The sequence below is a fragment of the Cucurbita maxima genome, unplaced genomic scaffold, assembly GCF_002738345.1.
Source record: "Cucurbita maxima cultivar Rimu unplaced genomic scaffold, Cmax_1.0 Cma_Scf00001, whole genome shotgun sequence".
Classification (NCBI taxonomy): domain Eukaryota; kingdom Viridiplantae; phylum Streptophyta; class Magnoliopsida; order Cucurbitales; family Cucurbitaceae; genus Cucurbita; species Cucurbita maxima.
In genome coordinates, this window is record NW_019272017.1 from 11,745,429 (window position 1) to 11,817,517 (window position 72,089).

At 37.9% G+C, this 72,089-nt stretch overlaps 1 protein-coding gene and 1 long non-coding RNA gene across 2 annotated transcripts; both read left to right on the plus strand.

The window, feature by feature from the left end:
• Positions 1 to 21,198: 21,198 nt before the first annotated feature.
• Positions 21,199 to 30,672, plus strand: LOC111482589. The gene is made up of 3 exons (XR_002718239.1): positions 21,199 to 21,209; positions 25,150 to 25,153; positions 30,610 to 30,672. It is a non-coding gene; the product is annotated as an uncharacterized LOC111482589 (long non-coding RNA).
• Positions 30,673 to 45,031: 14,359 nt separating this feature from the next.
• Positions 45,032 to 46,339, plus strand: LOC111482577 (aspartic proteinase CDR1-like). The gene is made up of 2 exons (XM_023128413.1): positions 45,032 to 45,622; positions 45,740 to 46,339. Exons 1-2 carry the CDS (start codon positions 45,032 to 45,034, stop codon positions 46,337 to 46,339), a joined length of 1,191 nt encoding a protein of 396 aa, XP_022984181.1.
• Positions 46,340 to 72,089: the final 25,750 nt, after the last annotated feature.

Genomic DNA, 72,089 nt, shown 5'->3' on the forward strand with positions numbered 1-72,089 from the left:
ACCAGAAGTCAAAATTGGGGTAGATAGGGCGTAAAACCTTCTTTCGAGGAATGGGCCAGCCAGACCGGGTGATATGAACCACGACCAAGGAATTTCCATACCTGAAGGTCCAATTACAAGGACGAGAGCTAAGAAGCTACAACAAACCTTATACAGTTATATTCAAGCTATGGTGAGCTCATCAAAGGAAATTCTAGAAGACGCTGGAGACCTCCCTTATATGTTGTGCAAAGTTGAGCTTCAAGAAAGAGATGAATTAAATGCACTTTAAGTTGCATTTAATGAACTCCACTGAATTTATGAAACTAGTCCAAGAATGAGTCAATAAGCACATTTTATTAATTGTATTATTTTATTATAGTTTAAATATTTGTTTGTCATATTTAAGCTAGTTTTAAATATAGGAGTTAAGGTTATATTGTAACCCACATAGGTTAATATATTCCACCATTAACTAGCCATTTTAATATGGAGGTTATGGGTATTTTTCATTTACTAGCCCATTTAATTTGGGAGTTATATATCCATAGGTTAAGGTTGTAAGGACTATATAAAGCCTTCTTTTCTTTGATTAGACATCAGATTTTGGAATTAAGAATAGAATTTCTATTTTAGCTTTGTTGAGAGCTAAACTTTCTTTGCAAATTCTTGTGTTTAGAACTTGCATGTAGAGTCATTCAAGTGGTATTGATCAAACCTCTTGTGGAGTGATTCGAATCACGAGTTTAGAAACGAGTTTTCTTTACTCTTGATCTTGATCATCAAGGTAATCCGTTCCATACTTTCCCTTGGGTTGATTTTCCATATCACACCCTATTACATATCCATAAGTAGTTCCTTCATTTTCATCTTATAGGCATAGCATGATATAAGTAAGCTGTTTTGATTGTATCGGCCAAAAACCTGACTAATGGATCTTTACAGTGCTTTTTCTACAATTAGATCCTTTCTCCATAGAATCAACTATTTGCCCCATGCAATGTGGCATGGCTCGCTCCTGACTCATTGAGGAAGGGGCACGGTCAGAGATTCTGCGAAGGACCCTAAAGCAAGTGAATTTGTCCTAACCAAAGAAAGTAGATCTATCGATTACGTTCAACTCATAAAGATGTTCCTTTTCACTCCTAAATTCAAGCAAGAAAAACTAAACGACAATAACATAACTCCTAGCGCAAAAGAGTAGCCGCTGGCCTATGCTATTTTCTTTCCTATAGAGCTTGGACCCACGCACAAACTCCTATCGAAAAGCTAGTAAGTAGCCTTTTTCTTTCTATAGCTTCAAAGCCAAAGAGGAAGTTTCTTCTGATTGGAAGGTTTCCGTTGTAGCAGTAAAGAAGAAGGAAATTTCTGCTGCTAAAGAGTTGTTTCAATACCAAAGGAGTGAACTTTGCTGTCAAGGTTATAGAAGTGCATCACAAATTTCTAGAAAATGAAAGAAAGAATAATAAAGGGGTTGAATAGTATATAGAACGCCCGCTTACTCCCATCTCCTCTTATGTCCAAGAAAATAATGATCTCATCTTGATAAATTGCGCATTGATCAGGGCTTCGAATCTCCAGACGACTTTCTTCAACCGCCCCTGTTCCACTTGAGATAATCAAAGGTCAGGTTCTTCCTCTTCCCCTCAGCCAATTCCCGACCGCTTTCCCACCTTAATATCAAGGAAGCCCACCCCAGTATCATGAACGCAGAGCGCCGACTGTAACAGTAACAACCGTGATGCTGTCTCGTAATAGAAAGACAGAAAGAAATGAAGTTCCATATCTTTTTCTCAAGGGTGAGGTTTGGAACCCAGTCACTTTACACCTAGTGGGAGTTATTGAATAGCATAGCTCTGATCCATTGAAGAAAAAAGAAATGAATCGAATAGGAACTCTCATTGACCTACTTAACTCAGTGGTTAGAGTCTGATATACGGGAACGGTTCACGATCCAATAGTAGCGAAGCCGAGGTTCTTGCTACAAGACCAAGACTTGGAAGGAAGGAAGAACAGGCAAGCATTTCCATACATTTCTATAGAGCAAAGGAAAGGGGAAGCTCGCAGAGCTTTCTCAATGTTTTAGAAGGGAGACGGGGCTTTTATCCCAAACCATCGCCTTATTGCACACACAAACAAAAAATAGAAAGCACTGCACCCTATTAGATTGATAGGAAAAACTAAGGCCTTACCTTTAAAAACAAAGAGCGCTATAGGGCTTGAATAAGAGTTTCGAAAGGAGAGGGGAGAAGCAGTAAGACAGAGTTTACAATGAAAGAATAACGAACCAGAACAAGAATTAAGTAAGGAGAAAGATCAGAGACCGTAAAATAGAGGGGATAAGAGAAGTAGCGAGACTGTAAAGAAGAGAAAAATAGCTTTGAATTTGAAGAACCTGTAAAGGAGAGGGGAGAGTGAGACCGATAGGTTCAGGAGTAGGAGACACACTGTATGGGTTTTTGTAGGAGCAAAGAGATCTACAGAAAGAAGGGAATGAGGTCAGAGAAGCATCGAGATCGAAGGGAGAGGAAGAGGGAAAGGAATTCTCATCATTTTATTAGGGAGAAGAATCAGAGGAGAGGAGCGAAGCAACGAGACCGTAAAATAGTTCAACCCTTGTTTATAGGAGAGTCAATGAATTAGCTACTGAATGACCCTATTTCCCTTGTTTATAGTTCGTTCAATCAAAGACCTATTCTATTTACCGAGTAAAAGAGTGAAAGAAGGTTTGGTTCGTTCAGTAGTTCTGTCTCATTCATAAAGAAAGAGTGTTTACAGTTCTTCAATCAGGTTCAGGATCATTAATCTTGAGTTGAGTGTTGGAAGTTCAAGAATAAATAGATGTAGGTTCAGTAGTTCAAGGAAGGGACATATCGGTTCAGTCGCTTCTCTTCTCTTTCTTGAATGAGAAGATGATGATTCTTTAACCTATACATACTTTGAAGTCTCATTCTTGTTTCATTCTCTTCTTCATTCATTTACTCTTGATTGAATTTGATTCTGAATGAATAATAGGGTTAGGTAATATCGGTTCAGTAGCTAATTCATTGACTATTTCAGGATTTCATTCATTGATTCAAACAGTGTTCAGTCTCATTCATGTTTCATTCTCTGATTCTTCTTCTTCTTCCGGTTCCTGATCCGGATTTCATGAAAGAATAAATGGGTTCAGGGTCAGGTAATAAAAGAAAGCTAGAAAGGCTAAGACAGATAGAGAGAAGCGAAGGATAATTAATGTTGTTTCGTCTTGAAAGCGAGAGGAAAGAAAAGCAAAGAGAAGAGATCTCGTTCAATAAAAGAGCTACTGAATGAACCAACCCATTTACTGAGTGAAAGAATCCATAGGGGAAGGGAGAGTCAAAGGCAGAAGACGAAGACAGAGGTTACAGTTCTTCAAGTTATTGAGTTCAGGCAATGGAATAGCTTTAACGAGTTCACTCTCATTCATCTTGAGTATTTACTGTTCAGGGAGAGTCAATTCAATCCTCAGCTGCTTTACCTGCTTTACCTCCTTCAATAAGGCAAACAAGGGAATAGAGGAAAAGATTCAAGTTCAGTAGTTCAGGATCATGAATGTTGATTCTTCAAGAAATTCATTCTCTGATTCTTCTTCTTCTTTTCTTCTCGTCAGGGGAAGGTGAACGATTTCATTCATTTACGAGACGGGAAAGTGCAGGGAAAGGAATATCAGAAAAGAAAAGGTTCTGGTTCTGGGGAAGAAGTTCAGTCTCTCTCATTAATTGTGACGAGGTGAATGAGCTTCTCTTTCTTCATTTAATTCAGTTACAGTGAAAGAAAAATAGGAAATAGGTATAGGTCAGGTAATTGAGTATAAGGGGAAGGAGTTCAGTTCGTTCACTCTCATTCATCTTGCCCTGATTGAATGAATTTACTCGACTGGAAAGTAAGCTAATTCATTAACACTGTAAAGGGAATAGAGTCAAAGGTTACGGAGCTTTACCTTCCTCTCATCCAGCCGCTTTACCGAGTTTACTGTGTTTGTGAATAAATAGGTTTCGGAGCTCATCCACTTTACATTACAGTTCAATCCGGTTCAGGTTTAGGAGCTTTACCTTTTTTTGACTCTCCTCTCCTGTTTTTGTTCCGGTGATTGATTGATTGAATTGAAAGAAAGAATAAATGGGTTCCGGTTCAGTAGTTCAGTCTCAAGAATCTTCTCTTGCTTGATTCTTGACTTTCAACACTTTCCGGTTCAAGATTGAATGAATTGAAAGAATATGCTTTACCGAGTTTACTGTTCAAGAAGGGAAGGGAAGAGAGCATAAGGAGCTTGACCTTCAGATCATCCTGTTTACCTCGTTCAATCTGTCTCATTAATGTTGAGTCTTGGCTTTCCTTCCTCTTCAGTCGCTTGACCTTCTTCGAATAACTCACAATAAAGAAATTTACCTCAAAAATGAAATGAAGGAAAAAATAGGGAGAGGACAAATCTTTCTTTCATTTTCAGACTCCCCAGAATCAAAAGAAAGCAACAGAGAAGGGACCGGCGTTGAGTCTTGACTTGAAACACTTTCTTTTGGAGAGTAAATTCATTAGCTGCAGCGACTTTACCTTGTTCAAGACTGAGTTCAATCAGGTTCAGGATCAAAGAAAGAAGCAGAGGTTCAGGATCATTCATCTTTCTTACAGGAGAAGAGTGAAAGAAGGAAAAAGAGTTTACCAAGGTTACAGTGAAATTCGATCAGGTAATAAAGTCAAAGTTCAGTTAGGGGGAGGATAAAGAATCAATCAATAGGAAAAGTAGTTCACTCTCATTCTTGTTGAGTAGTCTTGACTTCCTCTTCAATCACCTATTGATATGAACCACGACCAAGGAATTTCCATACCTCAAGGTCCAATTACAAGGACGAGAGCTAAGAAGCTACAACAAACCTTATACAGTTATATTCAAGCTATGGTGAGCTCATCAAAGGTAATTATAGTTTAAATATTTGTTTGTCATATTTAAGCTAGTTTTAAATATAAGAGTTAAGGTTATATTGTAACCCACATAGGTTACTATATTTCACCATTAACTAGCCATTTTAATATGGAGGTTATGAGTATTTTTCATTTACTTGCCCATTTAATTTGGAAGTTATATATCACATAGGTTGTAAGGGCTATATAAAGCCTTTTTTCTTTGATTAGACATCAGATTTTGGAATTAAGAATAGAATTTCTATTTTAGCTTTGTTGAGGGCTAAACTTTCTTTGTAAATTATTGTGTTTAGAACTTGCATGTAGAGTCATTCAAGTGGTATTGATCAAATCTCTTGTGGAGTGATTCGAATCACGAGTTTAGAAATGAGTTTTCTTTACTCTTGATCTTGATCATCAACGTAATCCGTTACATACTTTCCCTTGGGTTGATTTTCCATATCATTTGGTATCAGAGCTTCAGGATCAAGATCGGATATATGTTTCATTGCGCTTATCTCTTTTAATTCTCTTATAATTTTTTTTCTCAGTTTGGGTAGAATGTTCATGTTCTATCACAAAAATATATAACAAAAAAAAAAAAAAATCTTATATTCTTTAAAGTGTTAGATCTAGATCTTATCAACATTTTGTTCTTCTTTAAGATCTTCTAAATCAATTTTCTTGTTGGTAAATTGATTAGATTTTGCCAATCAGAAGGAAAAAAAAACCATTGAAAGAAAGAAAGTATATTCATGTTAAATGTCTTTCTTTTTTTCCTCTTGATTATTATATGTAACTCTCATATGTTACTACGTCTAAATTAGTCCTTAATCATTTTCTTTCTTTAATTCGTTTATTTGTCGTTATTCGGATTGCTCCTTCAATACCCTTGTGTATGTGTTGAGTGTGCTGTCTATTCACTTTGAATTGCACTTAGCTCTATAACATAGCTTGTCTCACATCCCAATTTGTTTTTTGGAGTGTGATTTGTGTGTGCTCAATTGTGAGGGTGGTTTGTAAGGGAGTGACACATTGATTCGAGTGTTGAGTGCTAAACACGAGTGAACTACATTTACGAGTGAATACACGTGAGGGAGCGCTTGTGAGGTCCTCTTTTTTTCTTTTACCTTTCTTTTGTAGCATGGAAAATCCAGAGGACAATACTGACATTACTGATGCACGATTGAGAGAAGCCCAACAACGAACCATGGAAAGACTAATTCGAGGAATAGAAGAGTTGACTGATCGAATAGGCAGATTGGAGATTCAAAATCAAGCTCGACAGAGGATTCCACTACCTACGCCCTCAACCGATACATATGAGGGCGACAATTCTGATCACCACGAGGATAATCAACATGTGGTTGGTCATGGCTTGATGCAAGGGAGAGACCATGGAAGAAGGTATCATAATTTACAACAACGAGTATTCCTTATGATGATAGAATTGATCGTAATGTGGGAAGCATCAAATTAAAACTTCCCAAGTTTTATGGCTAAACCGATCCAGAGGAGTACCTTCAATGGGAGAAAACGGTGGAGTCGGTGTTCAACTGTCATAATTTTAGTGATGAAAAGAACGTACTGTTATGCATTGCTCAATTCAAACAATATGCTCAAACTTAGTGGGATAAATTGATGTCAAGTAGGAGAAGAAATCTTGAAGCACCAATTGATTCATGGGTCGAGTTCAAAGAGTTCATGAGGAAGCATTTTGCTCCACAATATTTTCACCGGGACATGGCGCAAAAGCTTCAAACATTGAAACAAGGACGCAAATCTGTGGAGGATTATTACAAGGAGATGGATACATTGATGGATCGACTTGAACTCGATGAGGACATGGAGGCTTTAATGGCGCGGTTTCTTAATGCCAAACACAGAGATTGCGGACAAGACTGATTTACAGCCTTATTCTAATATTGAGGAGTTGTTGCACATTGCAATTAAGATTGAGAGGCAAATTCAACGAAGGTCTCAACGGTATTCTTCTAAAAATTTTCCCAATTCTACTTCTACATGGAAAAGGGATAGTAAGAACATTGATTATAAGCATAGAAATCAAGAGATTAATGAGAATCCTCAAGCTAAATTTGAGAAAGGAGAGAGTTCTAGAACAGGGAAAGAAAAAGTAGAAAAGTCTAATGTTCGAAATAGAGATTTAAAGCGTTGGAGATGTCAAGGGGTAGGAAACCATAGTAGAGATTGCCCAAATGCAAGAATTATGACCATCAAGGAGGGAGAAATTGTTACGGATGACGAGGCACATTACGACATAAATGAGGAAACTGATGAGAGTGAGGAGTTTAGTGAAGAGGACCCTACACATATATCTTTGGTTACTCAACAAGCTCTAAACACCCACATTAAGGAGCACGGCCTAGACCAAAGCGAGAACTTGTTTCAAACTCGGTGTCTTGTTCAATCTGTACCTTGTAATGTTGTAATTGTTAGCGGTAGTTGCACCAATGTTGTGAGTTCCATTCTGGTCAAAAGACTTAATTTAAAGACACAACCACATCCAAGACCCTACAAGCTTCAATGGTTGAATGATTGGGGGGATGTACGGGTAACTCAACAAACTCTTGTTTCTTTTACTATTGGAAAATATGTTGATGATGTTTTATGTGATGTTGTATCCATGCATGTTGGAGATTTACTACTGGGGAGGCCTTGGCAATTTGATCGTCGGGTAATGTATGATGGGTATGCAAATCGATACTCTTTTACTCACAACGGTAGAAAAACTACTCTTATTCCATTGTCTCCAAAAGATGTATTTATTGATCATTGCAAACTTGAAAAGAAAAGGCAAGAGGCTGATGCAAAAGCAGAGATTGAAAAAGAATCAAGTGAAAAAAAGAGCTTGAGGGAAAAGCAAGAGAGTAACACTCAGCCTAGAGAAAAAAAAAAAGAGAGAAAAGCCAAATCAGTTAGCTTGTATGTTAGATCAAGTGAGGCTAGGAATGTTTTGATCTCTAACCAGACTATTCTTGTACTTATGTGCAAGGGATCTTGTTACTTTACTAACATGCTTAACCCTTCTTTGCCTAGTGATTTTGTTGTGCTTTTGCAAGAGTTTGAAGATTTATTTTCGAGGAGAAGCCTAGTAGTTTGCCACCACTTAGAGGGATTGAACACAAGATTGACTTCATTCCTGGCGCTCCCATCCCAAACCGACCAGCTTATAGGACTAATCCAAAGGAGGCTGAAGAGATACAAAGGCAAGTAAGTGAACTCCTTGCTAAAGGGTATGTACGTGAAAGTTTGAGTCCTTGTTCTGTTCCAGTTATTCTTGTACCTAAGAAAGATGGTTTTTGGCGTATGTGTGTTGATTGTTGGGCTATAAACAAGATAACTATAAAGTATAGGCATCCAATTCCCAGATTAGATGATATGCTTGATGAATTGCATGGATGTAGTCTTTTTACTAAGATTGATTTAAAATCGGGTTATCATCAAATTCGCATGCATATTGGGGATGAGGGGAAAACAGCTTTTAAAACCAAGTATGGTCTTTATGAATGGTTGGTTATGCCTTTTGGATTAACTAATGCACCTAGTACATTCATGAGACTAATGAACCATGTCTTACGAGAATACTTAGGTAAGTTTGTGGTTGTTTATTTTGATGACATCCTTGTTTACTCTAAATCTTTAGATGATCATATTACCCATGTACGCAATGTTTTGACTACTTTAAGAAACGAATGTTTGTACGTAAATTTAAAGAAATGTAGCTTTTGCGTGGAAAAAGTTAACTTTCTTGGGTTTGTAGTTTCATCTAATGGTGTTGAGGTTGACGAGGAGAAAGTGAAGGCTATAAAAGATTGGCCTACACCTAAAAATGTAAGTGAGGTAAGAAGTTTTCATGGTTTTGCAAGTTTCTACCGTAGGTTTATTAAGAATTTTAGTACAATTGCTTCACCCTTGAATGAACTTGTTAAGAAAAATGTATCCTTTATATGGGAAAAAGATCATGAACTTGCTTTTAATCTTATACGGCACCCTATTAAATATCCATAAGTGGATTCCTTCATTTTGATTCTATAGGCATAGCATGATATAAGTAAGCTGTTTTGATTGTATCGGCCAAAAACCTGACTAATGGATCTTTACGATGCTTTTTCTATCAATTAGATCCTTTCTCCATAGAATCAACTATCTGCCCCATGCAATGTGGCATGGCTTGCTCCTGACTCATTGAGGAAGGGGCACGGTCAGAGATTCTGTGAAGGACCCTAAACAAGTGAATTTGTCCTAGCCAAAGAAAGTAGATCTATCGATTACGTTCATCTCATAAAGATGTTCCTTTTCACTTCTAAATTCAAGCAAGCAAAACTAAACGACAATAACATAACTCCTAGCGCAAAAGAGTAGCCGCTGGCCTATGCTATTTTCTTTCCTATAGAGCTTGGACCCACGCACAAACTCCTATCGAAAAGCTAGTAAGTAGCCTTTTTCTTTCTATAGCTTCAAAGCCAAAGAGGAAGTTTCTTTTGATTGGAAGGTTTCCGCTGTAGCAGTAAAGAAGAAGGAAATTTCTGCTGCTAAAGAGTTGTTTCAATACCAAAGGAGTGAACTTTGCTGTCAAGGTTATAGAAGTGCATCACAAGTTTCTAGAAAATGAAAGAAAGAATAATAAAGGGGTTGAATAGTATATAGAACGCCCGCTTACTCCCATCTCCTCTTATGTCCAAGAAAATAATGATCTCATCTTGATAAATTGCGCATTGATCAGGGCTTCGAATCTCCAGACGACTTTCTTCAACCGCCCCTGTTCCACTTGAGATAATCAAAGGTCAGGTTCTTCCTCTTCCCCTCAGCCAATTCCCGACCGCTTTCCCACCTTAATATCAAGGAAGCCCACCCCAGTATCATGAACGCAGAGCGCCGACTGTAACAGTAACAACCGTGATGCTGTCTCGTAACAGAAAGACAGAAAGAAATGAAGTTCCATATCTTTTTCTCAAGGGTGAGGTTTGGAACCCAATCACTTTACACCTAGTGGGAGTTATTGAATAACATAGCTCTGATCCATTGAAGAAAAAAGAAATGAATCGAATAGGAACTCTCATTGACCTACTTAACTCAGTGGTTAGAGTCTGATATACGGCATCGGTTCACGATCCAATAGTAGCGAAGCCGAGGTTCTTGCTACAAGACCAAGACTTGGAAGGAAGGAAAAACGGGCAAGCATTTCCATACATTTCTATAGAGCAAAGGAAAGGGGAAGCTCGCAGAGCTTTCTCGACATTTTAGAAGGGAGACGAGGCTTTTATCCCAAACTGATATGAACCAAAAGACATCAATCATACAATATACTTCAATGAAGATGTGTAGAAAAGGTTGTCAAAATTATCAAAAGATGTTTCAATTCATGCCACATTGAAGAAGAATGAAGTTTGATTGTTATAAATTTTGAGTGGATTACAATTTAGGATTATTGTATTTCATTAATGTATTTTAGAGTTTTTATTTTAGGTTACAATTACATAATGGTTAATTATGACCAAAGTATGAATGTAACAACTCTTGGAATGACTTTAGTAGTTTCATTTTGGAGCTATATAAAGCCATGTATATTGTATTTGTAAGTAGACTTGGAAAATATAGTAAAAGAAGCATTTGTGCTATTCTTTGGCCAATGACTAAGTTTCTTTGCAATTCTATGTAGTTTAGGTTGCATGTAGAATCATTCAAGCTAGACATGATTGATCTTGCTTGTGAAGTGATTCGAATCTCAAACAATGTTCTTGCCTTGAGATATTCGATCAACAAGGTAATCTGAATCTTACTCCCCTTGTAGTGGTTCCTTATCTTATCATTTAGTATCAGAGCTTAAGGCTCAAGATTGGATATATGTTTCCTTTGCATTTCTTTTCAATTTGTTTTTATCTTTTTAGTTTTTAATCGACTCAAAATAAAAAAATCAAATCTGGGCTCTACTAGAAAATTTGAGAGGTGAGGATGAGAGATTCATTTGGTAAATGAGTGCAAACAGAGTGGCCAAAAATTTATGGAGTGTATACACGTGAGAGAGTGTTGTGAGGTCCTTTGTATTTCCATAACTTATTTTTTGCAGCAAAGTTTCACAAATAGATTCGAGGACGAATCCTCTTGAAGAAGTGAAAAATGATATGAACCAAAAGACATCAATCATACAATATACTTCAATGAAGATGTGAAGAAAAGGTTGTCAAAATTATCAAAAGATGTTTCAATTCATGCCACATTGAAGAAGAATGAAGTTTGATTGTTATAAATTTTGGGTGGGTTACTGATATGAACCAAAAGACATCAACCATACAATATACTTCAATGAAGATGTGAAGAAAAGGTTGTCATTTTTATCAAAAGATGTTTCAATTCATGCCACATTGAAGAAGAATGAAGTTTGATTGTTATAAATTTTGGGTGGGTTACAATTTAGAGTTATTGTATTTCATTTATGTATTTTAAGACTTTATTTACTATAGGTTACAATAAAATAATGGTTAATTATGGCCATTAAGTATGAATGTTACAACTCTTGGAATGACTTTAGTAGTTTCATTTTGAGGCTATAGCCATGTATGTTGTATGTGTAAGAGACTTGAAAAATATAGTAAAAAGAAGCATTTGTGCTCTTCTTTAGCCAATGGCTAAGTTTCTTTCCAATTCTATGTAGTTTAGGTTGCATGTAGAATCATTCAAGCTCGACATGATCAATCTTGCTTGTGGAGTGATTCGAATCTCAAGCAAGTGTTCTTGCCTTGAGATATTTGATCAACAAGAATCATTCAAGCTAGACATGATCGATCTTGCTTGTGGAGTGATTCAAATCTCAAACAATGTTCTTGCCTTGAGATATTCGATCAACAAGGTAATCTGAATCTTACTCCCCTTGTAGTGGTTCCTTATCTTATCATTTGGTATCAGAGCTTCAGGCTCAAGATCGGATATATGTTTCCTTTGCATTTTTTTTTTCTCAATTTGATTTTTATTTATTTTTATCTTTTTAGTTTTTAATCGACCCAGAATTCAAAATTCAATCTTTGCTCTATTTCAAATTTTGAGAGGTGAGAATGAGAGCTTCATTTGTGTAACTGAGTTTAAAAAGAGTGGCCTAAAATTCCTTGAGTGTATACACGTGAGAGAGTGTTGTGAGGTCCTTTGTATTTCCATAACTTATTTTTTGCAGCAAAGTTTCACAAATAGATTCGAGGACGAATCCTCTTGAAGAAGTGGAGAATGATATGAACCAAAAGACATCAATCATACAATATACTTCAATGAAGATGTGAAGAAAAGGTTGTCAAAATTATCAAAAGATGTTTCAATTCATGCCACATTGAAGAAGAATGAAGTTTGATTGTTATAAATTTTGGGTGGGTTACAATTTAGAGTTATTGTATTTCATTTATGTATTTTAAGACTTTATTTACTATAGGTTACAATAAAATAATGGTTAATTATGGCCATTAGGTATGAATGTTACAACTCTTGGAATGACTTTAGTAGTTTCATTTTGAGGCTATAGCCATGTATGTTGTATGTGTAAGAGACTTGAAAAATATAGTAAAAAGAAGCATTTGTGCTCTTCTTTAGCCAATGGCTAAGTTTCTTTCCAATTCTATGTAGTTTAGGTTGCATGTAGAATCATTCAAGCTCGACATGATCAATCTTGCTTGTGGAGTGATTCGAATCTCAAGCAAGTGTTCTTGCCTTGAGATATTTGATCAACAAGAATCATTCAAGCTAGACATGATCGATCTTGCTTGTGGAGTGATTCAAATCTCAAACAATGTTCTTGCCTTGAGATATTCGATCAACAAGGTAATCTGAATCTTACTCCCCTTGTAGTGGTTCCTTTTCTTATCACAAACCATCGCCTTACTGCACACACAAACAAAAAACAGAAAGCACTGCACCCTATTAGGTTGATAGGGAAAACTAAGGCCTTACCTTTACAAACAAAGGGCGCTATAGGGCTTGACTAAGAGTTTCGAAAGGAGAGGGGAGAAGCAGTAAGACAGAGTTTACAGTGAAAGAATAACGAACCAGAACAAGAATTAAGTAAGGAGAAAGATCAGAGACCGTAAAGGAGAGGGGAGAAGAGAAGCAGCGAGATTGTAAAGAAGAGAAAAATAGCTTTGAATTTGAAGAACCTGTAAAGGAGAGGGGAGAGTGAGACCGATAGGTTCAGGAATAGGAGACACACCGTATGAGTTTTTGTAGGAGAAAAGAGACCTACAGAAATAAGGGAATGAGGTCAGAGAAGCAACGAGACCGAAGGGAGAGGAAGAGGGAAAGGAATTCTCATCAATTTATTAGGGAGAAGAATCAGAGGAGAGGAGCGAAGCAACGAGACCGTAAAATAGTTCAACCCTTGTTTATAGAAGAGTCAATGAATTAACTACTGAATGACCCTATTTCCCTTGTTTACAGTTCGTTCAATCAAAGACTTATTCTATTTACTTAGTAAAAGAGTGAAAGAAGGTTCGGTTTGTTCAGTACTTCTATCTCATTCATAAAGAAAAAGTGTTTACAGTTCTTCAATCAGGTTCAGAATCATTAATCTTGAGTTGAGTGTTGGAAGTTCAAGAATAAATAGGTGTAGGTTCAGTAGTTCAGGGAAGGGACATATCGGTTCAATCGCTTCTCTTCTCTTTCTTGAATGAGATGGTGATGATTCTTTAACCTATACATACTTTGAAAGTCTCATTCTTGTTTCATTCTCTTCTTCATTCATTTACTCTTGATTGAATTTGATTCTGAATGAATAATAGGGTCAGGTAATATCGGTACAGTAGCTAATTCATTAACTCTTTCAGGATTTCATTCATTGATTCAAACACTGTTCAATCTCATTCATGTTTCATTCTCTGATTCTTCTTCTTCTTCTTCTGCTTCCGGTTCCTGTTCCAAATTTCATGAAAGAATAAATGGGTTCAGGGTCAGGTAATAAAAGAAAGCTAGAAAGGCTAAGACAGACAGAGAGGAGCGAAGGATAATTAATGTTGTTTCGTCTTGAAAGCGAGAGGAAAGAAAAGCAACGAGAAGAGATCTCGTTCAAGAAAAGAGCTACTGAATGAACCAACCCATTTACTGAGTGAAAGAATCCATAGGGGAAGGGAGAGTCAAAGGAAGAAGATGAAGACAGAGGTTACAGTTCTTCAAGTTATTGAGTTCAGGCAATGGAATAGCTTTGCCGAGTTCACTCTCATTCATCTTGAGTGTTTACTGTTCAGAAAGAGTCAATTCAATCCTCAGCTGCTTTACCAGATTTACCTCCTTCAATAAGGCAAGCAAGGGAATAGAGGAAAAGGTTCAGGTTCAGTATTTCAGGATCATGAATGTTGATTCTTCAAGAAATTCATTCTCTGATTCTTCTTCTTCTTTTCTTCTCGTCAGGGGAAGGTGAACGATTTCATTCATTTACGAGACGAGAAAGTTCAGGGAAAGGAATATCGGAAAAGAAGGGGGGTTCTGGGGAAGAAGTTCAGTCTCTCTCATTAATTGTGACGAGGTGAATGAGCTTCTCTTTCTTCATTTGATTCGGTTACAGTGAAAGAAGAAATAGAAAATAGGTATAGGTTAGGTAATTGAGTATAAGGGGAAGGAGTTCAGTTCATTCACTCTCATTCATCTTGCCCTGATTGAATGAATTTACTCGACTGGAAAGTAAGCTAATTCATTAACACTGCAAAGGGAATAGAGTCAAAGGTTATGGAGCTTTACCTTCCTCTCATCCAGCCACTTTATCGAGTTTACCGTGTTTGTGAATAAATAGGTTCTGGAGCTCAGCCACTTTACATTATAGTTCAATCCAGTTCAGGTTCAGGAGCTTTACCCCTTTTTGACTCTCATCTCCTGTTTTTGTTCCGGTGATTGATTGAATGAATTGAAAGAAAGAATAAATGGGTTCTGGTTCAGTAGTTCTGTCTCAGAAATCTTCTTTTGCTTGAGTCTTAACTTTCAACACTTTCCGGTTCAGGATTGAATGAATTGAAAGAATATGCTTTACCGAGTTTACTGTTCAAGAAGGGAAGGGAAGAGAGTATAAGGAGCTTGACCTTCAGATCCTCCTGTTTACCTTGTTCAATCTGTCTCATTAATGTTGAGTCTTGGCTTTCCTTCCTCTTCAGTCGCTTGACCTTCTTCAAATAACTCACAATAACGAAATTTACCTCATAAATGAAATGAAGGAAAAAATAGGAAGAGGACAAATCTTTCTTTCATTTTCAGAGTCCCCAGAATCAAAGGAAAGCAACAGAGAAGGGACCGGCATTGAGTCTTGACTTGAAACACTTTCTTTTGGAGAGTAAATTCATTAGCTGTAGCGGCTTTACCTTGTTCAAGACTGAGTTCAATCAGGTTCAGGATCAGAGAAAAAGGCAGAGGTTCAGGATCATTCATCTTTCTTACAGGAGAAGAGTGAAAGAAGGAAAAAGAGTTTACCTCGGTTACAGTGAAATCCGGTCAGGTAATAAAGTCAAAGTTCAGTCAGGGGGAGGAGAAAGAATCAATCAATAGGAAAAGTAGTTCACTCTCATTCTTGTTGAGTAGTCTTGACTTCCTCTTCAATCACCTATTCTATTCTATTTAGACCGAGTAAAAGAGTGTTTGATGGTTCAGACAAAAGTAATAATAGTCCAGCCAGGAGGTTACAGTGAAAGAAAGAAGAAGAATCAGAATCAGATTCGAGACCGTATAGGTTCAGGTTAAGGATAGGAGCGGATCATCCAGCCTATTCACTTACCTTGTCTTTGAATAAAGAGGAGCGCAGCAACGGTAAGCTTTACCGAGTTCAAGTGATATGAACCACGACCAAGGAATTTCCATACCTGAAGGTCCAATTACAAGGACGAGAGCTAAGAAGCTACAACAAACCTTATACAGTTATATTCAAGCTATGGTGAGCTCATCAAAGAAAATTCTAGAAGACGCTGGAGACCTCCCTTATATGTTGTGCAAAGTTGAGCTTCAAGAAAGAGATGAATTAAATGCACTTTAAGTTGCATTTAATGAACTCCACTGAATTTATGAAGCTAGTCCAAGGATGAGTCAATAAGCACATTTTATTAATTGTATTATTTTATTATAGTTTAAATATTTGTTTGTCATATTTAAGCTAGTTTTAAATATAGGAGTTAAGGTTATATTGTAACCCACATAGGTTACTATATTCCACCATTAACTAGCCCATTTAATTTGGGAGTTATATATCCATAGGTTAAGGTTGTAAGGGCTATATAAAGCCTTCTTTTCTTTGATTAGACATCAGATTTTGGAATTAAGAATAGAATTTCTATTTTAGCTTTGTTGAGAGCTAAACTTTCTTTGCAAATTCTTGTGTTTAGAACTTGCATGTAGAGTCATTCAAGTGGTATTGATCAAACCTCTTGTGGAGTGATTCGAATCACGAGTTTAGAAACGAGTTTTCTTTACTCTTGATCTTGATCATCAAGGTAATCCGTTCCATACTTTCCCTTGGGTTGATTTTCCATATCATTTGGTATCAGAGCTTCAGGCTCAAGATCGGATATATGTTTCATTGTGCTTATCTCTTTTAATTCTCTTATAATTTTTTTTTTCTCAGTTTGTGTAGAATGTTCATGTTCTATCACAAAAATATATAACAAAAAAAAAAAAAAAAAAAAACTCTTATGTTCATTAAAGTGTTAGATTTGGATCTTATCAACACTTTGTTCTTCTTTAAGATCTTCTAAATCAATTTTCTTGTTGGTAAATTGATTATATTTTACCAATCAGAAGAAAAAAAAAATCATTGAAAGAAAGAAAGCATATTGATGTTAAATGTCTTTTTTTTTTTCCTCTTGATTATTATATGTAACTCTCATATGTTAATTCGTCTACATTTGTCCTTAATCATTTTCTTTCTTTAATTCGTTTCTTTGTCGTTATTCGGATTGCTCCTTCAATACCCTTGTGTATGTCTTGAGTGTGCTGTCTATTCACTTTGAATTGCACTTAGCTCTATAACATAGCTTGTCTCACATCCCAATTTGTTTTTTGGAGTGTGATTTGTGTGTGCTCAATTGTGAGGGTGAGTTTGTAAGGGAGTGACACATTGATTCGAGTGTTGAGTGCTAAACACGAGTGAACTACATTTACGAGTGAATACACGTGAGGGAGTGCTTGTGAGGTCCTTTTTTTTTTCTTTCTTTTACCTTTTTTTTTGTAGCATGGAAAATCCAGAGGACAATACTAACATTACTGATGCACGATTGAGAGAAGCCCAACAACGAACCATGGAAAGACTAATTCGAGGAATAGAAGAGTTGACTGATCGAATAGGCAGATTGGAGATTCAAAATCAAGCTCGACAGAGGATTCCACTACCTACGCCCTCAACCGATACATATGAGGGCGACAATTCTGATCACCACGAGGATAATCCACATGTGGTTGGTCATGGCTTGATGCAAGGGAGAGACCATGGAAGAAGGTATCATAATTTACAACAATGAGTTCCTTATGATGATAGAATTGATCGTAACGTGGGGAGCATCAAATTAAAACTTCCCAAGTTTTATGGCAAAACCGATCCAGAGGAGTACCTTCAATGGGAGAAAACGGTGGAGTCGGTGTTCAACTGTCATAATTTTAGTGATGAAAAGAAGGTACTGTTATGCATTGCTCAATTCAAACAATATGCTCAAATTTGGTGGGATAAATTGATGTCAAGTAGGAGAAGAAATCTTGAAGCACCAATTGATTCATGGGTCGAGTTCAAAGAGTCCATGAGAAAGCGTTTTGTTCCACAATATTTTCACCGAGACATGGCGCAAAAGCTTCAAGCATTGAAACAAGGACGGAAATCTGTGGAGGATTATTACAAGGAGATGGATACATTGATGGATCGACTTGAACTCGATGAGGACATGGAGGCTCTCATGGCGCGGTTTCTTAATGGGTTAAACACAGAGATTGCGGACAAGACTGATTTACAGCCTTATTCTAATATTGAGGAGTTGTTGCACATTGCAATTAAGATCGAGAGGCAAATCCAACGAAGGTCTCAACGGTATTCTTCTAAAACTTTTTCCAATTCTACTTCTACATGGAAAAGGGATAGTAAGAACATTGATTATACGCATAGAAATCAAGAGATTAATGTGAAGCCTCAAGCTAAATTTGAGAAAGGGGAGAGTTCTAGAACAGGGAAAGAAAAAGTAGAAAAGTCTAATGTTCGAAATAGAGATTTAAAGTGTTGGAGATGTCAAGGGGTAGGACACTATAGTAGAGATTGCCCAAATGCAAGAATTATGACCATCAAGGAGGGAGAAATTGTTACGGATGACGAGGCACATGACGACATAAATGAGGAAACTGATGAGAGTGAGGAGTTTAGTGAAGAGGACCCTACACATATATCTTTGGTTACTCGACGAGCTCTAAACACCCACATTAAGGAGGACGGCCTAGACCAAAGGGAGAATTTGTTTCAAACTCGGTGTCTTGTTCAATCTGTACCATGTAGTGTTGTAATTGATAGCGGTAGTTGCACCAATGTTGTGAGTTCCATTCTGGTCAAAAGACTTAATTTAAAGACACAACCACATCCAAGACCCTACAAGCTTCAATGGTTGAATGATTGTGGGGAAGTACGGGTAACTCAACAAACTCTTGTTTCCTTTACTATTGGAAAATATGTTGATGATGTTTTATGTGATGTTGTATCCATGCATGTCGGTGATTTACTACTGGGGAGGCCTTGGCAATTTGATCGTCGGGTAATGTATGATGGGTATGCAAATCGATACTCTTTTACTCACAACGGTAGAAAAACTACTCTTATTCCATTGTCTCCAAAAGATGTATTTATTGATCACTGCAAATTTGAAAAGAAAAGGCAAGAGGCTGATGCAAAAGCAGAGATTGAAAAAGAATCAAGTGAAAAAAAGATCTTGAGGGAAAAGCAAGAGAGTAACACTCAGCCTAGAGAAAAAAAAGAGAGAAAAGCCAAATCAGTAAGCTTGTATGTTAGATCAAGTGAGGCTAGGAATGTTTTGATCTCTAACCAGACTATTCTTGTACTTATGTGCAAGGGATCTTGTTACTTTACTAACATGCTTAACCCTTCTTTGCCTAGTGATTTTGTTGTGCTTTTGCAAGAGTTCGAAGATTTATTTTCCGAGGAGAAGCCTAGTAGTTTGCCACCACTTAGAGGGATTGAACACAAGATTGACTTCATTCATGGCGCGCCCATTCCAAACCGACCAGCTTATAGGACTAATCCAAAGGAGGCTGAAGAGATACAAAGGCAAGTAAGTGAACTCCTTGCTAAAGGGTATGTACGTGAAAGTTTGAGTCCTTGTTCTGTTCCAGTTATTCTTGTACCTAAGAAAGATGGTTCTTGGCGTATGTGTGTTGATTGTAGGGCTATAAACAAGATAACTATAAAGTATAGGCATCCAATTCCCAGATTAGATGATATGCTTGATGAATTGCATGGATGTAGTCTTTTTACTAAGATTGATTTAAAATCGGGTTATCATCAAATTCGCATGCATATTGGGGATGAGTGGAAAACAGCTTTTAAAACAAAGTATGGTCTTTATGAATGGTTGGTTATGCCTTTTGGATTAACTAATGCACCTAGTACATTCATGAGACTAATGAACCATGTCTTACGAGAATACTTAGGTAAGTTTGTGGTTGTTTATTTTGATGACATCCTTGTTTACTCTAAATCTTTAGATGATCATATTACCCATGTACGCAATGTTTTGACTACTTTAAGAAACGAATGTTTGTATGTAAATTTAAAGAAATGTAGCTTTTGCATGGAAAAAGCTAACTTTCTTGGGTTTGTAGTTTCATCTAATGGTGTTGAGGTTGACGAGGAGAAAGTGAAGGCTATAAAAGATTGGCCTACACCTAAAAATGTAAGTGAGGTAAGAAGTTTTCATGGTCTTGCAAGTTTCTACCGTAGGTTCATTAAGAATTTTAGTACAATTGCTTCACCCTTGAATGAACTTGTTAAGAAAAATGTATCCTTTATATGGGAAAAAGATCAAGAACTTGCTTTTAATACTTTGAAAGAAAAATTGAGTTCTGCTCCCTTGCTTGCATTACCTAATTTTGAGTCTACTTTTGAAATTGAATGTGATGCTAGTGGAGTAGGGATAGGTGCTGTATTAATGCAAAATCAAAGACCTTTGATGTTCTTTAGTGAGAAGTTGACTGGTGCATCTTTGAGGTATCCAACTTATGACAAAGAGCTTTATGCTTTGGTTCGTGCATTGCAAACCTGGCAACATTATCTTTGGCCTAAGGAGTTCATTATTCATACGGATCATGAAAGTTTAAAGCATTTGCGAGTACAAAATAAACTCAACAGACGACATGCTAAGTGGTTAGAATTTATTGAAACATTCCCTTATGTCATAAAATATAAACAAGGTAAGGAGAACATTGTTGTAGATGCATTATCACGAAGGTATGTCCTCCTCAATACTTTGAATGCTAGGTTGTTGGGTTTTGAACACATAAAGGATTTGTATCAACATGACATGTTCTTTGCTCCTTTTGTTGAATCTTGTGAAAAAAGACTCATTGTGGATAATTACTTGTTGTTAGATGGATTTTTGTTCCGAAAAGGCAAACTTTGCATACCTTCTTGTTCCATCCGTGAGCTACTTGTGAGGGAAGCTCATGGAGGTGGTTTAATGGCACACCATGGAGTTTCTAAAACTTATGATATGCTCTCTGAACATTTCTTTTGGCCTAAAATGAGACATGATGTTCATAAAGTTTGTGCTCGTTGCATAGCATGTAAACAAGCTAAGTCTAGGCTTCAACCACATGGTTTATACTCCCCATTACCGGTTCCTAATGGTCCTTGGATTGATATATCAATGGATTTTGTTTTAGGTTTACCTAGGACTAGGAAAGGTTATGATAGCATCTTTGTTGTGGTTGATCGATTTAGTAAAATGGCTCATTTTATTCCTTGTCACAAAACTGATGATGCAAAACATATTGCAGACCTGTTCTTTAGGGAAGTTGTACGATTGCATGGCATTCCAAAAAGCATTGTTAGTGATCGTGATGTAAAATTTTTAAGCCACTTTTGGCGTGTTTTATGGGGTAAGTTAGGAACTAAGCTAATATATTCAACTACCTGTCATCCTCAAACGGATGGACAAACTGAAGTTGTTAACAGAACCATGACTGCTATGCTTAGGGCTATTATTGATAAGAATCTTAAGACTTGGGAGGTTTGTTTGCCCTTTATAGAATTTGCATATAATAGGGTTGTTCATAGCACTACTAAATGCACACCTTTTGAAATTGTTTATGGCTTTAATCCTTTAACCCCCCTTGACTTGTTGCCCATACCGTCAAAAGAGTTTGTGAATTTTGATGCAAATGCCAAGGTTGAGTTTGTTCATAAACTTCACAAGCAAGTGAAAGAACAAATTGAGAAACAAAATTCCAAGGTTGCTACCCGAATTAATAAAGGGCGTAAGTTTGTCATCTTCAAGCCAGGAGATTGGGTTTGGGTGCATTTCCGAAAAGAAAGATTTCCTACTCAAAGAAAATCTAAGCTTTTACCACGAGGAGATGGACCTTTTCAAGTTCTTGAGCGTATCAACGACAATGCTTATAAAATTGATTTACCAGGTAAGTACGGTGTTAGTACAACTTTTAATGTTGTTGATTTGAGTCCTTTTGATGTAGGTGATGGCTTTGATTCGAGGACGAATCTTTTTCAAGAGGGGGAGAATGATATAAACCACGACCAAGGAATTTTCATACCTGAAGGTCCAATTACAAGGACGAGAGCTAAGAAGCTACAACAAACCTTATACAGTTATATTCAAGCTATGGTGAGCTCATCAAAGAAAATTCTAGAAGACGCTGGAGACCTCCCTTATATGTTGTGCAAAGTTGAGCTTCAAGAAAGAGATGAATTAAATGCACTTTAAGTTTCATTTAATGAACTCCACTAAATTTATGAAGCTAGTCCAAGGATGAGTCAATAAGCACATTTTATTAATTGTATTATTTTATTATAGTTTAAATATTTGTTTGTCATATTTAAGCTAGTTTTAAATATAGGAGTTAAGGTTATATTGTAACCCACATAGGTTACTATATTCCACCATTAACTAGCCCATTTAATTTGGGAGTTATATATCCATAGGTTAAGGTTGTAAGGGCTATATAAAGCCTTCTTTTCTTTGATTAGACATCAGATTTTGGAATTAAGAATAAAATTTCTATTTTAGCTTTGTTGAGAGCTAAACTTTCTTTGCAAATTCTTGTGTTTAGAACTTGCATGTAGAGTCATTCAAGTGGTATTGATCAAACCTCTTGTGGAGTGATTCGAATCACGAGTTTAGAAACGAGTTTTCTTTACTCTTGATCTTGATCATCAAGGTAATCCGTTCCATACTTTCCCTTGGGTTGATTTTCCATATCATCAAGAGTGAAAGAAAGAAGGAAGAAAGCCATTTACCTTGTTTAATGTTCGTGTTTGAATAGTTCAAACCGAGTTCAATGCCCTAAAAAATAGGGACAAGTCATTGAGTTTACCGAGTTTACAGTGAATAAATAGGTTTAGGTCAGGTCATATCGGTTTCGGTTCCGGTTTGTTTCAAAGCTGCTAATTCATAGATTCTTTCAAACACAGTAAAAGCATAGGTGTAGGATTGAATTCATTGACTCGACTAGAAAGGAATATCTTCTTCCATTCTCGTCAGGTGAAGGAAGGTTCAGTCAAAGCAAAGGGTGTCGGTTTCGTCGTCGTCTTCTTTTCTTTACTCCTGTAAAGAGGTAATTTTTCTTCTCTTTCTTTCTCTTCGTTTACAGTTAATAGGTTTCGGAATAGAGTCAAAGGGGAAGGTTCCTATCATCCAGCTGCTTTACCTCGTTCAAGAAGAATAGTTAGTCCAGGTTCAAGCAAAGAGTCTTTGTTTACAGTTCAATCAATAAGAAGAAGAAGAAATAGGAAAGGGAGTTCCGTCTCATTCATCTTTCTTTCGTCTCCCTTCTGTCATTTTCGTCAGGTGAAGGTAGGTTCAGTCAAAGGTTTGAGGTTGAGTCTTTCAAAGCTGCTAATGAATTTCTTCTTGAACAACTGTAAGAATGAACTTGCTTGAGTCTTTCCCCTTATGATTTAGAAGGGAGGGAGAGGTTAAGGAGTTTACCTAGTTCAATCTGTCAAAGGGTGTCGGGTGTCGGTTTCGTCATCGTCGTCTTCTTTTCTTTTCTTTCCTGTAAAGGTTCTGAAAGTGAAGGAGTTTACCTAGTTCAATCAGTCAAAGGTTTGAGGTTGAGCCAATCAATTCTCTTTTCTTTACTCGACAGTAAAGGGAAGGAGTGAACAGACCTACAGAAAGAAGGAAAAGGTTTGAGCTTTCTTCTTTGACAGTGAAATCCGGGAGAGAGAGTCAATGAATTAGCAGCTTTACCCCGGTCAGGGAATAGAGGTGAAGGGGAAGGTGAATGAGCTGATCTTTCTTTCATTTGTTGAGTCTGAAGAATCAAAGAAAGCAAAGAGACCGAGTTGACAGTGAAATCTGGTCAGGTTATAAAGTCAAAGGTTACGGAGTGAAATCAGGTTCAGTAGTTCAAGGGTTTACCTCGTGTTTGAATAGTGAAACCCGAGTGAAAGAATAACAAACAATAACGGAACAAGGCAAGGAGTTCACTCTCATTAATCTTTCATTGAGTCTTTCCTTCCGGTTCAGGAGTGAAAGCAGCAAGAAGGTTCAGGAGTTTACAAGCAAGAGAGGAATAGGGACAATTGAGAGAGATAGTTTACGAGGTTCAGTCTCATTAAAGGTTGAGTCTTAGTTTACAGTGAAAGACTAAATTCAGGGAGATTCTCATCCAGCCTATTCCATCTGTCTCATTCATCGAGAGTCTTGACTTTCTCATTATCGAGTTCAATCAGGGACAGGAGAAAGAGCAGTTAAGTTAAAGAAGAAATAGGAAAAGGAGAATTCATAAGGAGGGAGAAAGAATCAAGCAGGGAGACTCGAACGAAGGAAGAGGATTTCATTCATTTACTCTCATGTAAAGAAATGAGCGAAGATGAAGACAGAGTTAAAGAGTTCAATCAGGAAAAGGGGAGTGAGTTTAGTTCATAAACAAGAATGAATCTTTCATCTTTGTTTACAGTTCGTTCAAGAATATCTCACAATCACTGACTGAAGGGAATAGGGGTTCCGGTTCCAGAGCTTGACATGATTCTCAGCTAGCCTATCTATTAAATTACCTCTAAAATGAAAGAAAAAATAGGGAGAGGAGTGAAAGAAGCAAGAGAGTCAATGAAATCCTCAGTTGCTTTACCTCCTTCAAGAAGAATAGTCCAGGTTCGTGAAGTAGTGATTTCGTTTACCGAGTTCAATGAAAGCAAAAATAGGTCATAGAGTCAAAGGTTTAAGGTTGAGTCTTGACTTCCGAATTACCTCTAACCCTAAATACCGGGAAAATAACCCAAAAAATAGGGAAAGACATCAAGAAAATCATTAATGGTCCTTACAGGAAAAAGAGTGAAAGAAGGAAAAGGTTCAGGGTTGAGGTTGAGTAAGTAGGGAGAGGGGCGAAGCTGCGAGACTGTAAAGGAGAGGGGACTGAAAGCTTACCTTATTATTATGAGAATTTGGAAAAGGGGAAAGGTGCTGCTTTGGAATGTGGTCTGGGTCTGGGTCTGTGACATCAAATAACCAGCAATCGAAGAATGAGCCAAAGAGCCTGAATCTAACTAGTTGATGGAGTCTAATTCAAAGAGTTTTCTTCGCATTTGGTCAGCGACAGCCCTCCACCTGCCTACGTAGGCACTGAAACTTTCATCACCTTTCTAACTTAGAGCCTCGAGATCAGATCTTTTTGGTTTGACATCTAAGTTGTAGGAGTACTGATCGATGAACGTTTGAGATAATTGCTCAAACGAGGCTAACTTAGAATGAGATAGTGACGTAAACCACCATTTCTGTGCAGGGCCCCTAATACTCTTCTGGGACAATTGGATGACAGTCCCTTCGTCTTTCTCTAAAGGGCAGACATCAGCACAATAGGCTTGTGGATGAGAGATGAGACAACCTTTTTCGTTGTCTTTTTCAAATTACTTTTCACCGGGTGCAGGATAGATAAAGGGAAAAATCCCTGAATTTGGTGGAAAACCCTCCAATGCCTTGCGTTTTCTTCCAAAAATCCTCAACTTTCATTTATCCGCATACTCGTTCATCCCTGCTGGGGGAATGAGATTTGCCCATAAGCTAGAGGGGTTAGGTGGTTGGAGGTGAGCTAAAGTGGAATGACGGAGATGGGATGGCCTGGAAAGCTGGGTAGGGTTTGGGGCGTGGTGTGGGCTACATTAGATATGGGTTGAAATGGCGAGAGCTGAGATAACGATAATGTTTGGGAAGAAACCCGATGGTGCCGAGAATCGAGGAATGACAAAGTACTCCTTTCGTTACGGGGCTCATGGAGTAGCGTATTTCGAAAGAGGGGCCAAAGAAAGATTCCAATTTCGGGACTTAGTTTTTGCATCATGATCCACCTAATATAGGTATTGGGAATGGCATATGGATTTTGAGAATGAATTGTTGGGAGGGGATGTGGATTTATGAAGGCGGATATGGGAGAACTAATGTTCGGAGGATTGTAGGAAAACGAAGGAGCTACTTGGGATTGGAGGAATGCCGAACGCATTGCAGACATGCCGATGGATATGGTTTCTACTTCTTTCTTAGATTAGTCTTCCCATTATCTTCTCTAACCTAGTCAAATCAAGTATAACTGATTCCGAGGTTGTCGTGCTGACCGTACTAGTGTTGGGGGTGAGAACCGGTGTCAGCTCCCCCTCCGACTCTTCTGACCGCTCTGAGACCGAGATCGGGTACGGATAGGGCTTTGAGTTACTTGTAGTCTCTTTCGCACCTGATTCTCAAATTCAGGTTCCGTGATGTCGAATTAGGATTGAAACCTAGTTTTAACTCAACGCAGACGTTGGCGCATCACTTTGACATAAGTTACATATTCACGCGAAGGTGTAGGCCAATTTCAGGCTCTTTTTCAATCTCAAATCATTTCTTCAGTGAACCCCCGGACAAAACATTGGCTAAATTGATTTCATTCGCAAGAGAGGGCTTTCGGACAATCGAGGTGTCAAAGATCCTCATTTTGACCGTTCGCTACTTTTCTTTCTTTCAATTGCTGGGGGTTGCCCTCCGTTGGTAAACCACCCAAACAATGCATTTCCAAATTACTCCCTTGTTGCCAAAATGAAAAAGAAAAGATGTTCTCGCTTATTAGAAGAATCGAGTACTCTTATTTAGAGCGTTCTGAAATCTAAGAAAAAGACAAGGAAGGCAAGCAGATATCTAAGAGCGAAACCACCTTCAAATTGAACAACCAACACACAGAAAAGAAAGATTGATTGAGACTAGTGTATGGTAGGCCAGAGGTACGCTTGCTTATAAAAAATGGAAATTGGTATGATAGCTTAGTTCTCTCTACTCTTTGCTGAAGCTTAGTTCTCTCTACTCTTTGCTGAAGCTATCGTGTCGTATGGATGGATGGGGTGCGGATAAGCCTATTTCTTCTCTTCTCTATTCTTTGGATCCTTTATGAAAGAAAAAAGTGGTGTCGTAAGTCAAAGTAGACGAATTGCTCGTGGTTTACTTAATTGGCCATAACGGTCGGCCGGCCTTCTTTCCAATATGAGTGAGTTTGATAAAAAGACTAAACAAAGGGCTTTCGAGCTGCTCTTTCAATTGCCGCCTAATCTCCCAGTTGCTTAGTTTAGTTGCTCTTCGGCTTTCGAGAACAGGGCGTACTAGTTCTTGAGAGAAAAGACTAAAGAACCTACTAAAAAGTCCTGGGGACTGATTCTGACTGAAACAAGGCCAACTGCAACTCGATTGGAGGAAAGGGCTGCGAGGTAACCCCAAAAATCCCAGCTAGTTTGGGTTCGCACTTTTCATTCAGAAATTCATTCGTTTGAGCAGGTAAGGGTTTCCTTCTTTTTGCTTTTCATTCCATCAAGGTCTTTTGAGAAAGAAGACAAGGTAGCTTGCTTACTTAGGGCTTGCGTGTCGGAAGAGGTCTTTCTTTGTTTGTTTGTTTTCCAAATTCTCTCTCTCATGAGCAGCCCGGTCACGTTTGTTGAGCTCCTTCGTCCATGTTAAAAGCAAAGGGTATACTAATCAAAGTCATTCAAATTGGTGGGATTGGCTTCCTCCTTGTACAAGGACGGGGCTTAATTAAGTAGAACCGTCGCTTGCTCGACGCATCCTTTCTTTCAACCTTATTAGCGTAGCGTGAGTAGGTAGGACCAGTGAATTTCCCCCCAGTTGTTGATGTAGTTGCAAGAAGTTAGCTTGCTTTGATTTTGATTGAGTTTCTAGAAAGAATATATAACGTACTGCATTACATAGTGAAGGAGAGAGAATCAATCTGAAGTTCAGTAGTATGCCCGGTTCACCAAGTTCTACCACAGCAGGGCCCAATCATACTCTCTCTCTGAGTTTGATTCTGGCTCAGAAAGAAGGAACGCTAGCTATATGCTATACACATGATAGTCGAACGTTGTTTAATAAAAACCTGCGCCCCAGATGCAGAAAGCTCTTTTTTATAGAGAGAGAGTCAAGGGGGCTGGGCGATTCTGTAACCGCAGGCAGCTCAGACCCGACAAGATGATGGCCGCGCACGAGACCACTTGTTGAGTCGGGGGATGCGAACCGGCCCGAAAAGACCTTCCGCGCTATCTTAAGGCGAAAAACTTCCATTTTGAGACCGCGACCCATCAGCACTTTCTCACTTCTTTAGTAAGATCAGTGTTCAATTCTCCAAGACTCTTTCTCTTTTTTTAGGGCTTGGGTACGAGAACATAATGTGAAGAAATCAGGGTCGAAGTTTAGACCGCTCACACTAGTTCGACCTATAGAAAAGATCATCAATCAGAGAGGAGACAACTCATTTATGATTCCAGCCGAGAAGATTAGTAAAAGGAGAAGGATCAAGAATGTCATATATTTTAGGAGCTAGATCAGTTACCTATAAACAAGTCAGAATTACCTCAACCAAAATTGATTGAATTGGACCTAAAAAAGCCATTCAGGTTCGTTATCGATTAGGTATCAGTGGGAACATCAAGATCAAAGAGTTAACTAAGTCTCAGATCGATCAAATTGAACAAATGATAGGTTCCGCCCCCTATTCACTCGGACAATGCTATGAACACGAAAGTGTGCAGTTCCGCCCCCTTCTCCCATGCTGAGTCACAGGCAGCGCCTCGAAAAGCACGGACGAGCCACATGCAGGGAAAATTGCACGTGTGGTTCTGGCCGGGGACCCTGGTATATTGTACTAATATGTGTAGGTCTCCGTAATTCGAGTGAGATTGTCATGGTGCAAAAGCAGATATGGTCTGGTATTCCCTTGTTCCCTGTATTGGTTATGTTCTTTATTTCTCGTCTAGTAGAAACTAATCGAGCTTTGTTTGATCTCCCAGAAGCGGAAGCTGAATCAGTTGCAGGCTATAATGTAGAATATGCCCGGGATGCGATCCTTAATAGTCCACTGTTGGCGGAAGCCAATGTTCTGGGGTCCCGGGGAGTCATTCTAACTGAAACAAGGGGTGGGTCTTTACCAACTTTCAAATATTCGCGATTTGAGGGAAGCCAAAAAAAACCTCACGAACCAAGGGATTGAGCAGCGCGAAAACCACGATCAGACTCTATCTAATAAGGGCGTATTAGAGTGGCGTTAGCGCCCCCTTCCCCTTACCCCTAAACAAAAAGGTTTTTCAGAAAGTTGTCTATGCCTTTTGAAAACCTGACTAATAATAATAATCAAGGGCAAAATGCGCTCAAACAACCAACCTATCTGACTAATAGGAAGAAAGAAAGAAAGGGCCCTATCTAAGCTCTCTCGTTGTAAAGCTATAGCTAAAAAGCTGGCCTTACCTTCTATGTTTGTTATTAGTAAAGCCTAAAGCCCTTGACTAATAGAAAGAGATTTTCTTGCTTGTTTAGTAAAATCACGCTTTTCATTTTGATAGGAGTAGATGCTTGCAGGGGCAGGGCACTCTTCATTCTTCATTCGAAACTAATGAATCTTGGGTCGGGGGGTTCTGCCTTGTTAGAAAAAAGAGAGTTGGGTAAAGCAAACTCCCTCCTTGGACGAGCACGGGACTTAGTCAAGTAGAACCGGGTTGCGCTGCTGGATGCTCCGATCGAAAATCAATCAGTGGGGCCATGCTGGTATGACTGAATATGCGTTAGAAAGGTCAATCCCTCCCCTACGACACCAAAAATAACCAGGCCGAACTTCTACCCGCCCGCTTCCATAGAAAAATATCGTGGCAACGTAGACCTAAGTGGTTATATTGGATCCTTGGGAACCATCACAAGTACGGCCGACCTATATTTGAACGAGAATGTCGTGTCGTCCAACAAAGCCTAGAAGAAGGTGACTCTGCGCAGACAGCTGACTCTTTTTCAATAGAAAGGAATAGCCAAACCAACCCAGCTGGCTAGTCAATCTCAAAGATCTTATTTGCCGGCAAACCAGAGACAGACGACCACGGTCCCGACCTTACCAGCACCGGAGGTTTACTAATCAATGAACCCACGAAACCTACTTTCTTTTTTGACAAAATCAACCAAGCCTAACCGGTCACGACATCTTGTTGATATTGATTGAGTTGGACTTTCGTTGACTGAATCCATCCATAAACCTAGACCCCGCCAACCTTCGTAACCAAAGCGTCACGACAACATCCAAAGGGCACTTTTCAATTTTGAAGTCGGTGAGCAAGGAGAAGCATGTAGGAATGAATGCCGACCACTACACAAATAAGCCACTTGTGGCTGAGAGAAAGCGAGCAGCACCTTGTCTTGTACTAGCTAGCCTTTTTCTGCTGGTTGTTCTGTTAGTTGTAGTGCGCCTTCCCTCCTTCTCTCACTTCGGAAAGATTTAGCAGCATTTCCATGATATCGTTATGATCAATTAATGGGACTTGGCCGGAAAGTGTTCTTGCCTCTATCATTAGCTCGAGTAGTCGCCGTTTCTGGTGTTTCAGTCACCTTTCAATGGCTCCCTTAATTATGTGCGAGGAATTTCCCTCGTCGAGTAATGGGAAGTGGACTAGTCCCCGAAAATGCCCAATCCTTTGTCATTGGGGCCCAAAATCTTCCTTGCTGAGACTTGACTTGTAGTCTTGCTACACTACACGACACGAGTGACGGGTGAAGTTGAAGCAGACACTGTCAGTATAAAGAATCTTTCTCGAGCTTAGGTACGGGCGACTCAGTCATATATGCTCGACTGAATATGCAGCCATGGAACTGCTAAATTCGAGACTCCAGTTCCGGTCAATCGTGCTTGTCAGCCTAAATCCTCCCTTTGGCGACCCAACTGAACAAATGCGGTGACGCGACTTGTGTAGCGAGGGGTTTTCCACAGTGGAACCTGTGTTCAGTCTATGAATAGTGGGACATTCTCAATTCAAAGTGGACTTTGGGGTCAAAGCCTAGACCAAAGAGGGAGACTCATCGGGTAGGAAATACCATCCTCAGCTAAACCAAGCCCCGGGTGGTAGCCTAATCGAAGAAGTTGAGCCACAAGCCCACCTTTTTCTAAACAACATGGTCTCGAGGAGGAACCCTCATTGCGAATTTCATGTGGGATATCCACCAAAGAAAGGATACCAAGAATGGTTGTGGATCAATACAGGATCGAGGAGAAGGGACTGAACGTCGAATGAAGCTTGGGTTGACGGGGGCGCTATCAAGGTAGAGACATCATATGTTCATGGGAAACTTGATAATGATATGATATGAGGATGCCACAACCAAGTTGGCGTGGATCCAAGGTCATTCTACCAACATTTTTTATTGTAGTATATCCGCTACATGGAATAGAGTTGACCGAACAAGGGGTCCCACTTAGAGATTCAGTCGAACTACTATACCTTGCGCGGTTCGAGGGGTCCCGTCATATGCACAAGCAGCTGTAGTGAGAAGCAAACCTTTCAGGGTCCAAATTCAACTGCCTGGCTGTACTCAATATGCAAATATGAAATCCTGCACTAGTTTCGATCGACGATCCTCTTTATTTGGTAGTGGTCGACTAAGGGCTCCACATGCAGGGGTCGAGTATGGGGATAGCGGTCAAAATCCTTCTGAATTCAGGTAATTTGTTGGGGAGAAAATAGACAGCCCACCATAGCTTGCAAACCCTCACTCAGGTGAAATGGAAATAGGAGCGCTCGCTTATGCTAGCCTTTGGCAGCCGAACTTGTGAAGTGGACAGAAGTTCCATAATCGAAATCAGGCAAGAAGATTTTCTTCAACAGGTTGGGTCTGTAGGAGATATAATATAAAAGGATGGCTTCGAAAAAGCAGGCTGAATCCCAACAGCTTTGTTGAGACGCTGCGAATGAGAATTTTGTCAGTGGTATTGACCTGGCTGTAGCACAAGGGAAGGGTATTGATGCAAAGATCATCAAGCCTAAATTAAATGGGCCTAGTCAAGTATGGGATAGCCGTTCTGCTAGGCTTCCCCGCCATGTTGATGGGCGCCCCCACCGCTGCTTGAGGTAGGGTAACATAAGTCTTTTCCTGTGAAGGGGTGAGCGGTTCTCGAGGAACGAAGCAGCTTGACTTATAGTTGTAGAGGGGAAGGAGCGAAGCAGCTTGACTTAAAGTTGTAGAGGGTTTTTTTTTTTCTGAAATGTTTGGAGTTAATATGGTTGAGGATTTTGTGCTACAAAAATGGGCATAACCATACGAGAAGGAATCGTCACTAGCGGTTGTTTAGGTGCCGTAGACTGCTTGTTCCATAACAGGGTGGCTGGCATAGGATGATCAGTCTTATTAAGGCTAGCTTGTTGTTGTTTTGGCATGCTTGAAGACGTTTGGCTCTCCATGGGAGCCTTGCCCCCTCCCCTCTCTGCACATGGTTCACGAACCCACTTTCGGACTATGTGAAGAAAGAGGTTCGATGGAGCAGCGATGGATGTTGGGGGTTGTCTCGAATTCCCATCGACGTTTTTTCCTCCTCAACGAGGTATTGAAAAAGAATGTGATAAGAAAAGGACTACTACAAGGGGAGTAAGATTCGGATTACCTTGTTGATCGAATATCTCAAGGCAAGAACATTGTTTGAGATTCGAATCACTCCACAAGCAAGATCGATCATGTCTAGCTTGAATGATTCTTGTTGATCAAATATCTCAAGGCAAGAACACTTCCATGAGATTCGAATCACTCCACAAGCAAGATTGATTATGTCGAGCTTGAATGATTCTACATGCAACCTAAACTACATAGAATTGCAAAGAAACTTAGCCATTGGCTAAAGAAGAGCACAAATGCTTCTTTTTACTATATTTTTCCAAGTCCCTTACACATACAACATACATGGCTTTATATAGCCTCAAAATGAAACTACTAAAGTCATTCCAAGAGTTGTAACATTGATACTTAATGACCATAATTAACCATTATGTAATTGTAACCTATAGTAAATAAAGTCTTAAAATACATAAATAAAATACAATAACTCTAAATTGTAACCCACCCAAAATTTATAACAATCAAACTTCATTATTCTTCAATGTGGCATGAATTGAAACATCTTTTGATAATTTTGACAACCTTTTGTTCACATCTTCATTGAAGTATATTGTATGATTGATGTCTTTTGGTTCATATCAGAATGTCTAATAGCTCGCATATGTTAGTGCTATATCCGGATGTCATTTTTGAGATTTGTTGGGTCATATAGCCTAGACGCTTAGGTTCTGGAGGCGGGTGGGCAGGCCCATCATCTTTAATGAACTTTACTTGTCAAAGAGAAAAGAACAACCCGGTCCGCAAAAGAAGTAGTCAATTGTCGACGCCTACGCAGGTCATTGCTTTGACCTTTAATTTGACTGTTGAGAGCACTCTAGACTGTCGAAGCGATGGAAGCTACCTGGTGTGGCTGGCTTATTTTGATGTTGTTGGGATGAAGGAGAGAGATTAGATTTGCCTAATTGGAGTGGAAGGAGTCTTGTCGTGGAGATGGTTTACTCTGAACTTGAGATTGCTGGTAGGTTTGTTGGGAGTCTCACTTTCTTTGCTGAGAAGCAAGTTGTTGTTGCTGGGTTGTCACAGCTTGGACATTGTTCCGTCCTACGTCCCCTTTTGTTGCCTTGAAGTTGCTAGGGAACAGGGAGGATGAGAACATAGAAGACTGATATCAATTTGTAATCAATCTTTTTCGGTATAGCTAGCTCTGCTCCTGGGATGGATGCAAGGAAAATGGATAGCGATCAATAGATACAAAGGGGAGGGTATAAAATAGAAGTAGATGGATGATTGCATAAGCAGTTGAGGTGACAGGGGAGAAAGTCGTAGCCACAATCTGGAACATGCATGAAGCAACCTATTTTGTCTCGTGAGCTAATTCAGTCAGAAACCAAACCATATGGTTTAGGGATGAACAAAGAACTATATACGCTCTCTCTCTCTCGTTCGACAGTAGGAATAGGTGGGAGTGAGACCCAAAACAGGGAAGGAATTGATGGAAAAGCGGTGTAGCGTTGACCCGCTGCTTGCTTGCATAATGAGTGAGCCGGGAAAGGGGAAGAGCTAGCTGACAATTCAACATTTTTTTGAATAAACCGAAATTGCCTTTACCTTCGGAATTGTGCGTGACTCTATATTACGGAAAGGGTGGAAGAGAGATAGATGGGGCAACTACCTTCCGGGTTCTACTGAAATATTAATTCCGCCTGGGGAAGGCTTGCATCAGGCTTCGCAGCCAACCGCCCCGATTCCATCTTCCACCCTGATATATGGAAAAGATACCCTGGGGGGCAAACTCTCCATGTGGGGACATCCCTGGGCCGGAAGCGCTTTTCTTTCTTTTTCGTCACACTAGCTGGATCAGATTTCGTATATCAGAAAAATGAACGATCCGTCAAGTTCAGGAATGATCTCTAATAATGAGTCTGCACCAATATCAATCCATTTTCTTCTATTTATTCCAAGGCAAGGGTTGGTTCAACAATAGTCAAAATCAAGGAACTATTCGTACGTTGTTGTTGAATAGGAAGGAAAGGAATAAAGAACGCCAATCTTTTCTCTGTCAGCATCTAATTGTTTTCAAATGGATCCATTCATGGAAATTCTGAGAATGTGAGAAATAGAAAAAGATAGATCACGTCTGTAGGCTTAGGAATTCGTTAGGACCTTTATTAGGGGCTCTTCCTCAAATTGCGTTTGTTCATTTCCATGCAGTAACATCGTTTTCAATACATTTAATTTGAATTGGCATTTTCTCATCCATATCACCATAGTTATTGTGATGAGAGACCCACAAGAATTAGTCTTGGACAGTTTCTTTGTTGAAATGGATGTATAGCCAAAGAAAGACCATACCTAAAATAGAGTCAAATTCTAATTGTTCAAGTGGATGTAGTAGTAAGGTAAGAAGCTAAGCCTGATTTGGACACTTCCGAAGCATTTACTAATATTCTAATAGTTGGTTGGCCCTCGCCATTATGGAAAAATCCTTTATTTACGAAGTAGAGAATTGACGAAAAATCACGATCTGGTGACGCAGGGTCTTCCGTCTTCCAAAAGTGTAACAAGTGTTAGAGTTCGATTGATTCAATATTGATGAGCCTAGAAGAGTTGAGGGTTGGAACGAGCGTATAAGAAGAATGATTGGAATTCCTTTCTAAATTCTTGTACGTACCTCAAATAACATCAAAAGTGTTGGTTTCAGAAGAATGTCTAATGTTGTTCACCTAGAGAACTAATTGTTGCGAGCGTAACGAACGGGGTGCTTTGTTTGGAAGAAGCGATCTGTTACCGAGCCAGATTATTGGGAATACCGATAGCATCTATAAATACTCTATCATATCCGAAGCAAGAAAGAAAGAGCTTGAGTTTTAGCAAAAGCAGCTCTCCTGGTTGAAAGGTTTGAAAGATAACGTTGTTCTAGGAGGGATGATGATGATACCCGTTGGTACCGGATTCAAAGGAGCACCGTTCGAGGCAATATAACAACCTAAAAGAAATAGCATTTCGTCAGATATAGGCATATTATAATTACTGGGCAATATAATTCAATCAATAGCCATAATAATAGTCTAACTAGCTTTTTCAAAAAGACTTGCTATTCAAGTCCTCTTTTTCCACGATTCCCTTCTGCGGTGAAAAAATCATACCTCCAAGACAGTCCACAGGTCCTCCACCGGGCACTATGCAGATTAGAGTTCCACTAAGCTCGAGCTCGGCAAAAAGTTCTAAAAACCTTCCATAAAATCTTTGTCCTGTCCTAAATAGGCACGAAGACGAAATGAGAATTGGGGAAAACTCACCCGAAATGCTCGATTAGAAAGAAATTCTATAAGATGGGTGTGATGATGGGAGCTACAAGTGCAGGTATTCCTGTCAAATTTGTGCCTTTGTTGTAGATACCTGAAGAAAGGAAGAAGTCGCACAATCTTGTAATCGTTCATTTCACTTTGTTTTGCTAATAGACGAGATTGAGAAATCCTAATCATAGACGTAGGAGAAAAAGAAAAAAGGCAAAGGCTGCTCACCTGACCCCATCCAACCAACGACTTTAGCGTCAAAATCTCCTATATTCTAATTCTTTCGGTACGCAAAAGAACAAGGAAGAAAAACATAATGGAGTTTCTCATTCAAGATTTGATATGGAAAATCAACCCAAGGGAAAGTATGGAACAGATTACCTTGATGATCACGATCAAGAGTAAAGAAAACTCGTTTCTAAACTCGTGATTCGAATCACTCCACAAGAGGTTTGATCAATACCACTTGAATGACTCTACATGCAAGTTCTAAACACAAGAATTTGCAAAGAAAGTTTAGCTCTCAACAAAGCTAAAATAGAAATTCTATTCTTAATTCCAAAATCTGATGTCTAATCAAAGAAAAGAAGGCTTTATATAGCCCTTACAACCTTAACCTATGTGATATATAACTCCCAAATTAAATGGGCTAGTAAATGAAAAATACCCATAACCTCCATATTAAAATGGCTAGTTAATGGTGAAATATAATAACCTATGTGGGTTACAATATAACCTTAACTCCTATATTTAAAACTAGCTTAAATATGACAAACAAATATTTAAACTATAATTAAATAATGCAATTAATAAAATGTGCTTATTGACTCATCCTTGGACTAGTTTCATAAATTCAGCGGAGTTCATTAAATGCAACTTAAAGTGCATTTAATTCATCTCTTTCTTGAAGCTCAACTTTGCACAACATATAAGGGAGGTCTCCAGCGTCTTCTAGAATTTCCTTTGATGAGCTCACCATAGCTTGAATATAACTGTATAAGATTTGTTGTAGCTTCTTAGCTCTCGTCCTTGTAATTGGACTTTCAAGTATGGAAATTCCTTGGTCGTGGTTCATATCATTCTCCCCCTCTTGAAAAAGATTCGTCCTCGAATCAAAGCCATCACCTACATCAAAAAGACTCAAATCAACAACATTAAAAGTTGTACTAACACCGTACTTACCTGGTAAATCAATTTTATAAGCATTGTCGTTGATACGCTCAAGAACTTGAAAAGGTCCATCTCCTCGTGGTAAAAGCTTAGATTTTCTTTAAGTAGGAAATCTTTCTTTTCGGAAATGCACCCAAACCCAATCTCCTGGCTTGAAGATGACAAACTTATGCCCTTTATTAATTCGGGTGGCAACCTTAGAATTTTGTTTCTCAATTTGTTCTTTTACTTGCTTGTGCAGTTTATGAACAAACTCAACCTTGGCATTTGCATCAAAATTCACAAACTCCTTTGACGGTATGGGTAACAAGTCAAGGGGGGTTAAAGGATTAAAGCCATAAACAATTTCAAAAGGTGTGCATTTAGTAGTGCTATGAACAACCCTATTATATGCAAATTCTATAAAGGGCAAACAATCCTCCCAAGTCTTAAGATTCTTATCAATAATAGCCCTAAGCATAGCAGTCATGGTTATGTTAACAACTTCAGTTTGTCCATCCGTTTGAGGATGACAAGTAGTTGAATATATTAGCTTAGTTCCTAACTTACCCCATAAAACACGCCAAAAGTGGCTTAAAAATTTTACATCACGATCACTAACGATGCTTTTAGGAATGCCATGCAATCGTACAACTTCCCTAAAGAACAGGTCTGCAATATGTTTTGCATCATCAGTTTTGTGACAAGGAATAAAATGAGTCATTTTACTAAATCAATCAACCACAACAAAGATGCTATTATAACCTTTCCTAGTCCTAGGTAAACCTAAAACAAAATCCATTGATATATCAATCCAAGGACTATTAGGAACCGGTAATGGGGAGTATAAACCATGTGGTTGAAGCCTAGACTTATCTTGTTTACATGATATGCAACGAGCTCAAACTTTATGAACATCATGTCTCATTTTAGGCCAAAAAAAAAAATGTTCAGAGAGCATATCATAAGTTTTAGAAACTCCATGGTGTGCCATTAAACCACCTCCATGAGCTTCCCTCACAAGTAGCTCACGGATGAAACAAGATGGTATGCAAAGTTTGCCTTTTCGGAACAAAAATTCATCTAACAACAAGTAATTATCCACAATGAGTCTTTTTTCACAAGATTCAACAAAAGGAGCAAAGAACATGTCATGTTGATACAAATCCTTTATGTGTTCAAAACCTAACAACCTAGCATTCAAAGTATTGAGGAGGACATACCTTCGTGATAATGCATCTGCAACAATGTTCTCCTTACCTTGTTTATATTTTATGACATAAGAGAATGTTTCAATAAATTCTAACCACTTAGCATGTCGTCTGTTGAGTTTATTTTGTACTCTCAAATGCTTTAAACTTTCATGATCCGTATGAATAATGAACTCCTTAGGCCAAAGATAATGTTGCCAGGTTTGCAATGCACGAACCAAAGCATAAAGCTCTTTGTCATAAGTTGGATACCTCAAATATGCACCAGTTAACTTCTCACTAAAGAACATTAAAGGTCTTTGATTTTGCATTAATACAGCACCTATCCCTACTCCACTAGCATCACATTCAATTTCAAAAGTAGACTCAAAATTAGGTAATGCAAGCAAGGGAGCAGAACTCAATTTTTCTTTCAAAGTATTAAAAGCAAGTTCTTGATCTTTTTCGCATATAAAGGATACATTTTTCTTAACAAGTTCATTCAAGGGTGAAGCAATTGTACTAAAATTCTTAATAAACCTATGGTAGAAACTTGCAAGACCATGAAAACTTCTTACCTCACTTACATTTTTAGGTGTAGGCCAGTCTTTTATAGCCTTCACTTTCTCCTCGTCAACCTCAACACCATTAGATGAAACTACAAACCCAAGAAAGTTAACTTTTTCCATGCAAAAGCTACATTTCTTTAAATTTACGTACAAACATTCGTTTCTTAAAGTAGTCAAAACATTGCGTACATGGGTAATATGATCATCTAAAGATTTAGAGTAAACAAGGATGTCATCAAAATAAACAACCACAAACTTACCTAAGTATTCTCGTAAGACATGGTTCATTAGTCTCATGAATGTACTAGGTGCATTAGTTAATCCAAAAGGCATAACCAACCATTCATAAAGACCATACTTGGTTTTAAAAGCTGTTTTCCACTCATCCCCAATATGCATGCGAATTTGATGATAACTCAATTTTAAATCAATCTTAGTAAAAAGACTACATTCATGCAATTCATCAAGCATGTCATCTAATCTGGGAATTGGATGCCTATACTTTATAGTAATCTTGTTTATAGTCCTACAATCAACACACATAACCTATACTTTATAGTAATCTTGTTTATAGCCCTACAATCAACACACATACGCCAAAAACCATCTTTCTTAGGTACAAGAATAACTGGAACAGAACAAGGACTCAAACTTTCACGTACATACTCTTTAGCAAGGAGTTCACTTACTTGCCTTTGTATCTCTTCAGCCTCCTTTGGATTAGTCCTATAAGCTGGTCGGTTTGGAATGGGAGCGCCAGGAATGAAGTCAATCTTGTGTTCAATCCCTCTAAGTGGTGGCAAACTACTAGGCTTCTCTTCGGAAAATAAATCTTCAAACTCTTGCAAAAGTACAACAAAATCACTAGGCAAAGAAGGGTTAAGCATGGAAAAGTAACAAGATCCCTTGTACATAAGTACAAGAATAGTCTGGTTAGATATCAAAACATTCCTAGCCTCACTTGATCTAACATACAAGCTTACTGATTTGGCTTTTCTCTCTTTTTTTTCTCTAGGCTGAGTGTTACTCTCTTGCTTTTCCCTCAAGCTCTTTTTTACACTTGATTCTTTTTCAATCTCTGCTTTTGCATCAGCCTCTTGCCTTTTCTTTTCAAGTTTGCAATGATCAATAAATACATCTTTTGGAGACAATGGAATAAGAGTAGTTTTTCTACCGTTGTGAGTAAAAGAGTATCGATTTGCATACCCATCATACATTACCCGACGATCAAATTGTCAAGGCCTCCCCAGTAGTAAATCTCCAATATGCATGGATACAACATCACATAAAACATCATCAACATAGTTTCCAATAGTAAAAGAAACAAGAGTTTGTTGAGTTACCCGTACTTCCCCACAATCATTCAACCATTGAAGCTTGTAGGGTCTTGGATGTGGTTGTGTCTTTAAATTAAGTCTTTTGACCAGAATGGAACTCACAACATTGGTGCAACTACCGCTATCAATTACAACACTACAAGGTACAGATTGAACAAGACACCGAGTTTGAAACAAGTTCTCCCTTTGGTCTAGGCCGTCCTCCTTAATGTGGGTGTTTAGAGCTCGTCGAGTAACCAAAGATATATGTGTAGGGTCCTCTTCACTAATGATATGAACAAAAAGACATCAATCATACAATATACTTCAATGAAGATGTGAAGAAAAGGTTGTCAAAGTTATCAAAAGATGTTTCAATTCATGCCACATTGAAGAAGAATGAAGTTTGATTGTTATAAACTTTGGGTGGGTTACAATTTAGAGTTATTGTATTTCATTTATGTATTTTAAGACTTTATTTACTACAGGTTACAATTACATAATGGTTAATTATGGCCATTAGGTATGAATGTTACAACTCTTGGAATGACTTTAGTAGTTTCATTTTGAGGCTATATAAAGCCATGTATGTTATAAGTGTAAGAGACTTGAAAATAGATAGTAAAAAGAAGCATTTGTGCTCTTCTTTAGCCAATGGCTAAGTTTCTTTGCAATTCTATGTAGTTTAGGTTGCATGTAGAATCATTCAAGCTCGACATGATCAATCTTGCTTGTGGAGTGATTCGAATCTCATGGAAGTGTTCTTGCCTTGAGATATTTGATCAACAAGAATCATTCAAGCTAGACATGATCGATCTTGCTTGTAGAGTGATTCGAATCTCAAACAATGTTCTTGCCTTGAGATATTCGATCAACAAGGTAATCCGAATCTTACTCCCCTTGTAGTGGTTCCTTTTCTTATCAACTAAACTCCTCACTCTCATCAGTTTCCTCATTTATGTCATCATGTGCCTCGTCATCCGTAACAATTTCTCCCTTCTTGATGGTCATAATTGTTGCATTTGGGCAATCTCTACTATAGTGTCCTACCCCTTGACATCTCCAACACTTTAAATCTCTATTTCGAACATTAGACTTTTCTACTTTTTCTTTCCCTGTTCTAGAACTCTCCCCTTTCTCAAATTTAGCTTGAGGCTTCTCATTAATCTCTTGATTTCTATGCTTATAATCAATTTTCTTACTATCCCTTTTCCATGTAGAAGTAGAATTGGGAAAAGTTTTAGAAGAATACCGTTGAGACCTTCGTTGGATTTGCCTCTCGATCTTAATTGCAATGTGCAACAACTCCTCAATTAGAATAAGGCTGTAAATCTGTCTTGTCCGCAATCTCTGTGTTTAACCCATTAAGAAACCGTGCCATGAGAGCCTCCATGTCCTCATCGAGTTCAAGTCGATCCATCAATGTATCCATCTCCTTGTAATAATCCTCCACAGATTTGCGTCCTTGTTTCAATGCTTGAAGCTTTTGCGCCATGTCCCGGTGAAAATATTGTGGAACAAAACGCTTCCTCATGGACTCTTTGAACTCGACCCATGAATCAATTGGTGCTTCAAGATTTCTTCCCTACTTAGACATCAATTTATCCCACCAAATTTGAGCATATTGTTTGAATTGAGCAATGCATAACAGTACCTTATTTTTATCACTAAAATTATGACAGTTGAACACTGACTCCACCGTTTTCTCCCATTGAAGGTACTCCTCTGGATCGATTTTGCCATAAAACTTGGAAAGTTTTAATTTCATGCTCCCCACGTTACGATCAATTCTATCATCATAAGGAACTCGTTGTTGTAAATTATGATACCTTCTTCCATGGTCTCTCCCTCAAATGTTTGGGGATTATGTGGCAAGCATGCATGCTTGAGTTAACCAAATTTTGACACCTCAAAATTCCACTAACATGGATTTTTCCATTAAATGAAGTCAACATTTTGACTTTCTTCATTTTGATTCAACCATCAATTTTAATTATTAATTTCAAATTAAAGTAATATTAAATGATTAATTAAACTATTTAATATTAATTCAAATGCCAATCCCAATTAATTTCGACACATATTTGATTAAGATATTTAAATCTTATTTAAATATCTCAGATTCTTTCTTTTTGTTTAATTCGTAAATAAAACAAAAATGCGGTTAAATATATCATATATATGTAGCGCATTCTTCCTAATTTGAATTCGAACACTTCGAACTCACTCGTCACACTGTTCTATGGTTTAGTTCGATATGAGCTAGAAGAGAAACCTAATGGACCTATAGATCATGCACTCCCCTCACTATAGATATATTTTTGTCCATTTGATATAACCATGATTAGTAAGTCGATCCTTCACAGGTTGTTCGTAACTAGAGCTGGGTCAATTTACTGTTTTACCCCTGAAGTTACTTTTTGTTTCTTATGTCTCATTAATCCTCTAAGAAACAATTGGTTTGTGGTCCAACCAATAAACCGAATCCCTCTCAGACCAATGAGAGGGTGGGGCCCCTTGTTCAAGACCTGAAGTCAGTACTTAAGGGAACTACCTCTCTTTTATCCCTAATCTCAAGCAAGTGTTCTTGCCTTGAGATAGTTGATCAATAAGAATCATTCAAGCTAGACATGATCGATCTTGCTTGTGGAGTGATTCGAATCTCAAACAATGTTCTTGCCTTGAGATATTCGATCAACAAGGTAACCCAAATCTTACTCCCGTTGTAGTGGTTCCTTATCTTATCAATACTCGTGAGAGAGTGTTGTGAGGTCCATCGTATTTCCATAACTTATTTTTTGCAGCAAAGTTTCACAAATAGATTCGAGGACGAATCCTCTTGAAGAAGTGGAGAATGATATGAACCAAAAAACATCAATCATACAATATACTTCAATGACGATGTGAAGAAAAGGTTGTAAAAATTATCAAAAGATGTTTCAATGCATGCCACATTGAAGAAGAGTGAAGTTTGATTATAAATTTTGGGTGGGTTACAATTTAGAGTTTTTAGGATTTTTTATTTACTTTAGGTTACAATTACATAATGGTTAATTATGATCATTAAGTATGAATGTTACAACTCTTGGAATGCCTAGTAGTTTCATTTTGAGGCTATATAAAGTCATGTATGTTGTATTTGTAAGAGACTTGGAAAATGTAGTAAAAGAAGCATTTGTGCTCTTCTTTAGCCAATGACTAAGTTTCTTTGCAATTCTATGTAGTTTAGGTTGCATGTAGAATCATTCAAGCTCGACGTGATCAATCTTGCTTGTGGAGTGATTCGAATCTCAATCAAGTGTTCTTGTCTTGAGATATTTGATCAACAAGAATCATTCAAGCTAGACATGATCTATCTTCCTTGTGGAGTGATTCGAATCTCAAACAATGTTCTTGTCTTGGGATATTCGATCAACAAGGTAATCCAAATCTTACTCCCCTTGTAGTGGTTCCTTATCTTATCAAGATGTCCCCGCTTGATTGTTCTAAGGAGGTCTGTCTGTCCACCCGCTTGGTCTGTTGTTACATCCGTTTGGCCTATTGGGGCTTCCATTTCGATGACCTTGCGGTTTATATGTTTTGCCCCAGTGTTTGGGGCCTATGTTGTTCTTCTTTGGTAAACCGCTTCGTTCCCAAAGTCTAGAAGTCTCTTGGCACTGGCAATTGCGGTAGCTAGGTCTTGGATATTTTTCTCGTGTATTTTTTTTTTTTTGGCCCACGGTTGTAACCCGTTTATAAAGAAGAATACCTTGTCCTTCTTTAATGTGCCCCTTGTTGGGTTTTATGCCATAAATCTCATAGTTTGTGAACAAAACATATTCTATTTTCAATAAAGTTATTATCGATGTTTATTCAGTAAAGATTGCTATTGAATAAAGTGAATTTTACGATTATTAATCTAAATCGAATAAACTAAGAACACTCTGACTATAGTATGATTACTTGAACTATATGTAGAGACATAAGAGTGGATCAATTTCAAGTATATAGTCAAAATGATCTATAGTACAGGGATATGGCTGAGTACCTTATCCTAGGGACATTATGGATGTGGCCCACTTTTGTATATGACATAAACAATGTGATCACTAAATTGTACATGCGAAGACATGTGAGTGGGGGCGTCCTATGTAATGAGTATTGCATAAGATCGGACCATGAAGAAAATTACTCTCACTTTATAATGTCATTTACTATTGAGACTTATTTTCTTTTCATTCGATGACCTAGGTAACTCGATCTTAATCTTGAGCTAACCATGAACTTCTTTTCATTCGATGACCTAGTTTTTCCTCATCGATTCTGAACCTCAGTCTTATACTCTCTGAACTTTTCAAGAGCTTCGAACTTGTGATGCATTAGGTAAATATAGCCATACCTTGAAGAATCATCGATAAAACTGATGAAATATTCATACCGTTCCTTTTCTTGTTTTAATTTTTATCTGATTTTTATCTTTTATTTTATTTTCTTTTTAATTTTATTTGTTTTCGATTTCATCTTTTTAGTCACGATTCGATTTTTTGAAGCCTCGAAAATTGAGTCATGACAATAACATAATTATAAATATTCAAAATTGATATTCTTATAAATATTCAAAATCGATTTTTATGAAATGTAAAGTTAAATAATAATTGGTTATTTGAATGATTAAAATATGTTTTAAAATAATTTTGAACTTGAAATGATTTTAACAATTTTGAAGTTACCCTTGTGTTCTAAAACGTGGTTTGATATGAGTTTTTGTTTAAAAATTAAAATTATAGCATTCATTATTATTTATCACAATTTTAAAACTTTTCTCAACCTTGCTAACTTTGACTATTAACGTACTCATTATGTTATTTTATTTTAGGTTTTTTTATTTTATTTTATGTTATTTTAAAGTATTTTCCTTTCTAGAATTAAAGTTATAATTAATAATAACAATCCTTAATTAATTAATAAATTACCATATATAAGATAAATTTAAAAGTTTATATGGTTTTATTTAATTCATTTATTCCAAGATAATTATTAAAATAGAATTATAAATATTCAGATATTACATTATTTAGATCTAATTTTAATTTCTAGTTAATCAAAATAAATAAATGTACGTGATTATAAATGGTTAATTAATCATCCAGAAATACATTAAATTTATTTAATTAGTTAAATTAAATAAAAGATTTTATTTTTAATAATCGAAATACTGCTTTTTTAAAAAAAAATAAAAAAAAAATTACTTAATTTTAAAGTTTACATAGTTTTATTTAATTCAAAGATAGATTATTAAAATAGAATAAGAAATATACTCATATTTAAATATTTTTGTTTACCTTATTTAGATTAAAACTAAATTTAATAAAGGGTTGGAAAAATGAAATAACTAAATAAATAGAAATAACTAAATAAATACTTAAATAACATTCTATTTTTATATTAAAAAAAAAACAGTGAGCTTTACCAAAAATATGGCCATCCTTTCCTAGTTCTACTTAATAATTTCAATTTCCACGTCATTATCTCTCTCACGCGTATAAATAAAACAAAGAAATTTAAAATCCATGCAATCCCATGACGCCTACTATATTTCTCCTTCTCACACTACTTTCCATCGCCGAGTCCACCGCCGGCAAAGGTGGTGGTCTCAAGCTGGAACTCATCCGCCGCCGTCTCTCACCCGGCAACGTTTCGCCGATGACAGCCAAATCACAAATTTTGCCAGAAACCAGCGAATTTATAGTGAAAATCGTCGTCGGAACGCCACCGACAGAGGTGCATGCAATCCTCGACACTGGCAGTGATTTATTTTGGGCTCAGTTTCGTCCATGTGCGAAATGTTACCAGCAAACGAATCCGATTTACGACCCTTCAAAATCGTCAACCTTTCGAACCCTTTCTTGCAAGTCGCCGCAGTGCCATTTGAGGGGGTCTGGTGCGGCGTGCTCCGGCACCGACACGTGTAAGTACAACTATGGGTATGGAAGCGGATCTACGCAGGGAGAATTGGCGAGTGAAAAAATGGCTGTAACTTCGAGGTCTGGAGCAACGACGCCGTTTCCTGGGGTGGTGTTTGGTTGCGGACATAATAATAGTGGAACGTTTAATGCCAATGAAATGGGATTGATCGGATTTGGAAGAGGAGCGATTTCCTTCGTTTCTCAGGTATATATATATTATCAATTTCAATTATTATTAATATTTTTAAAAACATTATTAGCATCTTATTTAAATAACTATAAAGTTCAAAACCTTATAGTTAATGTAACTTCATATTCACAGATAGGTCCATCGGTCGGCGGTAGAAAGTTCTCCCTTTGTCTGATGCCATACAACACCGACCCGAGAATCTCAAGTAGCCTCTCTATTGGGTCGGGTTCTGAAGTTAAAGGACCCGGAGTCATCACAGCCCAACTCGTTCGAACATCCGACCAGACATCTTACTCTCTCACCCTCACGGGAATCTCCGTCAGAAAAACCCTCGTTCCGTACAGTACGTCGAGACCTCCGGCCAAGGGGAATGCGGTTCTCGATACCGGCACGCCGCCGACTCTCCTCCCCAAAGAATTGTACGGACGATTGGCTGCTGAAGTTCGGCGGCATATCCCGTCAAAGCCCATTGACGATGATACTCTTTGCTACAAAGATAATTTGGGGGATTTGGTGATGACTTTGCACTTCGACGGCGGCGTGGATCTGCGATTGAGTACGGTTCAGACTTTCAATAAGATGCCGGATGGGTCCTTTTGCTTCACCGCGATGGGCGTTGACGACAAGGACGCACTCATCGGGAACAGTATGATGGCAAATTTTTTGGTTGGGTATGATATTGACAATATGACCGTGTCGTTTAAGCCCACTGATTGCACCACAGCTGGTTGATTTTTTGGGCCTGAAAACAATACGTTATTTTATAACTATTATTACTTTTCTCGTAACACTTTTGAGGTGACGTTAAGTTTGTTTTATTCATAAAATTTGGAAAGCATTTATTAATATATGCACAACTATATTCTACTTTAGTCAATATTCTTTGATTTCTTTTTAGTAATTTTCCGTAACAAATTTTAAGGTAAAATTAGACATTAATTATTAATTATTTTTATTTAAGTGGTGAAATAATATAATTAAATTTACTATAATTCAAGAGACCTTTTACGATTTCCAAAATTTAGGCACAATGATGGAATCGATGTCGAAGATCTGAGAAAGGAGATTAGGGTTTTAAGGTTGGAGGAGAAGAATCTGATAAAAAATCGACACCGAAGATTTGAGAATCCTCAACCTAAGCCTTAAGTAGTCCAAGGCAAGGTGCTTTCACGAATCGCACCTCCCTATTTCGTAAAAAACGTCTAAGAACTTAAGATTAGTCCGCGAATGTCTAGATCGAAATGTTTATTGAAATTTTGGTGTGCTAGTGACGTTTTTGAGTGATTCTTGTACTTTTACCCTCAGGAGTGTGATTTTCGTAAGTTTAGGAGTGAAAGTGGTCGAGATTTCCGTTCGAATCGATGTTTTAAGAAAACACTATTTTCGGTAAGAACTCGTATTTTTCTACAAATTCGAACTCGAATAATAAGACGTGTGATTACCAAAAAAATATAAGAAGCATATATGGGAGAAATAGAATATGAGATCTACAATATTCGTGAAGCGATTCGGATTATGAATTGGAAGATTTAAAAATCGAAAGAAAATGGATTGAGAACGCTAAAAACTCACGTTTCTCGAAATTTGGAAAAAACGCAGGAGGAAGAGAAGAACGCCGCCAAGCGTCGGCTGGCGTACGGAGGAGCGCAACAGAATCGGTGTTGGACACATGGCGCATTTCGGCTGGTGAGGCATGCCCCGTTCACAATTGCACTTTTGATGGCAGCGAACTTGCGATTGTGCGTTACTCACTTTCCAACGCCAAGCAACGTATACTCGAGCCTCTAGTAATAAGGCAACCTGATATGAACCAAAAGACATCAATCATACAATATACTTCAAATGAAGATGTGAAGAAAAGGTTGTCAAAATTATCAAAAGATGTTTCAATTCATGCCACATTGAAGAAGAATGAAGTTTGATTGTTATAAATTTTGGGTGGGTTACAATTTAGAGTTATTGTATTTCATTTATGTATTTTAAGACTTTATTTAATATAGGTTACAATTACATAATGGTTAATTATGGCCATTAAGTATGAATGTTACAACTCTTGGAATGACTTTAGTAGTTTCATTTTGAGGCTATATAAAGCCATGTATGTTGTATGTGTAAGGGATTTGAAAAATATAGTAAAAAGAAAAATTTGTGCTCTTCTTTAGCCAATGGCTAAGTTTCTTTGCAATTCTATGTAGTTTAGGTTGCATGTAGAATCATTCAAGCTCGACATGATCAATCTTGCTCGTGGAGTGATTCAAATCTCATGGAAGTGTTCTTGCCTTGAGATATTTGATCAACAAGAATCATTCAAGCTAGACATGTTCGATCTTGCTTATGGAGTGATTCGAATCTCAAACAATGTTCTTGCCTTGAGATATTCGATCAACAAGGTAATCCGAATCTTACTCCCCTTGTAGTGGTTCCTTTTCTTATCATTTGGTATCAGAGCTTAAGGCACAAGATCGGATATATGTTTCCTTTGCATTTCTTTTCAATTTGTTTTTATCTTTTTAGTTTTTAAGCGACCCAAAATAAAAAAAAAAAATCAAATATGGGCTTTACTAGAAAATTTGAGAGGTGAGGATGAGAGATTCATTTGTGTAAATGAGTACAAACAGAGTGGCCTTAAATTCCTTGAGTGTATACACGTGAGAGAGTGTTGTGAGGTCCTTTGTATTTCCATAACTTATTTTTTACAGCAAAGTTTCACAAATAGATTCGAGGACGAATCCTCTTGAAGAAGTGGAGAATGATATGAACCAAAAGACATCAATCATACAATATACTTCAAATGAAGATGTGAAGAAAAGGTTGTCAAAATTATCAATGAAGTTTTATTGTTATAAATTTTGGGTGGGTTACAATTTAGAGTTATTGTATTTCATTTATGTATTTTAAGACTTTATTTACTATAGGTTACAATTACATAATGGTTAATTATGGCCATTAAGTATGAATGTTAGAACTCTTGGAATGACTTTAGTAGTTTCATTTTGAGGCTATATAAAGCCATGTATGTTGTATGTGTAAGAGATTTGAAAAATATAGTAAAAGAAGCATTTGTGCTCTTCTTTATCCAATGGCTAAGTTTCTTTGCAATTCTATGTAGTTTAGGTTGCATGTAGAATCATTCAAGCTCGACATGATCAATCTTGCTTGTGGAGTGATTCGAATCTCAAGCAAGTGTTCTTGCCTTGAGATATTTGATCAACAAGAATCATTCAAGCTAGACATGATCGATCTTGCTTGTGGAGTGATTCGAATCTCAAACAATGTTCTTGCCTTGAGATATTCGATCAACAAGGTAATCCAAATCTTACTTATCCCTATAGAAAGGCAAGATGAATTCAAATTCAGCACTTTGACTATTTTTACGTCTATTAAAAGGCGGTAGGAACTAGAATGAACAGTGCAGTAGCAATAAATGCGAGAATAGAGACTTCCATAATCTCATCGTTCCAGTTTTGATAGGAAGATCATCTCAGTCATTTCTTTCTTTCTCATTTGTTGCATTCTTTCTTTTCTATAATCTACTGCCCTCTTGTCCCTCAGTCATTTCTTTCTTTCTCATTTGTTGCATTCTTTCTTTTCTATAATCTACTGCCCTCTTGTCCAATGCAATTAGCTGGTTCAGTCTCAGCAGACAGACTGACTACCTTTACCCTCAGTTTATAAACAAACTCAAGCAAACACACACTGCGAAATTCTAAAAAGGAAAAGGAGGTAGGTTCGAACGTCACCCCTTTTTGTGTACTGATCAAATCTTCTTAAAAAAAAAAGAATGAAATCCGAAACGGAAACTTTCTGAAATGATGAATTCCCTCACTAAGAGAGATAGATGGGGATCCTTGTTTGTATTAATATGTTCTTTCCTTTCATTAGTAGTGGGACGTATATATCAAAAGTTTAGTGTGAGATTAGAATGAGATAGATTATTTCTAATTCCAAGTAGTTTAGTAATTGAATTGACTGACTAATTGAGGTTACACAAAATCGGAGCCTGAACGGAACGTATATATTTTTCTTGCTTGCTTTCAGACTAAAAGTTAGATCATAGTTGACGTCACTCCTTTCTTTTTGTGTATCGTCTAAATTCCCTTTGTGTATGTGCTTCCCGGAAACGTATAGTACTCTATTCCATTAGCTAAATTGGGCCAATCAACTAAACCCAATACTGTATTCATTCGAATCGGGAATATGATGCTACCAATAATTGCGGTAATTCGCATATGGCACATATGGCTTTCTCCCATCAATCAATACTCGTTTAAGAAATGGAAATTGCCCTATTAGTTTTTATTGGATTTGGATCCATCGGGACTGACTGACGGGGCCCCCCAGCTTCCGCCTTGACAGGGCTCTGACCAATTGAACTACAATCCCAGGGAAATCAAGTGTACATGTTGTTGATTTCATTTCCTTCAAACCTTTTCATGTAGATTTTTTATTCGAATTGGCATATTTTACCAGACAGAGACGCGAGGAATAGATTGATATGCGTGGAGAGAGTTACTTTAGTAAGAGGAGCATGGATTCATAGTCGTTATTGTCAAATTGATTGATAATCCATCTATCTGGCAATCAATCAAAAAAGAGGGAGGGGTTAATATTCCTTCCTTCATATCCAGCAGTTCTGTCGAAGGACAAATGGAACATATCATTTTATGGTGGGATACGCGAATTAGTGGGCCGAGCTGGATTTGAACTAGTGTAGACATATTGCCATTTACAGTCCCTCCCCATTAACCGCTCTCGCATTGACCTGGGAAGAATCCATTCCAAGCTTATTCATAATCCATGATCCACTTCCTTTCGGAGTACCCTACCCCCAGGCGAAGGCGAATCCCCGCTGCCTCCTTGAAAGAGAGATGTCCTGAACCACTAGACAATGGGGGCATACTTGCCCGACTGCCATCATACTCAGACTATCCAAAAAGTATAAATAGAAAAGACTCATATAATGCAATTCGTAAGGATTTTTCTGTCTATCATTATTCCATAGAATTCTAACTAGATTATTCTTTTATTGATTGAAATAATTCGAAGGCTAGTACCCTTCCTTCGGGAAGTTATTGGTGGTTTCCCATATGCTATAAATGGGATGAAACTCAATTTCTCATACTTAATCTCATTGATTCACTCATTGGTAAGATAAAGTTAGGTAGCTATATTTTGATCTCACACTAAGCCAACCAAGAAAGACAAAGAAAAGGAAAGAAAAGGAGGTAGGAACTAACTGGGGAAGAGAGGGATAGGGATCAACAAGTTATTTCAAATGGGGTTCTCGCCATCCAAGTCTAATTGCTTTCTCAATGATTCGGTGAATGGATCCATATTCAATTCGTGGGTGTACATGTCTCAATCAAATGAATTGAGTTAGGGTGGGGCTCATCAATTGAATTAGGCTCGGTCTTATGATGAAACAATGAATTGATCAAATCCAATATCCATAAATAAACCATTTTACCTATACTCAGTAGATAGAGTAATCCCATTTTCCGTTCCTGAATGAGCGAGTGGATAAGATCCATTTAGGTACATTCTTTCTTCTCATTTCTAATAATTATATACATGCAACTCATTGGGCGGGGCTAGTGGCTTATTCAGAAATTGAATCAAATAGGCCGGCCTTTTTCACTTAGTGGTAGAGTAACGCCATGGTAAGGCATAAGTCATCGGTTCAAATCCGATAAGGATGAAATTAGAACAGTGGATCCCTTTGATTGCATTTTCATATTGATTTGGCCCACATACAGGAATCCGGCGAGATTTCCGATTCAATCCTCTTGGTTGTAGACGTTCTATAGGAAAATTGGATGGCTATTTCCCTTTCGCCACAGAGAAACCCTTATTCCAAGTCACAACATATGAGCCCTTTCCAAACAAACAGAGAAGATCAGATAATAGAGGATAAGATCAATCTATGTGCCAAAGATTTTCCATATTCTTTGATGGTCCAACGATGTGACGAAGAATAGAAAGGAGAAGGAGAACGAGACTTGAATTTACTTTACCAGCAGTACAGTATTGAGTGAATAATATTGATCTAGGTCAGGTTATGGACCAATAAAAAAAGGATTTAGATATTCAAAACCCATTAGATAGAAAGAAAGAAAGAAGAAGGGACAGTAGAAATCAGACAGAAATGATAGACTCGAAGGCCCTTGCTATGCTATGAGGTGTTCGAAAATAGTTCATGTTAGTTGAATAGGAAGATCCACTATGACTATAGCCGTTAGTAAATTGACCAAAGACTCAAATGATTTCTTCTTCGAGATTATGGATGACTCGTTACGGAGGGACCGGTTCGGTCTTGTAGGTTGGTCCAGTCTATTGCTCTTTCCTTGTGCCTACTTTGTTGTCGTAGGAGGTTGGTTTACAGGTACACCCTTTGTAACTTAATGGTATACCTAACCATATGGATTGGCAAGTTTCTATTTATTTGGAAGGATGCAACTTCTTAACCGCCGCTGTTTCGACTCCTGCTAATAATTTAGCACACTCTTTCTTTGTTGTTACTATGGGGCCTGAAGCACAAGGAGATAGATTTGAATCCTTGGTGTCCATTACCATTAGGTGGTCTGTGGACTTTTGTTTCTCACCACGGTTCGGACTAATAGGTTTCATGGTACGTCTGAACTTGCTCGATCTGTTCAATTGCTTTGTTTGTTTCCGTATTCCTGATGATTGATCCACTAGGTCAGTCTGGTTGGTTCTTTGCGCCTAGTTTTGGTGTAGCAGCTATATTTCGATTCATCCTACTTTTCCCGGGAATGAAATAATTGGACATTGAACCCATTTCATATGATGGGAGTTGGTTGCGGGTGTATTGGGCGCTTCTCGTCTATGCGCTATTCATGGTGCTACCGTAGAAAATCCCTTATTTGAAGGAAGATGGTGATGATGCTTCAAATACATTCCGTGCTTTTAACCCAACTCAAGCTGAAGGAAGAAACTTATTCAATGGTCACTGCTAACCGCTTTTGGTACCAAATCTTTGGGGTTGCTTTTTCCACTAAAGGTTGGTTACATTTCTTTCTGTTATTTGTACCAGTAACTGCTTTATGGCCGAGTGCTCTTGGAGTAGTTGGTCTGGCCCTGAACCTACGTGCCTATGACTTCGGTTCTCAGGAAATCCGTGCAGCAAGGGAAGATCCTGAATTTGAGACTTTCTATACCCTACTATACCCAGAATCTTCTCTTAACCGAAGGTATTCGTGCTTGGATGGCGGCTCAAGATCAGCCTCATGAAAACACCTTCTATTCCCTGAGGAGGTTCTATACCCCGGGGAAAGGCTCTTTCTTTATTTAATGGAACTTTCTAGCTGGTGTCATGACCAAGAACCGGTTTGTTTCGCTTGGTGTGCTGGGAATGCCCGACTTATCCATTTATCCGGTAAACTACTGGGGGCTCATCTAGCCCATGCCTGATTAATCGTATTCTAGGCCGGAGCAATGAACCTATTCGAAGTGGCTCATTTCGTACCTGAGAAAGAAGCCCATGCATGAACAAGGATGAATTTGACTTCACTTCCCCACCTAGCTACTCTAACTCTACTCTAGGTTGGGGGCGTAGGTCCTGGTGGAGAAGTTATAGACACCTTTCCGTACTTTGTGTCTGTCTGGAGTACTTCACTGAATTTCCTCCGTCTGCAGTATTGGGTTTTGGCGCTATGTATCATGCACTTCTGGGACCCGAGACCCTTGAAGAATCTTTTCCCTTCTTCGGTTATGTGTGGAAAGATAGATAGAAAGAAAATGACTACCATTTGGTTGGGGTATTCACTTCATTTTGTTAGGTATAAGTGCTTGCTTTTCTTCTAGTATTCAAAGCTCCTTACCTGATTTTGGAGGCGTATATGATACCTGGGCTCCCCGGGGGAGGAGATGTAAGAAAAATTACCAACTTGACCCTTAGCCTGTGATATTTGGTTATTTACTCAACCTTTTGAGGGAGAGAGAGAGAAGGATGGATTGTTAGTGTGGACGATTTGAAACATATAGTTGGTTGGGGGGCATGTATGGTTAGGTTCCATTTGTGTACTTGGGGGAAAGAATTTGGCATATCTTAACTAAACCGTTTGCATGGGCTCGCCCTTGTATGGTCTGGAGAAGCTTACTTGTCTTATAGTTTAGGTGCTTTATCCGTTTTGGCTTTTATTGCTTGTTGTTTTGTCTGGTTCAATAATACTTATCCGAGTGAGTTTTACGAGCCGGCTGGACCCGAAGCTTCTCACTTCTCAAGCTCAAGTGATATGAACCAAAAGACATCAATCATACAATATACTTCAATGAAGATGTGAAGAAAAGGTTGTCAAAATTATCAAAAGATGTTTCAATTCATGCCACATTCAAGAAGAATGAAGTTTGATTGTTATAAATTTTGGGTGGGTTACAATTTAGAGTTATTGTATTTCATTTATGTATTTTAAGACTTTATTTACTAGGTTACAATTAGGTAATTGTTAATTATGATCATTAAGTATGAATGTTACAACTCTTGGAATGCCTTTAATAGTTTCATTTTGAGGCTATATAAAGCCATGTATGTTGTATGTGTAAGGGACTTGAATAATATAGTAAAAGAAGCATTTGTGCTCTTCTTTAGCCAATGGCTAAGTTTCTTTGCAATTCTATGTAGTTTAGGTTGCATGTAGAATCATTCAAGCTCGACATGATCAATCTTGCTTGTGGATTGATTCGAATCTCAAGCAAGTGTTCTTGCCTTAAGATATTTGATCAACAAGAATCATTCAAGCTAGACATGATCGATCTTGCTTGTGGAGTGATTCGAATCTCAAACAATGTTCTTGCCTTGAGATATTCGATCAACAAGGTAATCCGAATCTTACTCCCCTTGTAGTGGTTCCTTATCTTATCATTTGGTATCAGAGCTTCAGGCTCAAGATCGGATATATGTTTCCTTTGCATTTTTTTTTTTCAATTTGATTTTTATTTATTTTTATCCTTTTAGTTTTTAATCGACCCAGAATTCAAAATTCAATCTTTGCTCTATTTCAAATTTTGAGAGGTGAGAATGAGAACTTCATTTGTGTAACTGAGTTTAAAAAGAGTGGCCTAAAATTCCTTGAGTGTATACACGTGAGAGAGTGTTGTGAGGTCCTTTGTATTTCCATAACTTATTTTTTGCAGCAAAGTTTCACAAATAGATTCGAGGACGAATCCTCTTGAAGAAGTGGAGAATGATATGAACCAAAAGACATCAATCATACAATATACTTCAATGAAGATGTGAAGAAAAGGTTGTCAAAATTATCAAAAGATGTTTCAATTCATGCCACATTGAAGAAGAATGAAGTTTGATTGTTATAAATTTTGGGTGGGTTACAATTTAGAGTTATTGTATTTCATTTATGTATTTTAAGACTTTATTTACTATAGGTTACAATTACATAATGGTTAATTATGGCCATTAAGTATGAATGTTACAACTCTTGGAATGACTTTAGTAGTTTCATTTTGAGGCTATATAAAGCCATGTATGTTGTATGTGTAAGAGACTTGAAAAATATAGTAAAAAGAAGCATTTGTGCTCTTCTTTAGCCAATGGCTAAGTTTCTTTGCAATTCTATGTAGTTTAGGTTGCATGTAGAATCATTCAAGCTCGACATGATCAATCTTGCTTGTGGATTGATTCGAATCTCAAGCAAGTGTTCTTGCCTTAAGATATTTGATCAACAAGAATCATTCAAGCTAGACATGATCGATCTTGCTTGTGGAGTGATTCGAATCTCAAACAATGTTCTTGCCTTGAGATATTCGATCAACAAGGTAATCCGAATCTTACTCCCCTTGAAGTGGTTCCATATCTTATCATTTGGTATCAGAGCTTAAGGCTCAAGATCGGATATATGTTTCCTTTGCATTTCTTTTCAATTTGTTTTTATCTTTTTAGTTTTTAATCGACCCAAAATAAAGAAAATCAAATCTGGGCTCTACTAGAAAATTTGAGAGGTGAGGATGAGAGATTCATTTGTGTAAATGAGTGCAAACAGAGTGGCCTAAAATTCCTTGAGTGTATACACGTGAGAGAGTGTTATGAGGTCCTTTGTATTTCCATAACTTATTTTTTGCAGCAAAGTTTCACAAATAGATTCGAGGACGAATCCTCTTGAAGAAGTGGAGAATGATATGAACCAAAAGACATCAATCATACAATATACTTCAATGAAGATGTGAAGAAAAGGTTGTCAAAATTATCAAAAGATGTTTCAATTCATGCCACATTCAAGAAGAATGAAGTTTGATTGTTATAAATTTTGGGTGGGTTACAATTTAGAGTTATTGTATTTCATTTATGTATTTTAAGACTTTATTTACTATAGGTTACAATTACATAATGGTTAATTATGGCCATTAAGTATGAATGTTACAACTCTTGGAATGCCTTTAGTAGTTTCATTTTGAGGCTATATAAAGCCATGTATGTTGTATGTGTAAGGGACTTGAATAATATAGTAAAAGAAGCATTTGTGCTCTTCTTTAGCCAATGGCTAAGTTTCTTTGCAATTCTATGTAGTTTAGGTTGCATGTAGAATCATTCAAGCTCGACATGATCAATCTTGCTTGTGGATTGATTCGAATCTCAAGCAAGTGTTCTTGCCTTAAGATATTTGATCAACAAGAATCATTCAAGCTAGACATGATCGATCTTGCTTGTGGAGTGATTCGAATCTCAAACAATGTTCTTGCCTTGAGATATTCGATCAACAAGGTAATCCGAATCTTACTCCCCTTGTAGTGGTTCCATATCTTATCATCAAGCATTTCCGTTTCTAATTAGAGACGAACGTCTTGGAGCTAAGGTTTGATCAAGGACCTACTGCTACTGGTTTCGGTAAATATCTCATGTGTTCTCCGCCGGTAGAAGTCATTTTGGGGGGAGGGAGAGACTATGCGTTTTTTGGATCCGCGTGCTCCTTGGTTAGAACCACTAAGTAAGGGAGCCTAATGGTTTGGACTTGAGTAGGCAAGCAAAGATATACAACCTTGGCAAGAACGACGTTCTGCGGAATATATGCCCCATGCGCTCCTTTAGGTTCTTTCAATTCCGGGGGTGGCATAGCTACCGAAATTCATGCAGTCAATTATGTCTCTCCTAGAAGTTGGTTAGCTACCTCTCATTTTGTTCTAGGATTCTTCCTATTCAGGTCATGAAAAGAACAGGTTCAAACGATCAATTCCTTTTTCCTTTCTTCATTTCTATCTACTCTTTGTTTTCTATTTTGGCTGGGCTATCTATCCCACCTAGCCGAGCCATTCCCCTTTATGATACTGAGCCGGGGAAACAAACCCAATCAAATAAAGAATCTATTTGCCGAGCAAAAGGAGAGAGAGGGATTCGAACCCTCGATAGTTCTTTATTTCGAACACTATACCAGACCGGTTTTCAAGCCCGGAGCTATCAACCACACGGCCATCTCTCCGAAAGAGAATTTCCATTTTCTTTATATTCCATCCCACCGAATAGAATAGAACATTGACATATAAGTTGATACCATTATAGTCTAGACTGTATCTCAGGCGTAAATCTAGAAGTCTATTTATATGGATCTAGATATATATGATGAGTATCCCCCTTATTTCTAAATGAAAAAAAGACTACTACCCTGAATCCCATACATGCTCAAGTCTTAAAAAAGAAGGAAGTAATATAGAAGAATACATTTCAATCTCTACCTGGTATATTTTATCAAAATGGTGGCTGACTGGTCAAGGGATCAAATAGTCTTTTTAATAATATGAAGGATTAGAAGAGAAGCATGATTATAGCTTTTCAATTGGCTCATTATTAATTAGTACTTCAATAATCTTACTGGTTAGTGTGCCCGTTGCATTTGCTTCTCCTGGGGGTTGGTCGGCGAACAAGTAATATTTTTCGGTACATCGATATGGATTGGATTAGTCTGGTTGGTTGGTGGGTATCCTTAATTCTCTTATCTCTTGAACCTCTTCGTTCTTGATACAAAAATTAAATGAAACGACCCTCCCCTAATTCTTTTCCTCCCAGATTTAGCAGATAAAGGATTTGAACTCGTGACTGAAAGGTTATGAGCCTTGCGAGCTACCAAGCTACTCCACCCCGCGAAGAGAAGAACTATGAACTAATAGACAAAAAAAGATTGAATGCGCGCCCCTATAACCATATCTTTACAAATAGAATAGTCAAGATTTATATAGAGAATGGTAAAGAAAGAAAGAAAGGGGGTCCTGATCATAGAAATGAATAGAAAGGGCTATTTGAATCCTTACTTGATCTTCTTCCTTCCCCCAGGCAACAAGCATGCATGAACCATTTCCCGAAGTATAAGTCAGTACGTGTCCAGATAGCCCAAAGAAAGTCTTGATCGTTAGCTCTCGGTCTTCCGGTGAAAAAACAACATCGGTCGATGAAGACGTGTGGGTGCACTATTACGCAGTGGGAATTGTCACTTGCCATGAATTTCCCATTTCTCACTCAAGGATGGAACTTTGCTTATTTCTTTTTTTAAGGATGGACGAATCAAATTTGTGTTCCAATTTTGCCCTCTTCTTCTCCCTCTCCCTATTACACTTTTCCTTGCCATAATGATTCCATTCCTAGTAGTATCAATGATACAAGTCAGATCCTAGATTTAGAAATATAAGAAAGAAAATCCCCTTCTCCAAAGAGATGAGATTTGATAGGATACAACACATACAAAATGAACCAAATTAGCCTGATGTAGAGGCAGAAAGCCGCATAAGTCAATATATAACCTACGGAAAAGGGGGCTAATCCAACAAATCTTGCACAATGGAAAGAAAGAGCCACTGGGTTGGTTCTCTCTCAAATCAAATTAGCCAAGGGTGTGCGTTCGTGAGCCCACACTAAAGTTTCAATCAATTCTTCTTACCAATATCCCCCCGCCAGGAAATAGAAATCCAGTAGCCCAAACAAGATGTCCAAATAAGAACATCCGCGCCCCCGGACTGATAAACTATTTATACCAACAAGGATTAATTCTAATTATCCCATTGAGAAGTTGTGAAGAGTTTAACCATAAAGAATCTCTTAACCATCCCAGCAAATAAGTAAGTGAAAGATGAATGAAACTGTGAAACGTTACCCTGCCATACACAATGTGATGTGCTTCCAGTGCCAATCTAAAGTAACCAATGGTATTTCACATCCAGAAAACGGCCAAAGGCGTCCCAAGCCGAAATATAACAAGTACCACCTCGTCCCAGACCAAGGAAAACTATAACCAAAATCCTTTTTATCCGGCATTCATTTGGAACCATGTCCATCTAAAGCACCTTTTACTAAGATCAATGTGGTTGTATGTAACCCTAAAGCAATAGCATGATGAACCAATCAGTCTCTGGGCCCTATTGTGAAGAATAGTGCATTACTATTTAACAGCATTGAACGTCAAGCCACTTGTTGAAGATAAAAGGACATCGAACCTAGATTGAATCTATTGGGCAAATATGGGTGTCGATTAAGATTTCTTTCTCCGGAGTACCAAAAGCAAGCATGACATCATTATGAACGAACGTAAAGCCCCAAAGTATGGAACCCCCTAGAAAAAGGCTGGCCCAACTTCAATGGGATATATATATGATAGCTTCTTTTCTTTATGGTCTAACATTCTTGCCAATACATTACATTATCCTCATTCTATTTGGGATTGTAATCTCTAGAATATAGCTCCATGAGCAAAAGCTTCTGTCTGTCATAATTCATCCTGCTATGTATTGGTGATGGGTATATAACGCAGCTTGAGTAGAGTAGTCGAGTCGTCTTCTTGTGCTATGAACGCATAAGCAGGTAAAGAGTACATGTGTTGAGCTACCAAGGAAGTCAGTAATGTAATCTAATAACCCCTAAAGAGGCTAAAGTAAGGCCTAATTGAAAATGAAGAGAATTATTGATTGTGTCATAACTTTATGTCCACGCCCCAATCGTCCCCCGAATATGTGCTTCTAAAAGATCTTTTATACTTTGTCCAATCCCGAAGTTAGTTCTATCTATACATATGACCAGCAACAAGAAAAAGAAATGCAATAGCTAAATGATGGAGAATCCCAAGAAAGAAGGGTTAGAATGGCAGTTCCTGCTCCTTCGGCAGTACCAAATCAATGATTATTTGAATCGGGGGAGCATAAAGATTACACTGACCCAGCTAAAGTGGTCCTAATCCTTGGGGATGTGGCAATATGATAAGAAAAGGAACCACTACAAGGGGAGTAAGATTCAGATTACCTTGTTGATCGAATATCTCAAGGCAAGAACATTGTTTGAGATTCGAATCACTCCACAAGCAAGATCGATCATGTCTAGCTTGAATGATTCTTGTTGATCAAATATCTCAAGGCAAGAACACTTCCTTGAGATTCGAATCACTCCACAAGCAAGATTGATCATGTCGAGCTTGAATGATTCTACATGCAACCTAAACTACATAGAATTGCAAAGAAACTTAGTCATTGGCTAAAGAAGAGGACAAATGCTTCTTTTTACTATATTTTTCAAGTCTCTTACACATACAACATACATGGCTTTATATAGCCTCAAAATGAAACTACTAAAGTCATTCCAAGAGTTGTAACATTCATACTTAATGGTCATAATTAACCATTATGTAATTGTAACCTATAGTAAATAAAGTCTTAAAATACATAAATGAAATACAACAACTCTAAATTGTAACCCACCCAAAATTTATAACAATCAAACTTCAATCTTCTTCAATGTGGCATGAATCAACATCTTTTGATAATTTTGACAACTTTTTCTTTACATCTTCATTGAAGTATATTGTATGATTGATGTCTTTTGGTTCATATCATTCTTCACTTCTTCAAGAGGATTCGTCCTCGAATCTATCTGTGAAACTTTGCTGCAAAAAATAAGTTATGGAAATACAAAGAACCTCACAACACTCTCTCACGTGTATACACTCAAGGAATTTTAGGCCACTCTGTTTGCACTCATTTACAAAAATGAATTTCTCATCCTCACCTCTCAAATTTTCTAGTAGAGCCCATATTTGATTTTTTTTTATTTTGGGTCGATTAAAAACTAAAAAGATAAAAAAAAATTGAAAAGAAATGCAAAGGAAATATATATCCGATCTTGAGCCTTAAGCTCTGATACCAAATGATAAGAAAAGAAACCACTATAAGGGGAGTAAGATTCGGATAACCTTGTTGATCGAATATCTCAAGGCAAGAACATTGTTTGAGATTCGAATCACTCCACAAGCAAGATCGATCATGTCTAGCTTGAATGATTCTTGTTGATCAAATATCTCAAGGCAAGAACACTTCCATGAGATTCGAATCACTCCACAAGCAAGATTGATCATGTCGAGCTTGAATGATTCTACATGCAACCTAAACTACATAGAATTGCAAAGAAACTTAGCCATTGGCTAAAGAAGAGCACAAATGCTTTTTTTACTATATTTTTCAAGTCTCTTACACATACAACATGCATGGCTTTACATAGCCTCAAAATGAAACTATTAAAGGCATTCCAAGAGTTGTAACATTCATACTTAATGGCCATAATTAACCATTATGTAATTGTAACCTATAGTAAATAAAGTCTTAAAATACATAAATGAAATACAATAACTCTAAATTGTAACCCACCCAAAATTTATAATTATCAAACTTCATTCTTCTTCAATGTGGCATGAATCAACATCTTTTGATAATTTTGACAACCTTTTCTTCACATCTTCATTGAAGTATATTGTATGATTGATGTCTTTTGGTTCATATCACAATACGTCTAAGAAATTCTTCCAACATATTCTCCCCTGGATGCAGGAATAGCGACATGGCTGAAATGGCCTGTCCAAGCCAAGGAACTGACTCCGAATGATTAGTCCTGACAAATGATGATTGAGACGAGATTCGGCATTTTGAAACCACGAAAGGCTCGCTTTCCATTTCGGTTGTAGGTGTAACCAACCCGCTATGAAAGATATGGTAGAAAGAAAGAATAGAAAAAGAAGAGCTCCCCTCCCATATAAAGATCCCCCTTAGTACGTAACCCGATTGTATACCACCACTGAGAAAGAAAGAAACACCAGAATAAGCGATATTCACTGGGAGCACCCCCTCGATTAAAAGCTTTTCCGGTTGACCGAGGATCCCAAATTGCAAAAAGGTCTTACATGGAAAGGGTCTTGCTTGTACCCATGCTTCAAAATTGCCTTGCCAAGCTACATGAAAGTGATTTACGGAAGTATACACAGACAAATTCTGGCTAATTGCCCGAAATGCGAAGGAAGCAAAAAGATGATGATAAAGACGTTCTTCAGTAATATCATCATGCCTTTCGAAGTCAGGCGCGGTAGCAATACCAAACCAAATACCACGAGTAGTGGGGTCCTGAGTTAAGCCTTGGCTAAACCTTGGAAATCCTAGTGCCATAATGCAAATCCTCCTAGCCATTATCGGACTGCAATAATTCTTGCTAAGAAGAGAAAGAGCGCCTATGTTGTGGCAATTCCACCCAGAAGGTAAGGTAATGGATGGGTTACTCCTACAGCACGTCCTTGGACAATGCTCAAACAAGGCTCTAGGCTGAGTGTAGCAGGAGCAACTTTTCATTGATTATGAGCCCAAACCGCTGGATTCAATAAGTTCTTGCCAATAACCACGCCTATAGAATAGAAAGATGAAACTCAAAGCCCATACCAAAATGAGCACCTAGGAAAAACGAACGGGCCATATGTGGATAATGAAGAAAGAAGAACCATAAGACTGAATTACCTGGCATGCCTGTGCCTATAAGAAATTGCGAAGCCTCCCATTAATAGTAATGATGGAACTCTGCGCAAAGTTTCCTCCCGTAATATGAGTTACTACCCCTTGATCACTTACACTACTCCAAACATCTGACTGCATTTTCCACCGTAAATGGCAGGCATATTACTTACTACTGAAATGGAATTGTCCATCCAAAATAGTCTTAAGAAGACATGATCCCAAGCAAGCGGATACTTGACATCTACCCTCTCTTCCCGGCCCATCACAAGGGAAACGAAACCCAAGATTAGATTTGATTTGCTTTATCCGGTATCAAACGCGAGCTACGAGAAAATGGAACCCCTTGAAGGAGTATCAATACCGTTACATGAATCGTAAATGCCTGACTATGATGTACCAAAGAATTTGCGGCTCCTACCGGAATAGGTAACAAAGCCACTTTGCCGCCCACTGCCACTAAATCACCACCCCCCCAAGTCAAACTGGTGCCTGTTGTTGGACCTGGGGCCGTTATACTAGGTGCTAAAGCATGGGTGTTTTGTATCCTGTATAGGGATATCAGGCACTCATGGTATCATTATGAATATACCAAAACTGTGAAAGCCTCAAAATATCCATACCCTCCCAGTTGAGATGTGATATGATTGCATCGCGATGCCTAAGTCCACGAAATCTAATAAATCGTTGTTTGTAGCGAGTAGTTGGATCATAGTCTCTTACCATCCATAAAAATGCCTGCATGCGCGGCAGCACCAAGAGAAATCTATTGTGATGTGTGAACCATGAAAGTTGTGTCCCATAGTCAGTAGCTAGGGATAAGGGGGCATCGCATACATATGGTGAGCTACAATAATGGTGAAAGAGCCTAACTTAGCTAGGTGGAATAGATAATGGAGCATGGCATTACGTTGTTAGGATCTCATATAGTCCTTTATGACCCTGGCCTGTAAATGGACCTTGATGAGCCTCCCTCTCAAATATCTTTTATACCCTAACCAATGCCCCAGTTGGTCCTATCTATACATGAGACCTGCTATTAGGAAAAGAATACTAATAGCTAAATGAGTGCAATATCGGTTAACCATAGACCACCTGTTACTGGGTCTAATCCTCTGCGAAAAGTCAGAAATTCCGCTTTGACCAATTCCAAGTGAAAAATGGGGTTGCTCCCTCCGCTTTACTAGAAGAAAGTTGCGCCAAAAGATCCCAATTCAAGAGAAATTCATGAGGAAGTGGAATCTCTTTAGGATCTACTCCAGCATCATTTAGAAAGTGGTTAATCGGTAAAGATAGGTGTACTTGATGTCCCGCCCAAGAAAGAGCCCCAAGTCCTAGCAGACCCGCTACGCTAAATGGTGATTGAACATGGATTCTACATCTTACAAGCCAATTTTGAAGCAGCCTTGTGATAATGAAACCAACCAGCAAAAAGCATTAAGGCTGAAAAGACTAATGCACCAATTGCCGTACAATAAAGTTGTAATTCACTAGTTATTCCAGATGCTCGCCACATCTGAAAAAACCTAGAGGTTATTTGTATTCCTCGAAACCCCCCGCCTACATCACCATTCAATATTTCTTGGCCCACTATTGGCCAAACCACCTGGGCACTAGGGCCAATGTGAGTAGGATCGCCTAGCCATGCTTCATAATTGGAAAAGGAGCACCGTGGAAATACATCCCACTCAGCCAAACAAAGAAAGAAAGATGATGGAGAGTTGGTCAAAATGCGCACTAAAGACTTTTTTCGAGAGATCTCCTCCAACTAGTATGGCTATCGAAATCGTGGGCATCAACATGAAGGAAGGTTCCAAATCAATCCAAGTGGTAGTATCCCCTTAGTTATTGTTCGTTTTAGAGAAATGACCCGGTCTGGCTGGCCCATTCCTCGAAAGAAGGTTTTACGCCCTATCTACCCCAATTTTGACTTCTGGTTCCGGTTAACGAATAATCACTCATGCACCTGGAGTCCTCCTCTTTCAGGACAACACATACAAAGAGCCCCGCCAATAGTGAAGTAATTAGTGAACCTATGAAAGATTTTTATACTGAGTTTCTTTCTCTGTCTCTGCTATCTCCCATTTTGGTTTTAGTTATTCACTAGAGCAATTATGATCTGGAAGTGGATCCGAGGCAAGTGTTTGGATCTATTATGCCATAGCCAAGAGGCGCTCAACGGATCTTTTGAATCTTATCAACCCTTTATATAAATAGAATTATCTTTTTATCAAATGGATTCTCTAATCTATCTCTGTATCGTTTAACCTTATACCAAAGGAAATTGAACGATCTTGCTTGGTTCTTCCCTGCTTGAGAAATGATCCCTTTTAGTTGATTTGACTGATGCGGACAACAAACTATAACAAATAGACAAATTGCTAACTAATAATACCTATGAAAGAAAGAGAGAGAGAATTTTCTTATTTGAAAGGCCTTGTGATCTTCAACCAATTTTGTGCTTCAATAGAATTACCGGGAGTCATTGATATAGTATAGCTTGTTTCCAATACTCAGTGGCTTTATTGAATCAAGCCTCCGCAATTTTCGAATCTCCCTATCGAATGGCCGGCCTGTTCTCCCTGGTCAGAATAGGCAGGTAAATTCCTTCCTTCCCTTAGAACCGTACTTGAGAGTTTCCTACCTCATACGGCTCAACCAACAAAGAGTCAATTCTTTTGCTGTCCAAACCATATCGAATCTAATTGAATGAAATTTCTCATAGATCTAGTAGCCTTTTTCTCGAGTTATAAGCAAAAGAGGTGAATTATATAAGTTTCAAACTTCTTGCTGAATAATGAAATCTGTTTGATCTTTTCTCCCACCTGAAGAGGAATAAAGCATAGCCATTCCACTATTGATAAGAAAAGGAACCACTACAAGGGGAGTAAGATTCAGATTACCTTGTTGATCGAATATCTCAAGGCAAGAACATTGTTTGAGATTTGAATCACTCTACAAGCAAGATCGATCATGTCTAGCTTGAATGATTCTTGTTGATCAAATATCTCAAGGCAAGAACACTTCCATGAGATTCGAATCACTCCACAAGAAAGATTGATCATGTCGAGCTTGAATGATTCTACATGCAACCTAAACTACATAGAATTGCAAAGAAACTTAGCCATTGGCTAAAGATGAGCACAAATGCTTCTTTTTACTATATTTTTCAAGTCTCTTACACATACAACATACATGGCTTTATATAGCCTCAAAATGAAACTACTAAAGTCATTCCAAGAGTTGTAACATTCATACTTAATGGCCATAATTAACCATTATGTAATTGTAACCTATAGTAAATAAAGTCTTAAAATACATAAATGAAATACAATAACTCTAAATTGTAACCCACCCAAAATTTATAACAATCAAACTTCATTCTTCTTCAATGTGGCATGAATTGAACATCTTTGGATAATTTTGACAACCTTTTCTTCACATCTTCATTGAAGTATATTGTATGATTGATGCCTTTTGGTTCATATCATTCTCCACTTCTTCAAGAGGATTCGTCCTCGAATCTATTTGTGAAACTTTGCTGCAAAAAATAAGTTATGGAAATACAAAAGGACCTCACAACACTCTCTCACGTGTATACACTCCAGGAATTTTAGGCCACTCTTTTTAAACTCATTTACACAAATGAATCTCTCATCCTCACCTCAAATTTTCTAGTAGAGCTCATATTGGATTTTTTTATTCTGGGTCGATTAAAAACTAAAAGGATAAAAATAAATAAAAATCAAATTGAAAAAAAAAAATGCAAAGGAAACATATATCCGATCTTGAGCCTGAAGCTCTGATACCAAATGATAAGATAAGGAACCACTACAAGGGGAGTAAGATTCAGATTACCTTGTTGATCGAATATCTCAAGGCAAGAACATTGTTTGAGATTTGAATCACTCTACAAGCAAGATCGATCATGTCTAGCTTGAATGATTCTTGTTGATCAAATATCTCAAGGCAAGAACACTTCCATGAGATTCGAATCACTCCACAAGAAAGATTGATCATGTCGAGCTTGAATGATTCTACATGCAACCTAAACTACATAGAATTGCAAAGAAACTTAGCCATTGGCTAAAGATGAGCACAAATGCTTCTTTTTACTATATTTTTCAAGTCTACCTACAAATACATCATACATGACTTTATATAGCCTCAAAAATGAAACTATTAAAGGCATTACAAGAGTTGTAACCTTCATACTTTATGCCCATAATTAGCCATTATGTAAATGTAACCTAAGGTAAATAAAATGTCTTAAAATATAATAACTCTAAATTACTCTAAATTATAACCCACCCAAAATTTATAACAATCAAACTTCTTTCTTCTTCAATGTGGCATGAATTGAACATCTTTGGATAATTTTGACAACCTTTTCTTCACATCTTCATTGAAGTATATTGTATGATTGATGCCTTTTGGTTCATATCATTCTCCACTTCTTCAAGAGGATTCGTCCTCGAATCTATTTGTGAAACTTTGCTGCAAAAAATAAGTTATGGAAATACAAAAGAACCTCACAACACTCTCTCACGTGTATACACTCAAGGAATTTTAGGCCACCCTGTTTGCACTCATTTACACAAATGAATCTCTCATCCTCACCTCAAATTTTCTAGTAGAGCTCATATTGGATTTTTTTCATTTACACAAATGAATCTCTCATCCTCACCTCAAATTTTCTAGTAGAGCTCATATTGGATTTTTTTATTTTGGGTCGATTAAGAACTAAAAAGATAAAAACAAATTGAAAAGAAATGCAAAGGAAACATATATCCGATCTTGAGCCTGAAGCTCTGATACCAAATGATAAGAAAAAGAACCACTACAAGGGGAGTAAGATTCAGATTACCTTGTTGATCGAATATCTCAAGGCAAGAACATTGTTTGAGATTCGAATCACTCCACAAGCAAGATCGATCATGTCTAGCTTGAATGATTCTTGTTGATCAAATATCTCAAGGCAAGAACACTTCCATGAGATTCGAATCACTCCACAAGCAAGATTGATCATGTCGAGCTTGAATGATTCTACATGCAACCTAAACTACATAGAATTGCAAAGAAACTTAGCCATTGGCTAAAGAAGAGCACAAATGCTTCTTTTTACTATATTTTTCAAGTCTACCTACAAATACATCATACATGGCTTTATATAGCCTCAAAAATGAAACTATTAAAGACATTACAAGAGTTGTAACCTTCATACTTTATGCCCATAATTAGCCATTATGTAAATGTAACCTAAGGTAAATAAAATGTCTTAAAATATAATAACTCTAAATTACTCTAAATTATAACCCACCCAAAATTTATAACAATCAAACTTCTTTCTTCTTCAATGTGGCATGAATTGAACACCTTTGGATAATTTTGACAACCTTTTCTTCACATCTTCATTGAAGTATATTGTATGGTTGATGCCTTTTGGTTCATATCAACTATCCTTACAATTTGATGAAAGATAACTATCATCTAGGTTTCATCTATCAATTGATATAGAATCCTTGAACAAAGCCTTTCTTTCATAAGATGGAAAAGACTGACTGACTGTCTTTGGGATCTGATGCTACACCGCTGCTCAATATGGTCTGGTATCCACCCTATTACATATCCATAAGTAGATTCCTTAATTTTGATCTTATAGGCATAGCATGATATAAGTAAGCTGTTTTGATTGTATCGGCCAAAAACCGGACTAATGGATCTTTACAGTGCTTTTTCTATCAATTAGATCCTTTCTCCATAGAATCAACTATCTGCCCCATGCAATGTGGCATGGCTCGCTCCTGACTCATTGAGGAAGGGGCACGGTCAGAGATTCTGTGAAGGACCCTAAAGCAAGTGAATTTGTCCTAACCAAAGAAAGTAGATCTATCGATTACGTTCATCTCATAAAGATGTTCCTTTTCACTCCTAAATTCAAGCAAGCAAAACTAAACAACAATAACATAACTCCTAGCGCAAAAGAGTAGCCGCTGGCCTATGCTATTTTCTTTCCTATAGAGCTTGGGCCCACGCACAAACTCCTATCGAAAAGCTAGTAAGTAGCCTTTTTCTTTCTATACCTTCAAAGACAAAGAGGAAGTTTCTTCTGATTGGAAGGTTTCCGCTGTAGCAGTAAAGAAGAAGGAAATTTCTGCTGCTAAAGAGTTGTTTCAATACCAAAGGAGTGAACTTTGCTGTCAAGGTTATAGAAGTGCATCACAAGTTTCTAGAAAATGAAAGAAATAATAATAAAGGGGTTGAATAGTATATAGAACGCCCGCTTACTCCCATCTCCTCTTATGTCCAAGAAAATAATGATCTCATCTTGATAAAGGTTTCGAATCTCCAGACGACTTTCTTCAACCGCCCCTGTTCCACTAGAGATAATCAAAGGTCAGGTTCTTCCTCTTCCCCTCAGCCAATTCCCGACCGCTTTCCCACCTTAATATCAAGGAAGCCCACCCCAGTATCATGAACGCAGAGCGCCGACTGTAACAGTAAGAACCGTGATGCTGTCTCGTAACTCACAATAACGAAATTTACCTCAAGAATGAAATGAAGGAAAAAATAGGAAGAGGACAAATCTTTCTTTCATTTTCAGAGTCCCCAGAATCAAAGGAAAGCAACAGAGAAGGGACCGGCATTGAGTCTTGACTTGAAACACTTTATTTTGAAGAGTAAATTCATTAGCTGTAGCGGCTTTACCTTGTTCAAGACTGAGTTCAATCAGGTTCAGGATCAGAGAAAGAAGCAGAGGTTCAGGATCATTCATCTTTCTTACAGGAGAAGAGTGAAAGAAGAAAAAAGAGTTTACCTCGTTTACAGTGAAATCCGGTCAGTTAATAAAGTCAAAGTTCAGTCAGGGGGAGGAGAAAGAATCAATCAATAGGAAAAGTAGTTCACTCTCATTCTTGTTGAGTAGTCTTGACTTTCTCTTCAATCACCTATTCTATTCTATTTAGACAGAGTAAAAGAGTGTTTGAAGGTTCAGACAGAAGTAATAATAGTCCAGCCAGGAGGTTACAGTGAAAGAAAGAAGAAGAATCAGAATCAGATTCGAGACCGTATAGGTACAGGTTAAGGATAGGAGCGGATCATCCAGCCTATTTACTTACCTTGTCTTTGAATAAAGAGGAGCGCAGCAACGGTAAGCTTTACCGAGTTCAAGAGTGAAAGAAAGAAGGAAGAAGACCCTTTACCTTGTTTAATGTTCGTGTTTGAATAGTTCAAACCGAGTTCAATGCCCTAAAAAATAGGGACAAGTCATTGAGTTTACCGAGTTTACAGTGAATAAATAGGTTTAGGTCAGGTCATATCGGTTTCGGTTCCGGTTTGTTTTAAAGCTGCTAATTCATAGATTCTTTCAAACACAGTAAAAGCATAGGTGTGAATTCATTGACTCGACTAGAAAGGAATATCTTCTTCCATTCTCGTCAGGTGAAGGAAGGTTCAGTCAAAGCAAAGGGTGTCGGTTTCGTCGTCGTCTTCTTTTCTTTACTCCTATAAAGAGGTGATTTTTCTTCTCTTTCTTTCTCTTCGTTTACAGTTAATAGGTTCCGGAATAGAGTCAAAGGGGAAGGTTCCTATCATCCAGCTGCTTTACCTCATTCAAGAAGAATAGTTAGTCCAGGTTCAAGCAAAGAGTCTTTGTTTACAGTTCAATCAATAAGAAGAAGAAATAGGAAAGGGAGTTCCATCTCATTCATCTTTCTTTCGTCTCCCTTCTGTCATTCTCGTCAGGTGAAGGAAGATTCAGTCAAAGGTTTGAGGTTGAGTCTTTCAAAGCTGCTAATGAATTTCTTCTTGAACAACTGTAAGAATGAATCTTGCTTGAGTCTTTCCCCTTATGATTTAGAAGGGAGGGAGAGGTTAAGGAGTTTACCTAGTTCAATCTGTCAAAGGGTGTCGGGTGTCGGTTTCGTCGTCGTCGTCTTCTTTTCTTTTCTTTCCTGTAAAGGTTCTGAATGTGAAGGAGTTTACCTAGTTCAATCAGTCAAAGGTTTGAGGTTGAGCCAATGAATTCTCTTTTCTTTACTCGACAGTAAAGGGAAGGAGTGAACAGACCTACAGAAAAAAGGAAAAGGTTTGAGCTTTCTTCTTTGACAGTGAAATCCGGGAGAGAGAGTCAATGAATTAGCAGCTTTACCCTGGTCAGGGAATAGAGGTGAAGGGAAAGGTGAATGAGCTGATCTTTCTTTCATTTGTTGAGTCTAAAGAATCAAAGGAAAGCAAAGAGACCGAGTTGACAGTGAAATCTGGTCAGGTAATAAAGTCAAAGGTTACGGAGTGAAATCAGGTTCAGTAGTTCAGGGGTTTACCTCGTGTTTGAATAGTGAAACCCGAGTGAAAGAATAACAAACAATAACGGAACAAGGCAAGGAGTTCACTCTCATTAATCTTTCATTGAGTCTTTACTTCCGGTTCAGGAGTGAAAGCAGCAAGAAGGTTCAAGAGTTTACAAACAAGAGAGGAATAGGGACAATTGAGAGAGAGATAGTTTATGAGGTTCAGTCTCATTAAAGGTTGAGTCTTAGTTTACAGTGAAAGACTAAATTCAGGGAGATTCTCATCCAGCCTATTCCATCTGTCTCATTCATCGAGAGTCTTGACTTCCTCATTATCGAGTTCAATCAGGGACAGGAGAAAGAACAGTTAAGTTAAAGAAGAAATAGGAAAAGGATAATTCATAAGGAGGGAGAAAGAATCAAGCAGGGAGACTTGAACGAAGGAAGAGGATTTCATTCATTTACTCTCATGTAAAGAAAGGAGTGAAGACGAAGAAAGAGTTAATAAGTTCAATCAGGAAAAGGGGAGTGAGTTTAGTTCGTAAACTAGAATGAATCTTTCATCTTTGTTTACAGTTCGTTCAAGAATAAGTCACAATCACTGACTGAAGGGAATAGGGGTTCCGGTTCCAGAGCTTGACATGATTCTCAGCTAGCCTATCTATTAAATTACCTCTAAAATGTAAGAAAAAATAGGGAGAGGAGTGAAAGAAACAAGAGAGTCAATGGAATCCTCAGTTGCTTTACCTCCTTCAAGAAGAATAGTCTAGGTTCTTGAAGTTGTGATTTCGTTTACTGTGTTCAATGAAAGCAAAAATAGGTCATAGAGTCAAAGGTTTAAGGTTGAGTCTTGACTTCCGAATTACCTCTAACCCTAAATACCGGGAAAATAACCCAAAAAATAGGGAGAGGCATCAAGAAAATCATTAATGGTCCTTACAGGAAAAAGAGTGAAAGAAGGAAAAGGTTCAGGGTTGAGGTTGAGTAAGTAGGGAGAGGGGCGAAGCTGCGAGACTGTAAAGGAGAGGGGACTGAAAGCTTACCTTATTATTATGAGAATTTGGAAAAGGGGAAAGGTGCTGCTTTGGAATGTGGTCTGGGTCTGGGTCTGGGACATCAAATAACCAACAATCGATATGGGTTTGGGGTAAGCTGTGGGCTACATTAGATATGGGTTGAAATGGCGAGAGCTGAGATAACGATGATGTTTGGGAAGAAACCCGATGGTGCCGAGAATCGAGGAATGACAAAGTACTCCTTTCGTTATGGGGCTCATGGAGTAGCGTATTTCGAAAGAGGGGCCACAGAAAGATTCCAATTTCGGGACTTAGTTTCTGCATCATGATCCACCTAATATAGGTATTGGGAATGGCATATGGATTTTGAGAATGAATTGTTGGGAGGGGATGTGGATTTATGAAGGCGGA

What these genes read in the sequence shown, in the direction of transcription:
- LOC111482577 (XM_023128413.1), top strand. Translation starts at nt 45,032, where the DNA reads ATGACGCCTACTATATTTCTCCTTCTCACACTACTTTCCATCGCCGAG. An exon ending in CGATTTCCTTCGTTTCTCAG is followed by an intron (nt 45,623 to 45,739) that starts GTATATATATAT and finishes TCATATTCACAG; the next exon opens with ATAGGTCCATCGGTCGGCGG.